This window comes from Diceros bicornis, chromosome 5 (genome assembly GCF_020826845.1).
Source record: "Diceros bicornis minor isolate mBicDic1 chromosome 5, mDicBic1.mat.cur, whole genome shotgun sequence".
In the NCBI taxonomy this organism is placed as follows: Eukaryota; Metazoa; Chordata; class Mammalia; order Perissodactyla; family Rhinocerotidae; genus Diceros; species Diceros bicornis.
This window is the reverse complement of record NC_080744.1, coordinates 93,163,966-93,235,206: the sequence shown is the minus strand read 5'-3', so window position 1 is coordinate 93,235,206 and position 71,241 is coordinate 93,163,966. Positions and strand designations below refer to the sequence as shown.

General features: G+C 49.9%; 1 protein-coding gene across 1 annotated transcript; it reads left to right on the top strand.

The window, feature by feature from the left end:
• Window positions 1–24,564: 24,564 nt before the first annotated feature.
• RHCG (Rh family C glycoprotein) lies at window positions 24,565–48,497 on the top strand. The gene is made up of 11 exons (XM_058542431.1): window positions 24,565–24,751; window positions 33,594–33,780; window positions 37,148–37,298; window positions 40,688–40,835; window positions 41,602–41,768; window positions 43,277–43,414; window positions 43,609–43,745; window positions 44,069–44,184; window positions 44,393–44,466; window positions 46,703–46,795; window positions 47,948–48,497. Exons 1-10 carry the CDS (start codon window positions 24,565–24,567, stop codon window positions 46,769–46,771), a joined length of 1,374 nt encoding a protein of 457 aa, XP_058398414.1. The 3' UTR covers window positions 46,772–46,795; window positions 47,948–48,497.
• The last annotated feature ends 22,744 nt before the right edge of the window (window positions 48,498–71,241 follow it).

Sequence of the window (71,241 nt, the reverse complement as noted above, 5' to 3'; positions counted from 1 at the left end):
ATACTTTCCTGTTTCTTTGTATGCCTTGTGATTTTTTGTTGAAAACTGGAAATTTAAATCTTATACTGTGGTAACACTGGAGATCAAATTCTCTCCCTTTCTCAAGGGTTCTTTTTTTTAAAATTGTTTTAGAGTGTCTCTGTGCCAGGGATCAGCCTAAGGTATAAACTTAGTCTTCTCAAGTCTTTTCTGAGCCTGTACCTTTTCCTGGGCATGCACAGTGACTTTCTAAATTCCCTTTATATGTGCTTGCTTTTGAATATCCTAGTTCTTAAATGTCTGGCTCCCAAAACAGAGAAAAGTGAAAGAGAGGAAAAGGTACCAGGCTTTTAAATCCCCTTGAAGCTGCAGCTGGAGGAGGAGGGGCTTGTAACAAGGCTCCCCACTGCTGTATCTGCATCTCTATGACCAAAAGCAGCAATCAGCAATCAGAGCACAGATCCCCAATATTTGGAGGACATGGTCTTCATTATCTACTCTAGCTTCTGCAAGCTATATGCAAGCTCCTCCAGAAGCACTGCATGGCTGCCTGCTATAGGGATGGGGGTCAGGGATGAGTAGCTGCTACCATTTTAAGATGTGGAATTGATCAAAATTAACTACAATTTACTATCCTAGCCTTCTCCTGAAAGTTCCAAGCCTTCAATAGACTCCAGAGTCCCAAAATAGTTACATCAGACAGATTCTGCCAGTACAACTATTGTCTAGGTGGAGACACAGATTTCTGGTGCTTTCTACTCTGCTATCTAGCTCTGTTAGAACTTTCTTTTCTTTCTAAGAATTTATTATCAAAAACAACTTTAAAAGAAAAATTTAAAAGGGAAAATTCCACCACTCTGACAAAGCTTTTTTTATTTTTCTATAATTTCCAGTCTTTAGCATAGGAACATACAATTTTATATTTTATAAACAAATGGTATGCAAATTTTTTGTTTTGCATTGTTTTATAAACATTTCCTTGTTATCACAGACCATTGTAATGGTCTTTGTAATATTTCAACTGGAGAACACATCTGGATTTATTTAACCAGTCGTCTGTTGTTGGACACCTAGGTGCCCTCCAATTTTCCTATTAAAAGTGACACAAGGGGCTTGTCTGGTGGTGTAGTGGTTAAGTTCAGTGTGCTCCACTTGGGTAGCACGGGTTCTTGGGTTCGGATCCTGGGCATGGACTTACACCACTCATCAAGCCATGCTGTGGAGGTGTCCCACATACAAAATAGAGGAAGATGGGCACAGATGTTAACTCAGGGCCACTCTTCCTCAAGGAAAAAAGAGGAATATTGGCAACAGATGTTAGCTCAGGGCCACTCTTCCTCACCGAAAAAACCAAAAGTAACATGCTAGCCAGCCCTGATAGTCTAGTGGTTAAAGTTCAGTGCTCTCATCACTTTGGCGGCCCGGCTTCACTTTTTGGTGGCAGAACCACACCACCCGTCTATCAGTTGCCATGCTGTGGCAGTGGCTCACATAGAAGAACTAGAAGGACTTACAACTAGGATATATAACCATGCACTGAGACTTTGAAAAAGAAAGAGGAAGATGTTAGCTCAGGGTGAATGCTTCCCTGCAAAAAAAAAAAAAAAAAAATTATAAAAAAGAAAAGGTAACATGACAGTGGACATTTTGGCCTTTTCTTCATTTGAATTGTTTTGTTAGGAGGGTTCTGTTCCCATAGGATGCTTTTTCTTTCAGGAAAATGAGATCCATTCAAATTATGTCAAGGAACTGGAGAAAACAGTAGTTATTCTACAGATTTGTATGCAAGGGGATCAAGAAAAGCTCAACAACCAGGCTGTGGGGAGGAAGGTCATTTAACAGAGCAAGGCCATGAGGTCTTCTCTCAGGGGCTTCTCTTTCAATAGGATCCAGCTACTACTGTATCAACCAGTGCTCTTGACTCTAATTGAGTTAAGCAGAAAAAGAATTTATTTATATGATTTGGGGTAGATATCAGAATTGGAAGGAAAGAAGGAAGAAATCCTTCCCCAAATTCATATGGGGTTAGAGAATCAGGCCTGGAGACTTCGCAGGAACAATGACCAAAATCACATTATGGGACTGATCCAGGCAAGACAAGCACAAGCCCTAGACACTGCCACTGGACCACCACCAATGGACATATCGCAAGAACTGTGGCTGCGACAACCCTAGACACTGCATATAGTCACTACTGCTACTACCCCCCGTCACCAGGATAAGTGTGTCTGATCCCTGCTATTTTGCTTCCAATTCCAATTCTGAGATTGACGCTCCTGATCAGTGGTACTAGGTCAGCTCCCAAACTTCAAGGGAAGCTGGAAATATGTGTGGAATTTTCCACTTCTCTAATGTCTCATCAGAAAGGGCTTTACTCAAACACTGGAAGGAGATTCAGATACTGGGCAGCCAAAAAGAATGACAAATATCTGCTGCAGGTCACAGGCCCACTGGGGATCAAGATCAAAACAGGGATGGCAAATTCAGATGCCTACAGTGAGTGAACCAGGCAGATAATGTGTTAGGTGAAGCAGGCTGAGTGGGCACTTAGGTAAATTTATTGCCACACAGAATAAGGAATCAACAGGGCTACTTCTTCCAATATGTCAAGAGAAGCTGGAAATCTAAAAAAATTTAATGAGAAATCTCCTGTTTTTAAATGTTGACACTTGTGCAAGACAAACAGGGTATATCAGTAGGCTAGTTTTGCTCCAAGGGCAGCTGGTTTGTAGCTTTTGTATAAACCAGGACTTTACTAAGGCTGCTCAGTCTCTAGGGGCTGGATATGCACATTTTATAGATTTATCTGTTGCTATATTTTGCTTTAATAAATAATGTTGTTTTTTTTACCATCTTAACTGTTTTTAAGTGTATAATTCAGTAGTATTAAGTACATTCACATTGTTGTGCAATCTCCAGAACTTTTTCATCTTGCAAAACTGAAACTCTGTACCCATTAAACAACAACTCTCCATTCCCTCCCTCCCCCAGCTCCTGGCAACCATCGTTCTACTTTCTGTCTCTATGAATTTAACTACTCTAGGTACCTCATACAAGTGGAATAATACAGTATTTGTCTTTTTGTGACTGGTTTATTTCAGTTAGCAAAATGTCCTCAATGTTCATCCATGTAGAGGCATATGTCAGAATTTCCTTCCTTTTTAAGGCTGAATAATATTCTATTGTATATATAGACCACATTTTGTTTATCCATTCATCCATCAATGGACACTTGGGTTGCTTCCACCTTTTGGCTATTGTGGATGATGTTGTTATTAATAAATACAAATATTTGTGTACAAATATCTCTTCAAGACTCTGCTATCAATTCTTTTGGGTATTTACCCAGAAGTGGAATTACTGGCTCATATGATAATTCTATTTTTAATTTTTTGATGAATTGTATTGTTGAATTTTGAGAGTTCTTTCTATATTCTAGATACCAGTCCCTTATCAGATATGTAACTTGCAAATATTTTCTTCTAGTCTATTTATCTTTTCATTTTCTCTTAACAGCATCTTTCAAAAATCAGAAGTTCTTAATTTTGATGAAGTACCATTTATCAAAAAACATTTTATGGGTCATCCTTTTGGTGTCATTCTAAGAAATCTTTGCCTAACCCAAGGTCACAAAGATTTTCTCCTGTTTTCTTTGAGAAGTTTTATAGTCTTAGGTTTTACATTTAAGTCTATGATCCATTTTGAGTTAAATGTTATAAGTAGTATGAGGTATGGATTGAGGTTTTTAAAAAATATTTAAAAATATTTTTATATGGATGTCCAATTGTTCTAGTACCAGTTGTTGAAAAGTTTATTCTGTCCTCATTGAAATGCCTTTGCAGCTTTGTCAAAATTCAATTGACCATATATGTTTGGGTCTATTTTTGGACTCTATTTTGTTCTGTTGAAAATATACTATCTTTTCACCAGTACTACACTGTCTTGATTATTATAGTTTTAGAGTAAGTCATAATATTCATTAGTGTGAGTTCTCCAACTTTGTCATTCTTGTTTGAAGTTGTTTTGCTATTTTAATTCCATTGCCTTTCTAAATAAACTTTAAAATCAGCTTGTCAATTTCCACAAGAAATTCTAATGGAATTTTTACTAGAATTGTATTGAATCAGTGTGCGGAGACTTTGAGTCTTCCAATCCATGAACATGGTATACCTTCCCATTTTTTAGGTTTTCTTTGATTTCTTTCACCAGTGCTTTGCGGTTTTTAACATACAGATCTTGTACAAATTTTGTTAGATTTATACCTAAGTATTTCATGTTTTCTGTGCTATTGTAAATAATGCTTTTTAAAAAATTTTTAATTTCCGATGGTTTATTGCTAATATATAGAAATAAGTGACTTTTGTATATTGACCTTGTATCCTGTGACTTTGCTAAATTCACTTATTAGCCAACACTTATTCGTTATTATTAGTTAACACTTATTAATGTTTTAATATTATTTAAAATTGCAATCCAATACTTGCCATCCCTCATCCATTTTAGCACCCTCCTCACTCTTATTTATTCCTTTTGCTATGCCATTTATTACTTTCTAGCATTCTATTCTTTACCTATTTTGTTTAATGTTTGTCCTCTCCATTCTGTGTCGTTAGAAGGTAAGACTCATGAGAGCAGAGATTTTTGTCTGTTTTATTCACTGATTTATTTCTTAGCACATACTAAGTACTCAGTACATAGCATTCAATACATACCATTTGATTGAATGGATCAACAAACATTCAAAAGTGTCCAGTGAATAACTGGACCACCTTGAAAGAGTGTGCTTCTTGCCACCTAAGGTGTCCTCTGAAGCTGGGGGGAGACCAGAGAGAAGATTCGAGCTCTAGCGGGCCAGGTCAGTTGGACAAGGTGACCTTTAAGCTCTCTTCTAGCTTCTTAGAAACAAATCTGAAACTTGCCTGATCTTGAGAATGGTAGTAAACACACCATGTGCCCGAATGGTCCAGGTGGCAGGTGTGCACTGTGCACTGGAGTACAGGGAGGTTATTGTGGAGCAGATGCAAGGAAGAGGCAGAGAATTCCAGCATCCTGGTCTGTTTGGGAGAACATCCTCCCATTCCCAGGGAGGGGGCAGCAGGAAGTCAGTGCCCAGGAACTTAATCACAGTTGCTGCTCAGGGCACAGAAGGAGGGGAGAAGCCTGGTTCTCAGAGACCCAGCATGCCGTCTTGTTTACTGAAGGCTTGAGCAGCCCCTTTGCCTCTCCACTAAGCCTGTCAGGAGGGGAAGGTGTGGGTGGGTCTTGTTCACTGCTCCATCCCCAGAGCCTAGCACAGTGCCTGGAACAGGGAGGGATCCCTAGAGTTTGTTGACAGACTAACAACTGTACCAGGGGTACAATAAAAAAAGAGATTAGTAAATGGAATGGTTATGTGCAATAGATTGTTCAAAACAACTATATTTGGAGAGGTCTATTTTTGCAAAAAAAATATCCCCAGTGTTCCTTTCAGGATGTGAAAGTGTTCCTCTTCCTTTCCACATCTCACTATCAATCATCTCAATCTCAGATATTGCCTGATTCTTTGTTTCTCCACAATATTTGACTTAAGAAATGATACTGCCGCTAATTTACAAGGAAGTGATTTCTAAAACTTATGGTTCAAAATCAGCTGTCTTTTATAGTGTACCTGTGTGTGTGTATTTGTTTTTTTAAAAACAAATTTGTGAGGGCTAAGCTTTTCCAAAAGTTGTTTCTAACAGTAAAAAATAGGGGGAAAATCCTAAGTGTTCAAAGAGGTTAAATAAATAAATTATGGTACCTTCATTCACTAAAATATTTGCAGTCACTATAATGATGTGAAATTTTACTTACTGATATGGAAAAGTGTTCATAAGGCATTACTGAATGGGAAAAAGCAGGTTACAAAACACTATGTACAGTGTGATTCCATTTTTGTTTGCTTTGAAAAATCTTTTATATATTTAAACATGTTAATTTGCAAATATATAAATATAAATATATATAAATTCTACAATGATATGCAACAAAATGTTGACAATAGTTATCTCTGGGATTTCAGGTCATTTTTGTATTCTTTCCTTTTTTGGTTTTTGTTCTAATGAGCTTTCTTTCCTCTATATTCAGGAAGAGCAATAATGCTATTGTCCTTTTAGGAAAAACACGAAATTAAATGAAAGCACATTTTCCTCTAAGACCACAGCTCTGAAATTATGTGAGTCAAGTAGAAATGAACAAGAACTAGATCCAATAGGAATTTGTGCAGTGCCATCTGTTGCCGAGCTCTCCCTTGGCCCCCAGAGCTGTCCGCCCTCACTTGCCCCCCTGTGTCCATCGCAACCCCCCACAATCCCAAGCTCTGATGCTCAGCAACCACCAGCCTGGGCTGGCACCTTTCCCTGGCCTGGGCCTGCATGGGGCGGAAGATGTGTAGCAGCCTTAGGTAGTGTTGCTGTTGATAAACCTCTGTCTGTGGAGCGGGGGTGAGCCTTGGGCATCTGTGTAAGCTCTGAGCACAGAAGTCCCACCCTCTCCTCCTCCTCCCTTCCTTCTTCCCTCCCTCCCTCTCTTCCTTCCTCCATCTCTCCTCCCTTCCTCTCTCCCTCCTCCCTCTTCCACCCCCCTTCCTTTGTCTTTCCCTCTGTTCTTTCCTCCTTCCTTCTCTCATTCCCTCCACATCTCATAAGCATCTCCAAGCAAGAGGGACACAACTATAATTCACCCACTATCCTCCCTCAAGGGACCTGCAGTCTGGTGGGGGAGGCAGCTGAGTCCCAGAGTTCACTGCTGTGTGTTCAGAGCCCTGAGGGAGGGCTTCCTGGAGGAGGTGATACATATGTTGAATCCTGACACATAAGAAAGAGTTGGTCAGGAAAGAAAACGGACAAGAGCTCAATCCTCATGGCAGGTCTGCTGCTGCTTCAGGTTCCTGATCAGCCCTCCTGCTCCACAGAGCCAGCCCTGCCCAGAAGTCCCCCTTGGCTGGGGCAGGTTCCCTGGTCATCTTGTGCCACTGCCTCCCTGGCAGCCCAGCCTCCCCAACCCTACAACGGTGGCAGCCCTGACTGCAGGGCTTGGCTTGGGCTCAGCCCATAAATGTAGCTGAATCAGGGTCTGTCTTTGTACTCAGGCCTTCCCAGGAGGATCTTGCCCAACTGCTTCTGCCCAGGCATGCCCAGGTTTTGTAGTTCTCACCATCGAACTGGCAATTCTTTATTTTGAGCCCAGATCTTTCCTGCTGCATTTAATCCAGGGTCCTTTGTTTGACCCTCAAGGATTTAAAAAATGAAGAAAAACTGGCCTCCTTGCTCTGTAGGAGAACAGCTCTTCATCTTCTAGAAAGCTGTGATTAGGTTTGTCTCAATGTCATTGTTAAGCTCTTAGAGCCACTTTAAGCAAAGTTGTGAGGGAGCAAGAATGTGTTTTGGAATCCTTTTCACTACTCTCACCTCTGCCAAGGTCCCCTCCTGGGCGCTCTGATACACTTGCCATGTTTGGATCATAATTTGATAAAAGACCAATTCTGAGGTTATTAGCCCATACGGATAAAGCCACTGTCCTCTCCAAATTTCTCCTGATTTCAAAAGGTGTGCCATGTGAACATAGCCCTTGGAGAGGTCGTATTGAGGGTGAGTCAGCCTCAAAGACTCCAGACATGGGACCTGGGGCTCTGGATGAGAGGTTTGGAGCAAGGGAGGAGAGAGATGCACTGAAACTGTTTAAAGAAAGGAGAACAAATAAACGTGTTGTTGTGTGATAAAAAATAAAATGTTAATAAATTATATTCAAAAAAGGAGAGGAAGAGGGATGGATTGGATGGGGAGCTGCTGGAGGCATCAGAAAGGAGCACCCCCACTCCCCCAACCCCCAGGTAGATTCGGAAAAGCTGGAATGAGGTCAGAGGGGGTGTCCATCAGATGCGGGGGAGCCGTGTCCTGCCAGGATGGGGCAGAATCCGGAAGAGCTGCCTGGGCAGACCTCCCACCAGACCTAGGAGGGACAGAGGGAATCTGGGCCTAGACCCTGGTCTAATGTTGGGGGATGTGAAGGACTTTGGGGTCAGCGTGGCTACATAGGCCTTTATTTCTCTCCTTCATTATTCTATTATCACCAGTGGTCCATCCCAAAGCCGTTGGATTGCATTCTGAATGCTCTGCGGTTCCAGAGCCCAACCCACCTTAGGTTCCCATGAAGGGAGTTGTGGAAGAAAGTTGTGGAGACCAGGCACAGACCAGCCTCACTGCTCACTGCGCCTCCACCAGGTCCTGATCCCCAAGGCCAGAAATCAACCAGGAGAGACAGAGAAGTAAACGTAACCTTGCCAGGCTTGTGTGAGCAACTTTAAGTTCATTCATTCACTCACAATAAAAAACACAAAATAAATAAACAAATGCACAGAGTCTGTGTGTGTTGGGGGTCGAGCGTATAACTAGATCTTGTCCAAATTAACTTCCATGTGAGATGCAATGCTTATTCAAGGATCAGTACTACAAATATGCTAATTCGAAGCTTACATATGTATTCTTAAAACTCTGTGGTAATTGCAACAATTGTTTAGAACTTAGACCAACAAAAGATGTTCTAGGAGGAAGGACATTTTATCACTGACATTGTTTAGAATTGCTGGTCCTGGTGCATGGTGATAGTAAAAAGCAGATGAACTTTTAGTCGTTTTCATTACTGTCCTAAATTCTCTACAACAACATAACCCTATTGCCTGCACACGGATTGAACTGCAGCTACTGCCTCGCCTTGCATAGGTGCCTAGTGGAATTTCTGGGATGTCGGGTAGGGGTATGTTTGGTTTCTACCAACTTATTCTCCCATGGGCATGAGAGCTCCAGCTTCTCCACATCCTTGACAACTCTTTGTATTGCTGGTCTTTTTAATTTTAGCCGTTTTGATGAGAGTATCATAGAATCTCATTGAGGTTTTGTTTTGCATTTTCCTGGTGACTAACGGTGTTGTGCCTTTTCATAAGCTTACTGGCCCTTTAGATAGCCTCTTTTTCAAGTCTTTTGCCCAAATTTGTGTTGGTTTGGTTGTCCTTTTCTTATTGATTTATAAGAGATCTTTATATATTCAGGATATGAGTCCTTTATCAGGTATATCTATTGTGAAAATCTTCTCTTGCCTTCTTACTCCCTTAATGGCATCTTTTGATAAAGAGAGAGGTTTTTATTTTAATGAAGTCCAATTTACCAATTAACAAAATTTATAGTAAGTGCCTTTGATGTCCTGCTTAAAAGATCTTTGCCTGGTCATGAAGGTCCTTTCCTATGTTTTCTTCCAGGAGCTTTAGTTTTCACATTTAGGTCTATGATCCATCTTGAATTAATGTGTATGGTGTGAGGAAGGAAGGGGTCAGAGCCCATTTTTTCCCTTAGGAATATAAGTAATAAAAAACATTGTTTCCACCCCAGAATTGCATAAGCTTCTCTGTTGCAAATCAAGTTACCATATATATGTGGATCCATCATGAACAATTTTAAAGATATCAATTTCCAGATCCTTAACTTCTCTATGTCCTCTTTTCTAAATGAATCTATTTGCCTCTGCCACCAAACATCGAGCCAGTTTTCCTTTCCCACCTTACCTACTGTTCCAAGTAAGTCTTACCTTTCACTTAATTCCAGTCTGACCATGGTGCATCATCCAGATGTGTGCAAACCACTGGGGACCCAAACAAAGGAGCCATTAGAGAATGCACCCTCCTGAGGGAGAGGCCCCTTAACAAAGCATAGAAAGCATTGGCTATAAATATTGAAGGGGGCAGCATCTTATTCCATCTGAGGGATGAATTCTAGGTGACAAGGTTTTGCCCGCTGTCTATCGATTTAGCTTAGAATTAGAATACAGAAGTGAGATGGTTGTCACGAGGCCGTGTATTAACACATTTATTTTAATCAAAAAATGAATCCAGATTTTCTTTTGACAGCTAGTAATTCTAATCGGGCTGACTGGTTTGACAATGAATTCTGGCTTTGCCAATTAGCTTATATGGCAAACATTTTCCATAAATTAAATATACCAAATCTGCAACTCTGAGGTTCTGGAGAAAATATATACAACATGCAGGAAATAATATCTTTTGCAGCTATTAAAATTATGATAAAAAATTTAGATGTCAACTTAAAAATGTGAGAGTATGTAGTTTTTCAAAATTCTTTTAGAATGTACGCACGCATGAAAGTTACTGCTGATCCAGGGCAGTGGTTCTCAACTCTGGTTACAATTGGAATCACGTGGGGAGTTTAAAAGACAATGACACCTGGGTTTCACTCCAGGTCAATTAAATCAAATGAGCTGAGAGTGAGTACTTTTTGAAAGCTCCCCAGATGATTCAAAGTGCAGCCAGGCCGAGAATCACTTGCTTCTCCCCCACCCTGCCCTGTTCTTCTGTATTCTCACAATGTCAGCCCCACCCCCTTCCTCACCCCCAACACCCAAGGCTATCTCCCCAACCCACACCCATGTCTGGCTCCGAGCCTAGACATTACTTCCTGGACATCCACAAGCCCTTCAAACACAATATTTCCCAAACCAGCCTTGGCAACATTTTTTGATCATGCATCAGTAAAAAGTGTGGAGGTGTGCACCCCAAAATATATACATTAAAAAAATAAACCAGACACGTATATCACTATGTTGATATGTCGTGTGCATCATTAAATGTCTATAAAATAGAAAATATAAAAATATGAGACTAAAAATGAGTATAAATACCAGTTTAATATCTTCTCTCCACATCTTATGAATGACCTCTGGGCCTTTGCACATGCTGGTCCCTCTTCCTGGAATTCCCTTCCCTCTTGCCCTTCATTACAAACTTCCACTTACCCTTCAAGACCCAGTTTGCATACCTCCTCTGAGATGCCTCCTCAGGTAGACCTTTCCTACCTCTATGGAGCCCACAAGAGACTCTGTACAGGCCTCTATCTTTACGCCTGTCATGCTGTGTTAATCGGTATTGGGATGTCTCTCCCCTACAGGCTTGGGAACACATTGAGAGCAGCACCTCCCATGGGGCCTGGCTCATAGTAGGTTTACAATAAATGTTTTTTAACGATAGAGTGAATGAAGAGGAGATGGTCAAAATCTCTAACAGCCAGTATAGCAGCGGGGTGGGGGGAGGTGGGGAGGAGGTTGCTGGAGGGTCCCTACTAGGAGGGTGAAACCCTTCAGTGGCTGGTTTGGGGGAAGCCAGGGTGTCTGGGTCAGCTGGAGTGGAGGGGCACTCTGGTTTGGCCATACCACTGCATACTGGCTGCGCTTTATTCACAATGGCGAATTCCTAGAAACGTGAGTGTCTGAGGGCACAGGAACTTTTTAAAATAGAGTCGGGAGAGCAGCAGCTCCATGTGGGCTGCAGCGAGAACTTCAGCTGCCCCGTGTACGGGTGGAGGGGTCAGCCCCTGGGCAGGATCCCTCCCTTGGTTGCTCACAGTCTGGAATTCCAGGCCTGGCCAGGAACACTGAGGCTGCAGCGGTGGTCCATTGACACTCCTCAAGGAAGATGTGTTTGTCTCGAGTTACAAGTGGAGACAATGAGGCACCAGGAGGAGTGACCTTCCCGGGGACTGTGGGTGATGAACAGGCCAGGCCTGCCTCCAGCCACCTCACCTGACTCGGTGGGGCTGCCACTCACTGGATTCTCTAAGGAGAGCAGTCAAGGAGGAAGCAGAGGCGAGGACAGCACAGGACAGCGTGGGTGGAGAAGCCAGGTCCAGTGCCCCGTTCCCTGCTCTGCAGGAGGACCCTGCAGAGGTAGTGCAGAGCTCACCTCAGGCCCTGTCTACCCGCCCACCCTCGGGAGCAGAGGCACAGCCCTCCAGCCAGGAGCAGGCCTATGCCAGGAGCTGACGTTCAGCTTGGGGCAGAATAGATGCTCTATCCCAGAGGTTTGCAACTGGGGCGATTTTGCTCCCCAGACAAATGTCTAGAGACATTTCTGGTTGTTTCAACAAGGAGTAGAGGGTGCTACTGGCTCCTGGCATCCAGTGGGTAGAGGCAGGGAATGCTGCTAAGCGTCCTGCAATGCACAGTACAGTCCCACAGCAGAGATTTATCCAGCCCCAAATGTCACTAGTGCCAAGGCTGAGACACCCTGCCCCACACCTTGCTCCCTCTACGTCTTCACTCAAGCTGCCCTTCTTCCTGGCATGCCCTGCTCTACTAAGTCAGCTTGTGAAACTTCTTCACTGCCGAGATCATGTCACCTCCTTTTCCAGATCTGCCATCCTCTAGCTGTGTGACTTTAGGCAAGTGATTTGACATCTCTGAGCTAGAGTTTCCACCTTGAAAAAAAAAAATGTCCCTCCTGCATGGTCAGCCACTGTGAGGAGGAGATACAGTGATGCCTGGAGAAGGCTTAGCTCTGTGCTTGGTCCTAGGACCACCCAGGTCACGGAGGCTTCCACTGTTACCAATCTCTTCTGTTTCCCTGGGGCCCCTGTGGTTTGTTTGTGAGTCTTTGGACCCCCTGAACCCACAACATACTCTGCAGTGGCGTAAGCTGACCCCCGTGAACCGTGCACACTGAAAGCAGGGGCCACATCTTGATGTCTTAGTGCCTTGTAGGTGGGTGCTGAGTAAGTGCTCAGCCCCTGGTGCACGCCGGCCCCTGTGCTAAAGGAGATGCCAAGAGCCTCACAGGTTATGTGGGGTTTGAACTGGAATTGGGCAGAGGCTGTGTGTGGGACTCCGCTTGGGCCTCTGACACTCGCTGCTGCCCCAGACCTTGGGGAAGCAGACTTTTCCTAGCAGACATCAGAGACTCTCGCTGACAGCACCACAAAAGGCTTTCTTCCAACATTTTATTTACAAATTTTCAAACCTACAAGAATACAAGTTGCAAGAATAGCACAGTGAACATGCACGTACCGTTCACCACTATTGCTTCACCTCTCTGTGTACACACACACACACATGCACATTTTTTCAGAACAATTTGAGGGTTGTAGACATCATGACATTTCACCTCTGAATGCTTCATCAGGCATCTGCTAACAGCAAGAACGCTCTCCTACACAACCGCAAGGCAATGATCACGCTCAAAAACTTACACACTGACAAATCCCGTTCTGTAACGTGGAGTTCTTATTTAGGTCTCCCCAGTTGTTCCAATAGTGTTTTTTTGTTTTTATTTTGTGAGGAAGATCAGCCCTGAGCTAACATCTGCCAATCCTCCTCTTTTTGCTGAGGAAGACTGGCCCTGGGCTAACATCCGTGCCCATCTTCCTCTACTTTATATGGGACGCTGCCACAGCATGGCCTGACAGGCAGTGTGTCGGTGCGCGCCCGGGATCTGAACCAGCGAACCCCAGGCCACCACAGCAGAGCACGCACACTTAACCGCTTGCACCACCGGGCCAGCCCCCCAATAGTGTTTTTTATAGCTTTTTGTTTTGATCCAGGAGCTAATCAAAGATCAATCAAAGCATTGCATGTATTTATCACGTCTCCCTAACCTAGTTCTCCTCTTTTTTTTGTCATCAAGGACACCTACTTTCTTTTTAAGAATCCAAGCCAGTTGTTTTGCAGAATGCCCCTCAATTTAGGTTTGTCAGCTGCTTCTGCATGATTACATTCAGGATTTGTGTTTTAGGCAGGAATAGTACGGATGGTATGCTATGTCCTTCTCAGATCAGCCCACCAGGGAGCATGAGATGTTCAGTTTCCCACTATTGGTGACCTTATTTTATTTTATTTTTTTTGGTGAGGAAGATTGGCCCTGAGCTAACATCCATCCTCCTCTATTTTTCTGTACATGGGATGCCACTACAGCATGGCTTGATGAGCGGTGAGTCAGTCTGCCCCTGGGATTCGAACCTGAGAACCCCAGGCCACCTAAGCGGAGAGCGTGAACTTAACCACTACGCCACCAGGCCGGCCCCTGGTGACCTTATTTTTGATCCCACAAGTTGTCATAGAGGAGAGGGTTTTGCAGAGAGGCCTCGCCCCACAGGCCAGCCACACTGGACACCTTCCCATGAGCATGGGGAGGCGGCACTGTCCGTGGCTTTGGGGGACTGAAGGGGATGAAGTATGGCCAGAACTGCTTCCCTGCCCCAACCCCACCCCCTACCCCCATCCCTGTGGTTCTGGGGAGGGCATGGGGCTCCCTCTCCTGAGCCCCACCTTTGTAGACTTTTCAGAGAGCACCAGAGAAGAACGCCATTATTCATCATTATAGAAGCAACCCCCAATTATATTTATGACCCTTTTCAATCTACAAAGGACTTTCCCATTCATTTCTGGTTGTAAATAAGAACACCGCTTCATGGAGCAGCGACTACCACACTCTGTGTCAAAAGCACCACACACCTTAGAATCATCTAGTCCACAGTCATCCTGAGACGTGGGTCCTACTGTCTCCCATTGTATGGGTGAGGGAATTAAAGCCCAGAGAGATTAAGCAGCTTGCCCAATGTCCCCCAGCTAGGAAGTGGCAGGGCTGGGACTCGAACTCAGGCCCGTTTGAACCTCTGGATCAAGGTGCTAAGCAGCATGCTGCATATTCTCCTCTGAGCACCACAGCAGATCAGGGCGGTGAGCAGAACAGACGAGGAGATAGTCATTTACAGGTGGAGGGAAGAAGGCCCAGAGGGGTTGTGTGTTCTGACCAAGTTTATGGAACTGGGACCAGCCCCAAGAACTGTGTCCTGGCCCAGTGCCCTTGTCACAATCTCAAGCGGCTTGTGGGATGGAGGCCAAAGATGCCAAGGGTGCTGATAGTGATCTGCCAAGAGGAGTGGGCAGAGAGAAGGGTGACAGCAGTGATTGTCCCTGGACGGCTCCCTCAACATGGCCACCATGCCTGGAGCCGTGAGACCCTGCCTCAAAGCAGGACAATCTGAATCACTTTTGCCCCCAAACCACAACCCCCGTCTTGCCTGCCAGTGTGGCTTCCATGCCCTGCCTCTCCCACTGGGGAGGAGACCATCCTGTCCCAGCCATCCCTGCTTGTCATCCCCACTCGTCATGTTTCAGGAGGAGTGGCTGGCCCCTCGGGTAAACCCCTGCCTGGCCCTATAGACCCGAGCAGCCAGTTTCTTGTACCCTGATCTCAGAGGACAAGCCCAGAATTCCAGCCTGCTGGCAGTCAGGGGAAGTGCTGAGCTCGGGTGGGGAAGTAGCCTGGAATCCTCTGGTGGGGGGTGGATGAGACAAGAAAAGCCAGAGGGCAGAGGGGAAAGGTCTACCTCTTACCTGCTCTGCAAATCCTAGATCAGTTCACCTCTTCCATGAAGCCCACGCTGATCACCCCAGTGCCCACCAGGCTCTCTTCAACTAAATAGGAAAGTGCTTGATTCTGCTTTAACCACTGGGGCAAGTTACTTGTGCCTCCTCTTGTAAAGTACAAACTGAGGGGAGGAGGCATCTTTGTGCAGCTATTTAGGCCTAATATTCAGCTATGTATGCAATAGATGCTCAGAACATGCTTTGATTAGCTGAATAAATTGAAAGTTTATTCATTCATCCATTCATTCATTAGAAAAATCATTAATGAGCAACTACCTTTGTTACCACCAAAGGGGGTGTCTTCTGCCCACTGCAAGACATGCCAATAGTCAAGAGGCAAGGTGGTAGGAGAGAAAGGACTTTTTATTACAGGTTGCTTGCAAGAGGGAAGATAGCCAACTAATGTCCGAAAAAACCATCTTAAGGGGGCATAAAATCTGACAGCAGTTATATAGGCTGGTGGGTTATAGGGGAGGGGATTAGGAATGTTGACCTTCTGGTGTTACAGACTGGGAGTGCCACACCAGATCTTTCAGTTTTCATTGATGATGGCTATCAGCATAGACTCTGTTCGGGGGTCATCACATTCCTAAGGAACTCAAAAAAACAAAGTTATCATCTTATCACAGCTGGGAGGTATAGGCACAAGCAGGGGTTGTAAAATTTACAGAGCAGTTAGATCTCCTGGAGGGTGCACATCCAGCTGGGTTAATTAGTCAGAGGCCATTCGAAGTTACAATAGGGTTTCTTTTCTACAATATGGCTTCCCTCATGTCAACCTTGTGTTGAACCGATATCAATTCCCTCATTTTGTTGTTCAATCTCTCAATCTTGAGGGATATCCTGTTGTTCCAACTTATGAACCAGTCTCTTAGTAAGACAGTGATGCAGGGAGGCTCCCAAAGCTAGGCGTATATTGTGTAAGCAAGTAACCAGGTATTTAATAAGACACAGAAACAAAGTTAATGGTGGGAGCAAATTATAAACCAGTTTCTGAGGAGAGGGCACAACCAGTCAAAAAGATTTCTAGATGTCAGAGTCAAAGCATCTTTTGCAGTTTGAAATATCTCTGATGATGTCCTCAGGTATTCAGGTACCTTTCTGAGTGGCTTACATAGCAACAGACGTGAATCTCTCTTAAGTTTATATCAAGTCCGCCAGCTTCAGTTTGCAAGGCTTCAGGAAAATGGGCAGGTTCAGTTCTCAGTGCTTCCAAATGAAATTATGGGAAAAAAATGGAAACATTAGTTTGGAGATTTGTAGCCAGATATTTCAGGAGACTAGAAGAATTCAGGATCCAATCCAGTTAACAGATATCACAAAAACCTCAAAGACACTTAATAGAACCAGAATTCAACATCCACAAATGTGTATTATAGTTTCTATTGAAACATAATTTTTCTCTCTAAAATCACCCTCATTTTTACCAAAGATAGCCAAATTAAGACTAACTGGTTTGCAAAATAAGTCTAGTTTCAATAAAATTTGATTCAATTATTTACATAAGTACAGCAAGAATAGCAACTGATCATATAGGCTCTTTTAAATCTGCTTTGCTGGACCTCTTTATAAGGAATCTCAGATTGAACTGTAAAGGCCTCTTGAGGCCAGAAAAGCCAAGCCAAGGACTTTGTCATCAGACTTGCCTGTAATATCCACAGATTTGGGTGAATTCCTCTCTTCTTTTGAGGTTCCCCAAAGTATTGAAGTTCTAGGCACCTGCCAGATAAGTGACCTTCCTTACTTACCTGGGTAAGATTGCTTGCAACTTTTGTAAACAAGGTATCAGGCCAATATTTCCAAATGGCTTTATTCCAGAAAGTCAACCCTTATTCCTCAAAAGCTGTCTTGTCATATGGACTGAGTCTGTATGTTTTTCTCAAATATGACATTCCAGTCAAAGCTGTCTTAATATAACCAATGTTTCCAATTGTGTCCTGTTATAAGGAGAACAGATTCTTATTGAACTTATGCAAATAACTATATTGCCATGAAAACAATACTCATTCACTAAGAGTTTCCAAATCCTGGAGGGATCAGGTAGGGAGAAAAAGATAAATGTTTTGATTCTGCTTACAAAGTTATAATTTACCACATTGTTATAAGTCACAGTTAGCTTAAGAGAAAAGAGAAAAAATTTTCCTTAAATCTGAAAACAAAACATTAAAAAAATCAGCAATATTTCAAACAAAAGTCATAAAAATTATAATCATCCTCATCAGTTCATTCAGTCTAGTGTAATCAATTCTTGACCTTAATCTTGTTAGTAGTTTCATGAAGCCATCAGCTTCTCCATTAGAGTTCTGTAATTTCCTACCCAGTTCAGTTTTAAGACCTGAAACTTTGTCAGAAACTATATGCTAGAGTAAGTGCCAGAGTCCTTTCCATGAATTTTTCTGAAGACGAAACATATTTTGCAAAAGCATCAGAGCAAAGAAATAACTGTCTGTAAACAACAAGACCCCAAAATGGCAATTGACAAAGAAATTTGGTTAATTTTGTGACATACAATACTTTAAAATAATAACCAGAACCAGACTGATAACCAGGACAGATCAGAATTTCAGTAATGTCATACAATTTCAAAACACCTATATCAATAACATTCACCCACGTAATACCACCTAAGAAGGTTTATCATCACTTATTTGACAAATGTTTCCCATGTAATTTAACATAAAAAATAAGCCTAATAAGTTTAGTATCTTCCTCCTTATAGGAAGAGAGCAAATTTCTTTGAGAAGTCCCAGGGGCCCTCTGAAAATTCTCAAAGGAAAAAAATTTTTTCCTTCTTCTTCCAGGTGAAAAGAAAGACTTCATTCAGGATTTGAATATTTTGGGGAGAGGGGAGCTTGTCAAAAATATCAAAAGGTTTTAAAACACTTGATCAAGTAGGAAACAATGCTCACTGGGAAACAGTGCTCCTTTATCCATTCAATCAAAGTGACAACAGAAATAGTCAAGGGCAAACAGAGAGTTAAAACAGTCAAAAAAATCTTAATAGAGAGACCTCAGTCTTTTGAACATAGGCATTAATCACATATTAGAATTTTTAACCCTTAGAAACCTTAATTTTTAAGTAAAAACTAAGTAAGCAATTATAAACTTTCTTTTACATTAGCATTCTGTGGCTTGGAAAATTTATAAACACATTTTATAATTTCTGGAAACATGTTACTTTATAGTACAATCTTTCAATAAAACACAAGACATGTTTACCAATAGACCCAAAACACCTTTTAGTTTTTCTGTACTAAGAAGCCAAAGTAGATAAACTTAGATATGTTTAGCAATAATGTTTCAGTATTTTATTTGAAAATGACCCAGATACTCAACAAATTTTTGTCATTTGACTTAATTTAGCAAAACTCTAAAGTTTTAAGTTACCAAAAAGGATTTGTAAGCTATTTTTCCAAGTATACAGACCGTAAAGCATAATTATTGTACCCAAAAACTCTTACCTATTTTCATCTTCATTTATTTCCAACAATTATATTTAGATTACCCATGAAAATTTCATGAGATATTAGACAAAATTAGCTACCATTTAAAGCTATTGTTTCGCTGATGAATTTGTAACAGACAACATGAGCTGATTTGACCAGCAAGTCCAGGCTGCGTGTCGGCATCACATGCAAATATTGACAGCTCTGAGGACACGCCTGTTTCAGTCAAGCCAACGAACTTAAACCCGCTTTCATTTACCAAAGATTAATTTATATCATGTTAACTTGAAAGACATTTGGGTTAATTTCTATTACATTTAGAATTTATGTAAGTGCTTACTTTAAGCCAATTAAACAGAGCTCTTAATTTTGACCATACCACCCAGAGGCAAAATATCACACATACGTAACATACGTATAGACACACATACGTAACATACGTATAGACACACATACGTAACATACATATAGACACACATACGTAACATACATATAGACACACATACACAGAGTCTTCACAGCTATTGTTTTAAAATTACTGTCATGAATCAGGTGCAGTAATATAAAGCTCCCTAGTTACAAAACCAAATTTTGTTTTAAGACTTTTTTACTGATATTTTTGGAGAAAACACTCAAGATGCTAGATTTTTGGCGAGGGTGCTCTTATGGCAATTTTTTTACCTTTTTACCTTTTTTTTCCTTCAGTCGTGGGAATTGGTGATGGGCTAGATTAGCAGTTCCCAGAGAGGCAAGGTGATAATCCTTTCTGAGATAAAGGAAGTGGGTGGAGCCTGAACTGCCTCTAGAACTGCTTTTCCAGTCTTACAAGGATTTCTTTAGGAAAATTGCTCTTGATTTCTCAGAAATTGGATTGTAACTCAAATGACATTATAAGTTGATCTACCTGTCCAACTACATCATAAAGGCACAGAGAAACCACTCAAGTTTTCTCCCAGATTGAGTTTCTGGGGCATAACCCATCCGATAGAAAGTGTTTCCAATTAGTTAAAATGCACCCAAGGGGTGAGACTCTGGGGATGCTTAGGGCGTTCCCCATGGCGGTAAAGCCCGTGTCCCACTGACAGCGGGCCCAGAGAAGGGTGCAGAGCCTAACTGGAGGTGTCAATATAGTTATAAGATTTAGTCAAGTCCCATTCAGTCCAGGCTTAGTCCCTGAGCCAGCACAAGGCAAGCCAGGGAGGCAAGAGGCAAAAGCCTGGAGTGGGCTGGGGGCTGGGGCTCCTAATGCCAAGGTTGAGAGTTAAGTCCCTGGCAAAAGGATTTTAAGTTTTTGATTTTACAGAAGGTCCAGGTTCTGCTCAGGTCCAGCTTAAATTTAACCTCGACTTGGTGACAACAGAGGAGGTGACGAACAAAGCAGACAATGAAGGGAATGGGGTGATCAGGCCTTGCCCTCATAGCCTCTTCCCAAGGGTTATGAAAATAAGGGTCACACAAAGAACAGTTCCCATGCTGGGGCGCACAACCCCAGCAGGACAGTTTACAGAATAAATCACATATCTCCTGTCCCCATAACTGACTCAGTAGGCGCCTGAAATATTGAACAGGTTCTTGACAGGAGACAAAACAAGGTTCCAGATTGTCAATCAAATGACTGACCCAGGGGCCAACCTGGAATCACTCCAGGTGCCCAAACAGATTAGCAGAAACCAGAACCACCAAGAGAGGGTACCTCACTTGGGGTCGCTGGGGTGATCAGGCCAGGAAACCAGAGGAGAGCTCCCAGGGGTGGAGCCTTTGACTCAGTTAAAGATTTCTTTGTTTCTCGGTTCAAAAGCTCAAAAGGAGCCCAAAGTGGCCACTGTAACTTTAAATCATCCTGGGTTATCTTGCCAGCTGTTTATAATTGTCTCCATTTTAGGGGAATTTTCCCAAGGTGGCCGTAACAAACAAGGTAATTTCTAAACAGAGTTTGTTACCATCACCGAGAAACTCAGTCCCCAAACAGCCAATTTTAAGCTATTTACCAACACAGACACAGACATAGACACAGAAAAATCAGACACCAGGAAACTAATTCCCAGATTTAGGGTATAAAGTCCTACAACTGTTCCCACTCCCAGTGCTTGCCCAGTCAGTCCTATTGGACCCCAGATGGCCCTGCTGTAAGTGGAAGGACCCCAGACAGCCCTGCCATAAACAGAAGGACCCCAGACAGCCCTGCTGTAAATGGAAGGACCCCAGATGGAGGGGAAGGGAGTGCACGAGTGTCCTTGAGGCAACTTACTCTTTTCCAGATTGAGCCCTTTGACTCACCAGATGTAGCCATTTCTCTTCCTACCACAATCAGCATTAGGAGGCAGCCAGCATCGGTATGGGAAAGCAGGAACGGCAGTTCCCCAAGACAAAGAGAGCCTCAGCAGCAGCTAGGGACTTACCCAACAGGTTGCCCATCCGAGGTGGGCTGGCCATGAGCAGGACTTAACGTCCCATCTGGGGTGCCAAATTGTTACCACCAAAGGAGGGGCCTTCTGCCCACTGCAAGACATGCCAATAGTCAAGAGGCAAGGTGGTAGGAGAGAAAGGACTTTTTTATTACAGCTTGCTAGCAAGAGGGAAGATGGCCGACTCATGTCCAAAAGAACCATCTTAAGGAGGCATGAAATCTTACATCAGTTATATACGCTGGTGGGTTACAGGGCAGGGGGTTATGAATGTTGACCCTCTGATGTTACAGACTGGGAATGCCACACCAGATCTTTCAGTTTTCACTGATGATGGCTATCAACATAGACTCTCTGTTCGGGAATCATCACATTCCCAAGGAACTCAAAAGAACAAAGTTATCATCTCATTGCAGCTGGGAGCTATAGGCACAAGCAGGGGTTGTAAAATCTACAGAGCAGTTAGATCTCCTGGAGGGTGCATATCCAGCTGGGTTAGTTTGTCAGAGGTCACTCAAAGTTACAATAGGGTTTCTTTTCTACAATACGGCTTCCTTATGTCAACTTTGTGTTGAGCTCAAGGTATCACCTTGAGCTAGGCTCTTTTCTAGGGGTCCTTGCCCTCAGGGGCTACATTATAGGGTAGGGAGACAGACCATAGACAGATAAACAAGCAGATAATGTGAGCCAGTGCTAGGAAGAAAGAGTGAGTGACGAACGAATGAAATGGAGATTGTCGATAGGAGGAAGTAGATAAAAGGCCAGAAGAGAGGGGTCTCATCCTTGCGCCATCCCCATCAACCTGCCCCAGCTGCAGCCCCCCATCAGCCTGGGAGGACAGGCCTCTTCAGAGACTGAGTTGGGGTGGCCTGTTGGCCTGACCTGATGTTAGCTGGAGAGAAAATATTCAGGGAGGATATTTTCCTAAGCTTCTGGGAGCAGTGGCCTTTTTTTTGCACATTGCACTCCCAGTCCTTTCTCTCCCACTTTCCACTTTCTTTTTCTCCATGGCACTTATCACCCTCTAACATACTATATACTTTACTTATCTATTGTGTTTGCTTTTTGTCACCCCCACCCCCCCCAGAACACATGTTCCATGAGCACAGGGATTTTTGCCTCTTTTTCTCGCTGTTACATCACAGCACCTAGAACAGTGCCTGGCACACAGTAGGTGCTCAAAGAATATTATTCACTGTTTCCTTCATCTTTCCCAAGCACTCCGGAGCCCCTGCTCTGAGCCCGCACTGTGCTGTGGGCAGGGGAGGGAGTTATCAATAAGACACCGCCCCCATCGTAAAGGGGCTCATGGTCCCAGTGGGAATGGATGATTCCAGAGGCTTGGGTGCCCCCACCCACTTCCTCCCCAAAGTTCCCCAGCCCCTGCCTCCCTGCCCTCCATTCACTCCCTTGCTGTGAGCTTAGATGTCTTTCCCTGCAGCAATGAGGCACACACCTGTAGTCAAAGCTTCCTCCCGGCTCTGCCCAGAGGGATTGCAGCACAGGGGTGTGAGATCAGACAGTTCCCTAGCCTCTCTGAGAACTCAGTTTCTTCATCTGTAGGGTGGGGCTCCAACATTCAACTTGCAAGGGTTCCATTGAGAATTAGAATATATCTAAAGAGTCTAGCCACAGCAGACATGTAATATATGGCTCTTCGTGCTGGTATAGCTCCTGTGGGGTCTGGCTGTGTCTTCAAGCAGGCTGCTTCTTTTGTTGTTGTTGTTGTTGTTTTTGTGAGGAAGATCAGCCCTGAGCTAACATCCATGCCGATCCTCCTCTTTTTGCTGAGGAAGACTGGCCCTGAGCTAACACTTTATGTAGGACGCTGCCACAGCATGGCCTGACAAGCCACGCGCTCGTGCGCGCCTAGGATCCGAACCTGGGCCACCAGCAGCGGAGCGCGCACACTTAACCGCTACGCCACGGGGCCGGCCCCTCAAGCAGGCTGCTTCTTATGCCAAGGGAGCGCTAGCACAGTGGGGCCATACTGGAGTTCCCAGCATCCTGATAGGTACTCAGCCTCAGGCCTTCTACATGGCAATAGTGGCTTTTACAAATCTGGGATTCAAACTGGCAACAATTTTGTAAAAATCCACCATTTGGCGAGGGTGCATGGGTGCTGCCCTCACGCCTGGCTCATGAGGCACAGGCTGTGTTTGGGGGAGGTCTAGCAAGATGTATCAAAACAATTCCGCCTCTAAGAAGTCACTGAAACCCATGCAAAGAGGTATTTACCTGGATGTTCATGACAGCATTATATATGATACCAAACACATCAAAAACAACCTCCTTGTCTAAGACTGAGGGTTGGCTAGATAAAATACGGTATATTCTGCTGCTAAAAATGACTTTGTAGAAGAATATGGGAAGATGTTTACAAAATATTAAAAGAAGAAAGCAGGCTGTACATCAGTATTATAGTATGAATCTCTCTCATTAATGTTGCCTTTAGGTGGTGGATTACAGGTGGTTTTTCAGTTTCTTCTTTGTGCTTTTCTGTATTTTCCAAAACATCTACAATATACCTGTATTACCTTTTTTTAAGAAAAATTAGAAAATCAAATTTATTTTGACAAAATACAGACTAAACATAAATTTAACTAAAATTCTATGGTTAACTCATGTCAGATCACACATATTGACCAATAATTCTTGATCATAGCTCAATGAAGTCATGAAAAACTCTGTTCTTACGATCTTTTATATATATGCATATATTTTTTTTCCTAATACCCTTTTCTTTGGTAATAATTTTAGATTTACAGAAAAGTTGCAAAGACAATACACAGGGTTCCAGAGTTCCCGTACACCCCTGACCCAGTCTCCCCTGCTGTTAACATCTCCCATAACCACGGTACATTTGTCACAGCTGAGAAACCAGCGTGGGGCCATCGCTATCAACTACACTTCAGACTTTATTTGGATTTCACCAGTTTTTCCATTAACATCCTCTTTCTGTTCCAGGATGCAGTCCAGGGTACCACATCACACTGAGTCACCTCTCTTCCGGCTTCTCTGGTCTGTGACAGTTTCTCAGACTTCCCTGGTGTTTCACGTACCCTGAATGAATTTCGTAATCAGAAAAAGAAAGGACTGATGATGATGATGATATACGTCTGGGAATTCCTTCGGTTTTATCTCAGTAGAAGGCAAACAATCCGGCTTTTTCTTTCTCTATTCCGGGGAACAAAAGGGGAAAGGCAGTGCTGCCCGGGATGGATGGGTCCACAGCGGTGGGGGCGCCTTGATCCCTGCCCACTTCCCTCTTGTGCCCCGCTCCTGCCGCTGTCGCCCCTCTCCAACGCGGGGAGCTGAGGGGCCCTTGGGTGGAGGGCGAGCCCCGGGCCCGCGGGTTCCCTCGCCGGTTGGGCGTGCGCGCGGGCGGCAGCCGGGTCAGCTGTTCCGCCACGCGACGCGGCCGCCCCGCCCCTGCTCGGGTCTTATAAGCCTCTCCCGCCTCCGAGCGTCTGAACTGCCCGCTGCCGACCCCGCCAGGCGCCCCCTGCAGCATGGCCTGGAACACCAATCTCCGCTGGCGGCTGCCTGTCACCTGTCTGCTCCTGCAGGTGGCCCTGGTGGTCCTCTTCGGCGTGTTCGTGCGCTACGACGCCGATGCCGACGCCCACTGGATCGACGATAGGCTGTCCCAGAACATCTCCAGCGACATGGACAACGAATTCTACTATCGCTACCCGAGTAAGTCCCGCCACCCTGTATGCCCACCTGAGGCATATCCGAGCCTCTCCTCACCTGGCCGAGCGCCCCACCTGGCCGCACCTCCGCGGCCAGCTGCTGGGTAACAACTGGCGGGCGGGCGGGAACCCAGACAAGCAGATGCTGCCCGCAGCCTCCTGGCCCGCCCCACTTGGGCTCCCCACCAGGGGCACTCTTCAGTCTCTGGAGATCACGCTTGAGAAATGGCCATATGTGCACAAACACCTTTTCCCTGTGAAAAAGTAATAGAGAAACTCACCTGTGCAAGCTCAGTCCAGGTGCCATCAGAGGTCCCCAGCCTCCCTGGCAGAGGGCCCTCCTTGATGCCCTCACAACACCCGAGAGCCGTCTCCGTCGCTAGCCAGTGGATGACCCTGGTTCCTCGTCCAGCTATGCTTGTACTCTCCGAATAAGGGGGTAGGTCTGATGTCAAGGGCTGCAGGGCAGGGGAGAGCAGTGTGGGACCATGGCACCTACCCTCTTCTGGCTTGGAGAGGGAGAAAGAGCACCCCTGAATTCTCTGTGATCGTGGTGCTGTGGCCCGGAATCACCTGACCTCACTTCTCTCATGGCCTTTGACCAGGTGGGTGGCCTTAGGCAAATGTCAACCTCTCTGAAACTCACCTTTCCCATCTGCCGAATGGGGTTAATAATAGGACCTACCTCACAGGGGCAGGTGAGGCTGGCATCAGACAGTGCACTTAGGCTCTGGCACAGGGCTGGGCATGGAACCCTCACTTCATAGTGGAGCAATTACCAGAAGAGCACTAAACAGAGATGGCCCAGGACTCAGGCATTGGAAGGACTGGCCCAAGGTCACTTGGGTGGACCCACGCTCCAGACTCCTAGCCCAGGACTCTTTCCATGCCCTTGTGCTTTCCAGTTTCCCACGCTATATACCAGCAGCCAATGACAGTCGTTCTAGCTGTTGGTGCTAACGTAGTCGTGGACTGTTAGTTCTGGAAGGGACCCTAAAACTCATCTCCAAGAGCCACCAATACCAACTGGTGTTTCCTCCATGGCTTGTACACCCTCAGTAACAGGATTCTTTACCTCCAGAAATAGCATTTTACTTAGAGCCAAATAAATAACTGCACACGTTCAGGATGTGAGCCTGCATGAAAAAAGAAGGGGGGTTACAGGCTCTGTGGGAGCCAGCCATGTTAAGTGGCTGCCAAAAAGCTAGCACAATCACGGGCTACATTAATAGAAATATGGTGCCTAGAAGAAGGGAGGTGACAGAAGAGGGATGTGTCCTGTGCTGGTGAGACCACAGCCTCTACTGGGCTCTACTCAGGGCCATGTTTCAAGAGATCTTGACAGCTGTGGCCTTGGAATTTAGACTCCAAATCCACCCTTCACATTGCACCTCTTCGTGTTCCTTGGTGGGAGACTGACCAAGCAGGTGGTGAGGCAGGCAAACTGGAGACCCCCCTTTGTCTGTTCCACTCCTTCCCTCTGGTTCTTGCTTATCTCTCAGCCATGGAGCCAGCCCCTCAGTAAAGCACGAGGTCCTTGATGTGTCCAGGCAGTGGGAGGCCTCAAGACCCTATAAATAGGAGCTACAGAACCCCACCAGTGAGGGGTGCAGTCCTCACATCTCCCCAACTCCAACCCCCCTCCCTCCACACTCACCCACCCACCTTCCATGCTCCACCTTCATTTATTCACTCAACAACCACTTATCTATAGGGTGACATATAATTTATCAACCAAATGACACTTTTGAGAGTGAGGGGTGGGAGAGTGGGGCTAGCAGTAATTTGCCAGGACACGGGCATAAGCCATGACTGTCCCAGCAAACCAGGGCTTATGGCCCCTTTGGACAAACAAGTTGAATATCCTGGGTCTCTGGCCCCAAGGGGCTCCCAGACTCATGGAGAGCAGAGAGGTACACCCCGACACCCCGGGCCTCAGGGCGGTCAAGTGCTCTGGGCAGAAGGGATCTGTGACGCTTCCTGGAAAGTAGTGGGATGGTGAGGAGGGGAGAAGCAGTGCAGTGAGGAGCCCACCGAAGGAGCTTGCAGGGAGGTGGGCCGGGTGGCTCAGTGGGGCCCGAGGGTAGGGTTTGTGAAAGGGATAGGAGGAGGGGTAGTCGGGGGGGATGACAGCCCCAGCCATCAAGGAGGGCCTTGAGTTTCTCCTGCCATTTCTCCTGCGAGTGCTGGGCTCTTGGTCATCTGAGCAGGAGGTGACAGAGAGGAGAGGAGGGTAGGGAGAGAACCTTAGCCTCGAGATTCTTTGGCAAGAACAGGAAGTAGTGGCAGCCACTCAGGCCGAATATGTGTTCTCTCCTTTAACCACCTCCAGCACCCAGTGAGGAAGGCACTGTTATGACCCATTCTACAGACGAGGGAACTAAGGCCAGAGAGGGGGAGTGTCTTGCAAAGGTCACTCAGCTGGGAAACCAGAGAGCCAGGCTGCGGGCCCTGGGGGTCTGAGCCCTCACTCCTGGACCACTCTCCTCCCTCTAGGCTCCCCTCTCCCCTTGCCCCGCCCCACCCTCTTGAGGCCCACTTGGTCATGGTGGGTGTGGTTGGGAGTAAGACGGCACGTGGGCAGCAAGGCCGTTCTTGGGGGTGGGGTGAGGGCAGGCCCTTGTGGTACCCTCTGGGTTCTTGGCTCCAGGCTGTCAACACCTGTGCGGGCCTCAGTCCTGCCCAGGAGATTAGTGGAGCCTGCTGAGCATCTCTGGTTTCCAGAGGAGTCCGGCTCCAGCTGGCTCAGGCCAGGGCTCAGGAGCATGGGCCCCTTGGCAGGCAGCAGGCACAGAGCTGGCTGGGGACCACCCAGGCAGTGCCTGCAAGGGCCTGTGCTGCAGGCATTGGCTGCTGAACTCGAAGTTTCCTCATGGGCTCGTGCTCCGGGGCCTGAGTAGCCATGGGCACTGCCTAGAGGAGGTGGCCCCAGGAGGAGCTGGCAGAGCTGGGGCCCCTAAAGCTTCTTGGGCAGACAAGGGAGGGCAGGAGAGGGCCACATTTCCAGGAGATGACCCAGGGCAGAGGATGCCATAGTTTCAAACACCTGAAGGACTGTTTCATGAAGCCAAGGTAGCCAGGCTCGCCCTGCACTCCTGGGGACCTGAACCTCAGCTTCAGCTCCGTTTAGTAAAGGAGGAGCTTTCCCAATAAGCAGAGAGCAGCGTAACCCGGTGGTTTACTTTGGAATTAAACAGATCTGGGTCCATCCCTAAATGGAGTGAGCTATCTCCCTCACTGCTCTGAGCCTCAGTATGCTCATGTGTGAAGTGGGAATGTCATTGAATGCACAGGATCTCCAGGAAGACTGAAGATGGCAGGTGGCTGGTGGGGCACATCTCATGGCATGAAGGGAGAGGACAGTAAATGTTGGTATCAAGCTTCCTCAGATGGGAGTGAGTGCTCTGTCGCTGAAGGTGTTTAAGTGGAGGCTCAGCATCCTTTTAGAGATGTGGCCGAGGAGCGTCTCCCTGAATATTAGTTGGAACTATTATAGCATTTAAAACACTTTGTGCTTGCCCCACTCATACACTGCCTTTTGCATACATGTATGGTGTCAGGCAGGGGACCCGTTTGTTTCCATCTAACAGTGCAGGAAGGGAGGTTAGATTTGCTTAACACTCTCAGCCAGTCAGTGGCACAGGCAGGGACAAGGCCAAGCCCTCCCACCCCACAGCTCACTGCTTCCCTGTGCCTCTGTGGCATTGCCTGGCCTTCTCCCCAAGTTTTGCAGTGATGTTGTGTGTCTGTGGTCGGCTCTGAGGTGTGGGGGAGGCGGGGCACAGAGCCTTGGGGAATTGGGGGACTGGACAGTAGGCCTCAAAGAAAACAGTTTACATTGGACTGGCCTGTCGAGGATGAGAAGGGGGCCGTACCCAGGCCACTGCAGGGCACCCCTCTCTCTGTGCTAATGCAGCAGAGGGGAGGAAGCTGCCGTGGCCCATTGACGTGGGAAACCTTGTCCTTAGATTTCCGAGATTTCGGAAACTCAGCTTCAGTGGGGACCCATCCTGGGAGGGAAGAGGGAGCTAGGAGAGGGTAGGGAGTGGCGGTGGGGAGGGGGGAGTGAGAACAGCTGTGAACTGGTGCCCCCTTGTGGAAGCTTTCATGGCTGGAAGCCAGCATGGCAGCTCCACCCCAGGGACCTCCAGGTTGAGGGAGAAGGTTCTGGGATGAGCTGCTTGAGTCACCCCAGGCCTGGGAGAGAACCGGGGAGGCGGGAAGTGTCTCACCAGCTTCCACTGGCCCTTTGCAAGTCGCCAACCCAATGCAAAGCACCTGGTCAGCCTTGAAAGAGAAAAAGAGAAATAGTAGCCAATATGACTGAGCAATTACAAAGAGCCAGGCCTAAGCCCAGGGCATTGGCTGGATCACCTCATTAAATGTGCACCACATATCTCTGAGGTGAGCACTGTTATAATCCCCCATTTTATAGAAAAAGAAACTGCAGATCAGAGAGGTTATGTCCTTGCTGAAGGTCTTACAGTCTGGACCTTCAAACCATTACTATTAAAAGCATTTTAGGTAGCACCAAACTATGAAACATAAATTAATAAACTGGTATGTTTGGGTCCTAAATTAGGACCAGTTTGGGAGATAAAGAGACAAGGAGCAAGAGAATGAACGGGGAGGTGCCCACAGGGAGGGAGGTTGGCATCTGTGTGCCTAAAGGAGGGGAAGAGGAAAGAGACAGCCCAGAGAGAGTCCAAGAGAGAGATAAGACACCCACAGAGGCAGGGAGAAGGACAGAACTTGCAAGAGGAGGGAAGGCAGGGAGGAGGCCATGGGAGGGCGAGGGCTCCCTGCTCCTGTTCTCAGGCCACAGGGAGAATGAAGGCAGCCCTGAAACTGCAAATACCACTCAGGACGGCCCCGCTGTCCTCTTCAGCTCTGCCCCTGCCTGCATGGTTCCTCCACCAGCTGACACCCTTCTCCTTGAAAGGCCCCCACCTTCTGTGGTGCTGCCTTTTCCCAGAGGTTCCTCCCACCTCCCTGATGGGAAGACAGCGCCTTCCCTGTCTGCTCGCTCCACAGCACACTAGTCCTCCGCTGCTGTTTCCCGCTCATCATGCCCACATTCTGACTCACAGCTCTATTTGCAGGCCTGCCCAATCTCAGACCCCAGCTGCAGCCCGCGCAGCCAGGCCCCATTCCTCCCACACTGCCCTGCCGGGCCCTTACCACCCCCTGCCCCATGGTCATATGGTCATCTCAAACCCCCGCAGCCAGCACTAGGCCCAGCACGTCCCTCCCACCTGGCAACCTCTTCCTACTTCTCTGTGTTTATCAACAACCCTGCTGTCCTGCCAACTCCCCTCCCTGCTTCTGGGATTGTAGTCTGAATATGTCGCCTCCCTCTCTTTTGCACTTCTCCTCCAGTCTGTCACCCATCACTTCTTCCCAATAATAACCATAATACCATATACGGTGCTTCACATACGTTAGCTCAATTTCCCCTACAGCAGCGGGAAACATGATAAACCATGAAACACAGTAATACATGAAATGAGCTGCACACATTGTGACACCTAGGCCGAGCTGCTGTTTGCTTGTCTGTCACACAGGTCTCCACCAGACAGAAGCTCAAAGCTCAGAGCACCATGCTGGGTCGAGACCCACAGCTCTCCTGCATCAGCTCATATGCCCCCCACCCCGACCCTGCAGGGTGCCAGCCTCCCAAGCCCCCTCCAGGTGGCTGCTAGCCAAGGGGTCTGTGGCTGTGGCCTGGACTTCAGGGAAGCCTGCAGGGGAGACAGATGAGGGCAGACAGGAGCAGGCAAGGCCAGGGCTGCTGTAGCATGAGCATCGCTGTCCCCCCGGCCAGGCTGCAGTGGGCACCAGGGCCTATCTACCCTGTGTTGCACTGGAGAGGGGCTGCAGCCTCACCTGACTGTGCAATCCCACCTGGGGCTCCTCGCCTGCTGCTCAGCTGGCATACCTGGGTGCTGCTGAGATAACGGTAATCATTCCTTCATTCATGGGTATTCATTGAGAGTCTCCCTGGGCACTCTTGCAGGTGCCGGGGAATACCAGAGTGAACAAAACAGGCATGGCCTTGCCTTCTTGGAGCTTTGTGGGCCAATGGGCAGGACAGACAAGCCTGACCACAAATTGTAACAAGAACTAGAAAAGAAAAGAAGAGGGTGCTGTGAGGGAGAGGATCTGTTTCACATTGGTCAGGAAGGCCTCTGAGATGAGGTGACTTTCTGCTGAGATCTGCAGGAAGAGAGGTTGCTGGCCATTCTGCGGGGACAGCATCCACAGGGAAGGTCACAGGCAAAGACCCTGGAGTGGGACTGAGGGACACCAGGGAGGCTGGTGCCCCTGGAGCACAGGAGGGAGAGTGGGAACGACGAAAGTAAGACCAGGAGGCAGGTGGGCGGAGCCAGGCCAGGACTGGCAGGCCCTGCCGGTCCCCTTTTTTTTTTTTTTTTGTGAGGAAGATCAGTCCTGTGCTAACATCTGCCAATCCTCCTCTTTTTTTTTTTTTGCTGAGGAAGACTGGCCCTGGGCTAACATACGTGCCCATCTTCCTCCACTTTATATGGGATGCCGCCACAGCATGGCTTGCCAAGCAGTGCGTCTGTGCGCACCGGGATCCGAACCAGCGAAGCCCGGACCGCCACAGTGGAGCACATGCACTTAATCGCTTGTGCCACCAGGCCGGCCCCTCCCTTTTTTTTTTTACTTTTTATTTGGAAATAATTTCAAATTTACAAAAAGTTGCTACAACAAAAATGGTACAAAGAGCATTATATTCTCTTTAACTCTGATTCAGCTATTTGCTCGCTCCCTCTCTCTCTCTGCACATAGCCACAAGCATACATACACACTGTTTTTTCCTGAACCATTTGAGTGTTGGTTATAGATATCATGGTTCTGCACCCTTAATTACTCTGGTATATTTCATAAGACTAGAGGTATTCTGTTCCATAACCACAGTGATCAATTTCACAAATTTACATTGTACAATACTTTAATAGACTGTTTCTATTTAATTTTGTCAATTGGCCCAATAACAACCTTTATAGCCCTCCTCACACCACCTCCCCCCTCAGGCAAATCCAGGGTCCAGTCTAGAAGTAGGTATTGAACTTAGCTGACATGTCTCTTTAGCCTCTTTTAACCTGGAACATTTCTGCAGCCTTTCTTTGTCTTTTATGACATTGGTATTTTTCAGGAATCCAGCCTTACCCCTTTCTAGTAGCATCTTCCTCCTTTTGTGTCTGTCTCGTGTTTCCTTGTGATTAAATTAGAAGGATGCATTCTCGGCCAGAATACCATATGTGTGATAAGTCTTTTTCAGGGTTTCGCATCTAGAGATGCGAGATGTCCATCTGTCCCTCATTGGTGGTGTTGATTTTGATCACCCAGCCAAGATGTTGCCCAATTTCTCCAATGTGTAATTATTGGAGTTTTTTTTCCTCCCTTGCAACTGATAAGCAGTGTGTGGGGACCCTTTAAGACAAGGCAAATGTCCTGCTCTTCATCAAAATTTTCTGCTGGATTTAGCATCCACTGATGGAATCTTTACTGTGAAAATGATGATTTTCCAACTTTAGCACTCATTTGACAATTAAGTCGGACCCTCAGCATTGCGTTGTAAGCAAGAGCCCTCCTACTATCTCATTTATTTAGTTGCCTATTCTGAGTTGCTCTTCTCTAATGGTTTTAATTCATTATAAGACATAATTATTTTGGTGCTCAACTTGTCCCTGACTTAGCCAGTGGGAGCCCTTCCAACTGGCCCTTGTGTCCTGTGACACCTGCAGTTCCTTTTAGTGTCTTATACTTTTGTGACTCTCTTTGCTTCTCAAAGCTCTTTGCCTTCTGTTATTTTCTGGGAATTTAGAACCATGCGATGTTAGCACTGGGAGGACAGTTAAGATCATTCTAATCCATCCCTTTAGTTTTATCGAAAAACTGAGGCTCTGAGAGGGGAAGTGGCCTGTCAAGGCCACACAGTGAGAAGAGCTGGGTCAGAACTCAGAATTAGACTATGCCTGAGTAACAATAAATAATAATAAAGTAACAATAAATAATGACACGCCCATTTTGAGCACCTATTATGGGATGGACACTGTGCTAGGTGCTTTACATACTCATCTGCATTTAATCTCTGCAACACTTGTAAGTAAGTGTTATGGAAGAAGGCGCTAAGATCCAAGTATGTTAAGTGACTTTCCAGAGTCATCTACCCAGCAGATGGAGGAACTGGGGTACAAATTCACCTCTCAGTGATGCTGGAAAGTGTACTTGCTGGGAGTGGGGGTGGGATGTGGAGACGTTCCTGGAGGTGATCATCTGATGTGCCTGGCCAGTCAAGGGACTCCTGGGCTAGATGAGACTAACTTCTCCATCATAAAAGAACGGAGTTGCGGGGACAAGGCCCCAGATGGTCTGGGCTCTCGACCCTAGACCCCTAGTGTAATCCACAGCCCAGCCCCAATTTCAAGGGCCCAGCTGCCCACCCCCACCCCAGGTGAGGGTGGAGAGCGAGAGCGGTCGTCTCCCAAAGGGAACGATCAAGCATTTCTTGGCATTTAACTCAGTGGTCTAAATGGTCTAAAGTGGGGGCTCATCTCGGTTTCCCCAGCCCAGCCCCCTCCAGAGGCTCTTATGACAAGCTGGGGGTAGAGGCTGTTCTACCGGCAGCGGAGCTATTCATTACTGCGCCTAGCCCCAGGATCCAGATGCGGAGGAGGGGGTCGGGGTTTGGGGGGCTGCCCGGGCCGGCCAGTGGTGGGGAAGACACAGGCGCTGCCCCCGGCCGCCCTGGCCCAGACCCAGGGCTACGGTGGTCCGTCGCTAAGCCTCCGAGACCACCGGCTGCGCTCTCCCCACAGGCTTCCAGGATGTGCACGTGATGATCTTCGTGGGCTTCGGCTTCCTGATGACCTTCCTGCAGCGCTATGGCTTCAGCGCCGTGGGCTTCAACTTTCTGCTGGCAGCGTTCGGCATCCAGTGGGCGCTGCTCATGCAGGGCTGGTTCCACCACTACGACCAAGGCTACATTTTCATAGGCGTGGAGAAGTGAGCGCGGCGCAGGCCGGGGGCGGGGCGCCGAGGGGCGGGGCCCGGCGGGTAACCGGGCGGGGACCCGGGGCTGGGTGCACTGGGCGGGACCCGGGCGCTTGGGACTGTAGCCTGCGACTCAGCCTCCAAGCAGGGTATACGGGGTCTGCGACAAACACCACACACACACACACACACACACACAGGCACTGCTTCCTCATCAGCGAGTCTCAACACACACACACACACACACACACACGCACTGCTTCCTCATCAGCGAGTCTCCACATACACACACACACACACACACACACAGGCACTGCTTCCTCATCAGCGAGTCTCCAGGGTGGAAGTTCTGATGGTGTCCAGGTGCTGTAGGAGGGTCTCCCTCCCCCTCAGAAGAGGCTGTAGCGACGCGAGGGCAGGCAGGCTTCTCGCCAGGGGCTGGGCCTGGGCCCTCCACCCTGACACATCAGATTGCCCTGAGAGACCGCAGCCCCCGGGGCCCGGGGTGGGCGAGGGGAGGAGAGCGGGGCTGCCCGAGCCAGCCTCAGAAAGTTCCTTGTGGAGAGGACACTGAATGGGGAATCCAGTCAAAGGGAGGTGCTTCTCCCTGCCTGGCCCCACCCAAGGAGCAGGCATAGGAGGAAGGGGTGAGGCAGGTGTGGGTGTGGAGCCTTAGGGCTGGAGCCCCTCCCTGCTGCAGCCTCCAAGGGGGCCCCCTACCCCTCTCTCTTCTTACCTCCATCCTTCTTATCACTCTCCTCTGTGACAACCTTTTGGTCCAATGAATACCAGCACCCCCTCCCATCAGGTAACCCAGCCCATCCCTCTGTCTGATGAGGTCTCGAGCCTCAGCGTGCCCCTCCCCCAACACAACCACCAGGTTTTAAAATCAATTCACCCAAAGCCAACTTGCCAAAAACCAACCTGCCAAGCAGTCACCTCACTGAATGACTCCTTTATCACACTCTCTAGGCCATGCCAACTTATGAAACCTGTACCGGTTCATGCTGCATGGGACAGAATCAACAGCCTTTGGGAGAATTTTTCCCAGTTTAGTCAAGTTTTGGTTTATTGGAGGTTCTTCTGTAAGTCCAGTTTAGACTGTCTTCAATTTCAGTAGACATATGACAAGTTTGGCTAAAGAAAAAAAAATTTTTTTAATTTGAGAAAGTTGTCACTGGTGTGTGAAAATGAATGTTCATTAGCCCGCTTGAAAACCAAGTCCACAGAAAGAGTTTAGAGGTAAATTGGTATAAAACCATGTTTAAAGTGTAAATCCCTGCTGTTACACATAGGGCATCAACCAGGTGTCATAGGCCGGGTGTCTGAAATTTAAAACATATGCCAAATATTTGCAAAATATTCATGCACTCAAGCCAGTTAATGAATTATGAGAAACAGGAGAGAGAGTTGACTAGATAGGAAATGAGTTGGAACCAATAAATCAGTCTTTTTGTATGTAAAATCCTTGACATTCATATCACCCTGCAGTTCAAAATACACAAGAAATTCTCATTCCCGTAGCCATAGACTCCAAGCATGAAAACACCTGTAATGTATTTAATTGGCCACTGCAGCAAGATAGCTCTAAGGCTAAATGAAAAACAAAAGTATACAACTTTTAAAAATCCTCAGAAGGAATTATTGTAAACTTTGTGAGTTAACAAGTTTTTGGTGAACCAGATATTTAGCAAGTTGGTCACTTGACAAATTGAGTTTTGGCAAATTGGCTTTCGGGGACTTGATTTTGAGCAACTGAGCTGAAGTCGATTTCTGGTGCTCAGGGCTGAGATGAGCATGTCATCCCCAGACCTGACTTTGTGGGCCCTCCTCCTGGCTTCCATCCTGTCCCTGATGAAGAGTCCTCCAGATGCCACCTGCCACTCTAGGGTGGTGCCCTCTGCAGGCCCTCCCAAGATGTGGCGTCCAGATCTCCTTCTCCCAGGTGCTGATGGTCCCAGGTGTGGGCGCTTCTGCTCTCTCTCACTCCTTCCTAATGATCACCTCTGTCAGATGGGTTTGCTGGCTGTAGCTGTGGGACCTTGGGCAAAGAACTCGGCCTCTCTGAGCCTCCACTTCCCCTCTATAGGATGTGGCTAATAACAGTACCTGTCCCATAGGGTTCAGGTGTGGTACAGGAGGGCATTGCAGTGCTGAGCAGGTATTTCAGTGCCTGGCACTTCATAACCAACATCATTCGTGCAGCCAGGTCCTGGCTAGGCTCTGGGGACACAGCAGTGAACGAGGCTCCTGGTGAAGCAGACGTTCCAGTGCATGTCCTGTCTTGGGAGGGATCCTGTCAATCAGTGCCCTGCCCCCATTCCACACACTGGCCCTACAATCAGCTCGCTTCTTACTTCTCACCTCCTGATTCACACACACACACACACACACACATACACACCTGAGCATTGGGGAGGGGGGCTCCTCTGGATCCTCTAGATGTGACTGCCTTGAGGAAGTAGCCCCTACTGGCCCTACACTGACCCCAGTGAACAACTCTCCTGACTCAGAGAGCCACACTGAGGGTCTGCCCTGGAACCAGGGCAGCTTTGCTGCTGGCAGGGCACAAGGAGGCCTGGGTTAGGCAAAGTGGACACATGGATGCAACCAGGGTCTGTTTCGTCCACCCCACGTCCACCTGGCTGGCTGCCTCTCCATCAGCCCTCTGCTGGCTGGCTGGGCTTTCAGAGTCCAGACTTAAGGAGGGCCTATGTGTTCCCCTGCCTCCATTCTCTCTATTGGCCTTCCTGCCCCCTGCCTCCACCAAGCCTGTGGTTCCCTACCTCCTACCTCCTGCAGGAAGGCCTCTGTCTCCTCCAGGACACAGATTCTATCTCCCAGGTAAGATAAGAAGAGGTCACGATAGCTCAAACCTGAACAAGGCCCAGGAGAGGTGTGTGTAGAGGGAGAGATAAGGGTCTGGAGGCAGAGACCACATCTGGCTGGAGGAATCCCGGAAGGCTTCCTGAAAGAGGAGGCAGTGCGAGAGGGTTCTGGAAGGCTAGGTAGAAGATAGAGGGCCAGGGTAAGGCCCTAAATATGCAGCATGTTCAACAACAGCAGCCAGACTACTTGGGTGCCTTGAGCATAAGCTGTCCATAAGGAGGTGGGTTTGGGATGGGGCCTGCAAAGGCAGGGTGTGGCATCCAGTAGGTGCCACTGCTGTGCTGGACACTTCATATGTTCTTTCTTGTAATTCTTAGAGCAGCTCTAAGATGTTATGTGCCCACTACCACAGAGGGTGAAAGTGAGGCTCAGAGAGGTTAAGCCACAAGCTCAAACCCACAGATGACCGAAGTCCAGATTCAAACCCAGGGCTTGGATTGCCATTTCTTGCCGTTGCCTCAGCCCCTCCCCTGACCCGTCTCCCCCACAGCCTCATCAATGCTGACTTCTGTGTGGGCTCCGTCTGTGTGGCCTTTGGGGCAGTTCTGGGCAAAGTCAGCCCCATCCAGCTGCTCATCATGACTCTCTTCCAAGTGACCCTCTTCTCGGTGAATGAGTTCATTCTCCTCAGCCTGCTGGAGGTGAGCAGGGCACAGGATGGGGATGGAGATGGAGGGGACACGTGGGGTGACAGCAGGGGACAGAGAAAGAGAGGACTGGGGAGACATGCCAGCTGGATTCAATTCAGCCTTGGCAAGTCACTTGACCTTCTGAACTTCAGTTTCCTCATCTCTAAAGTGAGAGTAATGACATTTATTGTGCATGGGTGATAGTCCACCTAGCAAATCAGTCCAGCAACTGAGGGCAGAGCAGGGGTTCCTCATATGTTGCTTTTCTCCCCCCTTTCTCTTTCCTGCACATACTCTTGCACACACACCACATTCCCAGATTGCTCTGTCAAGAAAAGGACTCAGTGTATTGAGGGGGTACATATGTAAGGAAGGATCCCAAGGTGGCCATGTTTAGCTGCACAGGTTGTGCACTGCACAGTGGTGCCATTCACATGGACGATGGCAGGAATGATGCCCCCTGGGGTTGGCAAATTCAGTGGCCCAGGTAAGGGGCACCTTAGACTGTAGCTCAGAAACCTCTTTGGTGCCTTTGCAGGAGTAGGGGTCATTCAGGGACCCCACCCATTTCTTAGCCCCCAACTCCTCTACATTTGGATTCTGCCTGGAACCTCCCCCCAGGGTTTTTTTCAGGCCACCCTAAATCCAATCATTCATTTTGTCATTTTTTTCAGCCACCAGACTAGTCCAAGCCCCCATGTCTCCTCCTGGTTCCTCTCCCCAGCTTCATCCTTGCCCCAGTCACCACCTCAGGCCAATCTCCACCAGCAGCCATGGTGATCTGTTAATAACGCATGTAACACCATTCCCCTGATTAAAACCCTCCAGTGGTGTTTGTTTGTTTTTTTTAATTTCATTTAGAATAAAACCCACACTTGTTACAAGGCCCTACATGTTCTGGCCCCAGCCTTTCTCTCCAAGCTTTTCATCTACTCTCTCCCCATCTTTCTGTGCTTTGGCCATACCCTGCTGTCTGCTCCTCTAACACACCAAGCTCAGCCCTGACCTCAGGGCCTTTGTACTTGCTGTTCGCTTTGCTGGAGTGCTCATCCTTCAGTCCTTTTCACTATTGAGGTCTCAGCTGGCATACTGCCTCTTCAGAGAGGCCCTCCCAGATTCCCCTACCCAGTGTTTCTCTCTCCTTACTTCCTGCCAGTCACTGTCTCTCACATTGCCTTGGTTTATTTTCTTCACAGCATTTATCTTTATCTGATAAGGGCGGGAAACTTTATCTGTCTAGACTATCTCTATCTCCAGCACCTAGCCCAATGCATAATCAGTGCTTCATAAATATTTGTCAAGTAATGAATTTTGGAGTCTAACTCCGTGTCACGCAGCACTCCAAGTGCTTGGTTGCAGAGGTGAGCAGGACTCTCCTTTAGACTGCAAGGAGCTCACAATCTAGTGAGGGAGCCAGGAAGTCAATAGACAGTGACCGTGCGGTATGATAAGGGGTGAGCTCAAGGGCGAGGTGGCCTAGAGGAGGGCGCCTGAACCAGCATGGCAGGTCAGGGGGGCTTCCTGGAAGAAGAAGTGTCAAAGCTGGAAGTCAGGTTGGAGATAACCAGGTGAAGGAGTGAGCAAGGGCAGAGGGAACAGCAAGTGCAGAGGCCTGGGGCGAGACCCACAGGGGGAGGTCTCCAGTGGCTTGGTCTGGCTGGAGGGGCTGGTGCTGAGAGGGGAGTGTGGAGGGGTAACAAGGGGTGCGGGAGGGGCATGGATCCTCAAGACTCCTGGAGACTGTGTCAGAGTCTCCACCTTATCAGGAGGTCAGTGGGGAGCTGAGGAAAGTTTTAGGCAGGGCAGTGGCATGGTCAGACACATGTGATGAAAATGCCACTTTGGCTGTGGGGAGAACAGTTGGAGGCTGGGAGCCCAGTGAAGAGGCTGTCCTAGTCGCCCCAGTGAGCGATGATGGGTCTGGGACTGCGTTAGTGCAAAGAGAAGAAAGTGGATGATTCAAGAGATACAAAGAAGGTGAATAAACAGGGCTTGGAGACTGGCTGGGTGGGAGATGTGGGAGAGAAAGAAGTTAGGCTAGGTGAGGGGCAGGCACTGGGGCCAATGGATGTGAGCTGGAATAGGCTGAGAAGGTAGCATCGGGGGTGTCAGTTAAGAGGCAGGGAAGGCTCCTTTGACCCTCGAATATCCTCCCCGATCTGCTACAGAAATTCTTGTAATGCTTGACAGTCTTTCGGCCTCTCTTAGAGCCAAGTTTAAACATGACCATCAATGCTGACACATGAGGAGCACTTGCCTTTGGCTGGGCCCTGTTCTGAATGCTTACATGGGTTATCTCATTTAATCCTCATCTCTGAGATAGGCACAATTATTACCCCCATTTGAGAGATGAGAAAGCTGAGACTCAGAGACGTTAAGGGGCTCACCCAAGGTCACACAGCTAGTAGAGGCACCCACTAGGCTGGGAGTCAGGAAACCCAGCTCTGTCAACAACTGGATGACTAGCTCTATGACCTTGGACAACGCACTTAACCTCTCTGGTTGGGTTTCCCCATCTAAAGTGAAGGAGCGGGTCTGTGATTCTGATTGGAGTTTCCTCTGAGATTGGTTCTGAATGGGGAGGAAGAGGAGGCTGAAGAGAGGGGAGGTGCGGGCAGGGGAGGAAGGCTCCATCCGTCAAACTCCTGTTGAGTGCCGGGCACTTGCCAGGTGTTGACACAAGTTGTCTAGTTTAATCCTCGAGACAGCCCTGCTGAGTCACGACCATCTCCCCACTTTGTAAATGAGGAACTTGACACCTAAAGAAGTCCAGAGGCATGGAGTGGGGTAGAGCAGGAGGCCCAGGAAGGGACAGATGAGGAGGGGACCAACTCTGCCTGCTCTGACTTTGGGAGACAGGCGAGAGGAGGGTGGGGATGGGGTGGACAGTAGGAGGTTAGCTGGGAGGGTAGAGGGCAAGGAGTGTGACAGGATGCAGGTGAGATGGGTAATGGCAGTCTGGCCGGGGTAGTGGCGGGCCGGGAGTGGTTGTGTAGAAGGAAATGTAGGGGGGCACCCAGAGGGAAGGGGAGAGTTCCCAGGAATTAAGATCAGGTGGCAGCTGGGTGACAAACTAGATAGGGGTTGTCCTGGGTCCTAGCTGTGCTTCACCATTCCAGCTGAGCAAGTTTCTCTCCAAGCCCGGGCTTCGCCATCTGCGCTCAGTCCCACTTGTTGGGTGAGGATGTCCTGACATTTTGTTGAGAGGCCGACAGCCTGGGTTCAGGGATCCCCACTTTCTCCCCTCCTCAATCGATTGGTCTGTGGGGGCCCCAGGCTCCATCCTGCAGCTTATGGAGTCAGAGACAGCTGGACCTCTGTCTTTGTGTAGGGGAGGGGGGAGTGCCAGGAGGAGACAGGGAGAGAAGGTGTCAGAGCCTGACAGGCCCTCTGTACCCCAGGTGAAGGATGCAGGAGGCTCCATGACCATCCACACGTTCGGCGCCTACTTTGGGCTCACAGTGACCTGGATCCTCTACCGACCCAACCTACATCAGAGCAAGGAGAGGCAGAGTTCTGTGTATCACTCGGACCTCTTTGCCATGATTGGTGAGATTGCCTAATGACTGAGGGCCACCATGATGACTGAGGGCTGCCACGATGGGTGAGGACCACCACGATGGGCAAGGGTGGCCATGAGGAGTTCAGGCCTCCATGATCACACCTGATCCCCACATGGTCTGGTGGGTGGCTGCCAGTTCCCATTGTGGGGAGGGCAGAGGGAGGTTGCCTGTAGATACTTTTAGGATCCTTGTCCCTTTCGCCCATGGGGCTGGAAGAAGTTGGTCACTCATCCTGTGTTTTCCGTAGGATGCCCCACGGCAGACACAGTGCTAACCAGGAACTAGTCACTCCGTCCGTGGGCTAGGGCAAGGCTACTTCCTGTGTCCATTCATACCAGAGAACACATGTCACTCATCCACTTGGGTCTCTTAAAATCTAGCCCTGCCTTCAAGGAGCTCCGCACAGTGCAGTGGAAGAGATGCCAATGCCACTGGATAATCCTCCTACAGTGGAGAAAAAGACTGTCCCCATGGTGCTGTGGGCGCAGGGTGGGGGCCTGGAGCCTGGTTGTGGAGTCAGGGTGGACTTCCCAGAGCGGAGAGGAAGGCTGAGTGGGAGTTAGGTGGTCAGTAAGGCAGGCAGGACCTTCTAGGAAGAGCCCCCGGATGAAGAAAGCTACGGGGTGGAAACAGTGGGGCGTGAGTCATTGGCCATCTCTGGAGCTGAAGGACAGGAGGCCTCTGAGCTCTGCAGGGCCCATCTAACTAATGCCTCTTGTCCCGGGCCCACCGGCCCTGTCTGGTCTGGCCAGGTACCCTCTTCCTGTGGATGTACTGGCCCAGCTTCAACTCAGCTGTGTCCAACCATGGAGACGCCCAGCACCGAGCTGCCATCAACACCTACTGCTCCTTGGCCGCCTGTGTGCTCACCTCGGTGGCACTGTCCAGCGCCCTGCACAAGAAGGGCAAGCTGGACATGGTGAGCAGTGGGGGAACAGTGGGGAGTCTTGGGGGGAGGTGCAGCATGACCATCTGTGCCCAGGGGGGTGCTGATCACCATGTACTGCCAACAGCTCTGGGAGGCAGGCAGCATAAGGATTATTGCACCCATCTTGCAGATGAAGAAACTGAGGCTCAGGGAGAAATGATTTGCCCAGATTGTATAGCTGGTTTTTGGCAGAACCCAGAACCACGTACCTGGAGGTTCTGTTATGCCAGCTGCTCTGGATGAGCTGGTTCCTCCTCCTTGCCCTCCCCCCAGAGCCTGCAGTGCTGACAGCTGTCTGGGCTGACCACCGCGTCAGACCTGCCCACCAGGGTTGCCAGGGGCACCTCCCCTCTGCCAGGCTTCTGATTCTCCAGGAACTGGCCCTCCGCCTTCTTAAAGCTGCCTCCCCTGCCCCAGCCCACACACTCAGAGGGGAATCCCTTTAATGCCTGTCTACTCCCCTTGGGAGGTTTGTGGGGGTACAGTGTTGCAGTGTCCCTCACATCACACATCGGGACAGGCATTTCTGTCATTAGTCGGGAGGGGCAGAACCCATGGGGTGTTGATAGATTTTTCTATAAAAAGAAGACCACCTCTCTATCTCATAGTCTGACACGAGTTTCTTGACATGGGCATGTGTGCCGAGACACTGCCGGGAGCCCCTGGAGGTGCTAGACAGTCACCGCGCAGAGAGGTGGGGACCCAGGCACGGGGGTGGGGAGGAGGGGCGGGAATCAGACACACTGACGTGGGCACACTTGCTGCATCCAACACCCACATGCAGGGAGGGGCGGGGAATAGGGTCAGGGTCAGGGCTGTGGCTTCACACTGACCCGGATCAAGACCCCTTTCTGCCTCTCGCTAGCTGTGTGCTCTTCAACAGTCATTTAACCTCCCTGCACCTCAACCTCCTCTCATCTGCAAGCACCGAAAGGTAACTGTCCTCACCTCCTGGGCTCCTTGTGGAGATGGAATGAAATAATCCCCACAAGCTGACAGCGCAGTGCCTGGCGCGGGTAGACCCTCACAGGGAGCCCACTGGCGCTGCCGCAAGCCCACCAACTCTGACATGGGTGCGCACGGATGTACAGGCCCCGCAGGTGCCTGACGGCGGCATACACGCATGTAGAGAACATCAGACACACGAACCTGGGCACACAGGTATGTGTGGCACCCAGATATAAAGGGAACATGCAGACGTGCCGACAGGGCTCACCGGCATGGACACAAGTACACTGATTTGTGCACACGGAAAATGCCCAGACTACGGGCGTGGGTGCACATGTGCAGAGAACACAGGGGCGGCTGTCCCAAGCCTGGGCTGGGCTGGGGCCCTCTGCAGTCTCCTGGCTCGCTGAGGTGCACTCTGAGCCATCCCTGACGCCTGGAGCCAAGCGGCAGCCATGCCCATCAGGTCAGTGCAGGCTCCGTGTCGGCTCCTCCAAGCCGTTGCTCTGGGAGAGGACTGAGTTCCTGCTTTCTCTGCCTGCTCTAACCAGGTGCACATCCAGAACGCCACGCTCGCCGGAGGGGTGGCCGTGGGTACTGCCGCCGAGATGATGCTCATGCCTTACGGCTCCCTCATTGTCGGCTTCATCTGTGGCATCATCTCCACCCTGGGTTTTGTGTACCTGACGGTGAGGGCCCCAGGCGAGGGGCTGAGGGCTGGAGAGTGCTGGGGTCTCTGTGTTCCTGACTGCGGGGGTCCCTAGGGAGGGGGCTAGGGCTGGAAAATCCCAGGTCTCTGTGTATTTGGGGCCTCCAGAATCCTGGCCTCTCCATGCTCCTGCCACAGTCCCTGGGCTGAACAGCACCCATCTCCCCTCTCCAGCCATTCCTGGAGTCCCGGCTGCGGATCCAGGACACATGTGGCATTCACAACCTGCATGGCATTCCCGGCATCATAGGCGGCATCGTGGGTGCTGTGACGGCAGCCTGTGCCAACAGTGCCGTGTACGGCAAGGAAGGGTAAGTATGGGGGGGGTGCAGGCTGAGCTCCCTCCTCGATTCTCCATTCCTCCTTCCTGCTGTCCCTCTGGGGTCCAGGGTTATGTCTCCTCCCCTTCCTTCCCCTATCTGGACCACTGTTTCATGGACATCTCTCCCCACCCTCTGTCCTTCTACAAGAGTCGTAGAGACTATTTGATCTGTGCGGGGCCCCATTTTGCAGATGGGAAGTCCGAGGCCCAGGATTTATTGAGCCTCGGTGCCCACTCACGTTTGTGGGGTTGCAGCAAATGGTTAATTGGCCTCTCTCTGGGGTCCTGACCTGCCCCCTGTCTCCACCCCAGGCTTGTCCATGCCTTTGGTTTCAAGGGTAGCTGGACCTCAAGCACGCAGGGCAAGTTCCAGGCTGCCGGCATCTTCATTTCTCTGGCCATGGCCCTGGTGGGCGGCAGCATCGTGGGTGAGTGGAAGTGGCTGGGCCAGAGAAAGGGGGGCCACTGTGGGGTTCTGTGGTGGGGACACACCGAGGTCAGCCTGGAGCTATCAGGAGTCCTCCGTCTCTGCACTTGTGACTGTGAGACTGGGGGGATTGTCCCAGCTGAGGGAAAGGGCTGGGTAGGCAGCGAGGAAGTAGTTCCTGACCTCTCGTGACCTCCAACTTTCTTTAGGAATGATTTTGAAATTACCGTTCTGGGGACAACCCTCTGACGAGAACTGCTTTGAGGATGCAGTCTACTGGGAGGTGAGTTCTCCGGACTTGTCCTCCAACACAAGGGCAGCTGCAGCCCCTCTCCCCAGACCCTGCCCACATCAGCTGGGGCCTGGGAGCCAGAAGCTGAGCGCTAAGGACTGAGCCTGCATCATCCTGCTCCTTTATCTAGGGGGCTGTGCCTCATGGGGGTTGAAGGCTTTATTCTAGAGCAGTGATTCCCCAAGTATGGTCCCCTGTGCTCCCAACAGCATCAGCATCACCTGGCAACTTGTTAGACATACAAATTTTCGAGTTCCACCCAGACCCCCGGAATCCAAAACTCAGGGGGTAGGGCCCTGCACTCTGTGTTTTAACAAGCCCCCGGCATGTGATCCTCACGTCCGTGAACCACTGCCCTGACCAGTGGTTTTCGGCCCTTACATAAAATTGGAATTACCTGGGGGGAGGGGGGCTTTAAAAGCGTTCCAAGTCCAGGCGCCGCCCCCAGAGACCTGGAGGTAATTGGTCTGTGGTATAGGGCCTGGACGTTAGAGTTTTATTTAAAGCTTCCCAGGTGAAGCTAATATACAGCCTGGGTTAAGAATCACAGTGTAGTGCTCTGCTTCAGTCGCCATGAGAGCCGCCTGGAGACCTTGTAAAAATGCAGCTTCCCAGGCGCCAGTTCAGAAATTCTAATTCAGTAGGGCCCAGGGCTCTGCATGGGAACAAGCTCCCAGGTGATTCTGGTATAGAAACTGAGTTCTGTGATATTCCACTACTTTCAGCATCTAGAGAAGTATCAGTACAAAAATCCAACTTGAGAAACATTGTTCTAGAAGCTTTCTGTGACTTCAGGCAGGCCTTCCTCCCCACGAATCATTATTGGAGGTGTTTATCTGTGTTAGATGATGGAGGATGCAGAGGGTCCCCCATTCCCCCTCATGACAAGGGCGAGGCCCTAGCCTGTATCTGTGGCCCCTGAGACAAGGGTCTGCCCATTATTGCCTTTCATTCGGCTCTGTGTTTTTAAAACCATACCAGAAGTTTCCAGGGTAATTTTAACTAATATCCACTATAAACCAATTTCATGTACATAACTAATAAGCCTTTTAAATTCACTCTCTTTAAATTTTTTAATTATAAAATGAATAGAAGCTCATTAAAGAAAATTTGGAAATAGAGAAAAATGGAAAGAAATTCCACACCCTAATTCAAGCACTGTTAATATTTTTGGTATATTTCCTTTTAGTCTTTGCTTTTTAAATCTGCATAGATTTTTCTTACACAGCTGAGGTGATGTTATACACCTAATCTGGGGTCCTGCTCTTTCTCTCTCTAACATAAGAAGTGTTCTGTGTTATTATATTCCTAATAAACTTTCTTGCTTAGCAGCATAATTATTTTCATTTATATTTCAAGTCAGAACTTAAACTATTTTAGACACCACAGTTAGGAACCACATGGATTCAATGCTAATGAAATAAACTGAAAAATGTTATCAATTCCCATATGTAGAAGTTCACTCCGGGTTCTGTTTTGATCTTTATAATTTATTCTAAGCTCACACCTTCTCTCTGCTGTATACCCTTCAGCAGTACTCGACTTCAAGTAATGTAATTCTACACCTATGAAAGTGAGCCACCATCAGGCCGTCCCCATGGCCCCCAGCCTCTGGGTGGTTTATCTGGGAGATGAGTTGGCTTCCCAGAGGATGGGGGTGAGATGTTCCCCAGGACCACAGATGAGGACCACAGATGATCTCTGGGATCGAATCTAAGCCTTGAGGCCAAGGCAGGGCTCGTCCACCCCACCCCCACTCCACCTGCTGATCCACTTCCGGCCTCCCCTGCACCTGCCCCTACCTCAATTTTGGACCTGCCTGCAGTTCAGGGAGCTTGTCATGCTGCCTCTCACCTGGCACACTACTGCTCATCTTTCAAAAGTTGGTTCAGCACAACCAGAGTCCCCTCGGCTGGGTCATCAGCCTCTTGTGTGCATTTACAACTCTTATTGTCACCGTGCCTTGCACTTGAATGCCTTCCCAGGGTGGGGCAAGGACTCTGTCTCATCCTGGCGGTGCCCAGCACCCTGGACACTGGCTAACCTGAAGTAGGGAATGATACGTGTGGACTGCCCTGCTCCACGGCATGCCATCTGCACAGTGATCACGAGGTGGCGCCCACCACACACCATTGGCTGCTCCTGGCTTGCCCAGGTTGTTCTAGTTCCACCGGAGACACCGGCCCGGCCTGGGGCAGGACCCTCAAAGCTGCCTTCTCCTGTGCAGGTGCCCGAGGACCAGAAGAACACTGCTTCCCGTCCTGAGGACCCCACCCTCAATCCCTTAGAACCTTAAGCTCCCAGGGCAGGTGAGAAGCAGGTAAGCGTGGGCTTGGCTTGTCAGTGGGGGATGAGGGGCAGGTTCTCCCAGTGGGGGCCCAGCTCGGAGAATCAGATGCCACCAGCAAAGGGGCAAAAAGAAAGCATCAAGAAATGAGAATGTGAGCCTCCACCCCTCCTGCCTGGAGTGGAGTGGGCACACTGGGGCTGGTGGGAGAGGCACGCAGAGTCAGACTACGTGCGTACTGACAGACAGAAGAATATGCGGCAGGCGCTGTGGACTGAGAGAACATATGGAAGGTGACCTGGGTGTGCACTTGGCTTTGGTGCCTTGCTTACCGGCGGAGGGCCTTTGAGGATCTCTTCACCCCAGAGACTGAGCCTCAGTTTCCTCATATATAAAAGTGGAGATGACAGGTCTGGCACTACGCAATTCATCAACTTAGGCGAGATCCTCCCTTCCTTCCTCCTTCCCTCCCTCTCTCCCTTCCTTCTCTCCTATCCTCTCTTCCTTCTCTCCTCCCTCCCTCCCTTCTCTCCTTCCATTCTTCCTTCTTTCCTTCTCTCCCTCCTTCCTTCCTTCTCTCCCTCCTTCCTTCCTTCTCTCCTTCCTCCCTTCTCTCCTTCCTCCCTTCTCTCCTTCCTCCCTTCTCTCCTTCCTCCCTTCTCTCCTCCCTCCCTCCCTTCTCTCCCCCCTCCCTCCCTTCTCTCCCTCCTCCCTTCCTTCTCTCCCTCCTTCCTTCCTTCTCTCCTTCCTTTCATCAACTAACACTTCCTTGCCCTCCCTGTGGAATGCACCAAGCCCTTTCTCATGCCCTTTGCATCTAAGCCTCCAGAAATCCCTGTAAGACAGGTGCAATTACTTCTCTCTTTTTAACGGATGAAGAAATAAAGACTCAGAGAGGTTCAGATTCTTCAAGGCCACACAGCTAGCAAGTGGAGGCACTGGGGTCTTTCCAGATCATTATCATTGCTCTTATTATTGTTAATTGACCTCCTTGGAGGTCAGAGCTTGGAGAGAGCTGTGTCTGGGGCAAAAGGCTAAGTGATGTGGCAGGAGAGGATGCTGGGGTTTAAGGAAAGAGAAAAGAGAGGCTGTGACCAGTTGCTTCTAAGGCCCATCTCACCCAGAAAAGGAGAAGGCGCCCAAGGGGCTACAGCAGACCCACTGCTCTTGGCTCTCTCCCTGCAGGCTCCACAGAAGGGGCTGGTGCTGACCGAGCTGGGAACACAAGCACAAGGCAAGCAGCACCCCATTTGCTGGCCTGGCCCCAGGGCATCTCCACCCCTTCCTTCCCCTTCATCCCAGGGGCCTGCCTGAGAACGGAGAAGGAGGAGCCATAGACAGAGTGGGTGTCCAAGCCAGGTTCTGGCTGCAGGAGGCCTGCGCCGGGGTCTTGGTGCCACATCCTGGGAAAAGCAAGCAGGAGTGGGGCTGGGGGCTGAGATGGACCCAAGCCCTCTAAGGAGACAACTTAGCTGCCAGCCACCAACTGCTGGGCTCTTCCCCTCCTTGCCTGCCCCTCAGCCTGCACCTTCCATGCTCCCCGGCCCCCTAGACCTCTCTGTGCCATGCAGATGGCGCCCTCCGTGAATAAATGTTCTCGGTGCTCTTTGTAGACTGGGTGTGAATACTCCAACATGGGCCAGTGTGAGGGAGAAAAGGACCAGGAGACCTGGCCTCCTGCCCCAGTCCTGACCTCCCACTCCAAGCGGCCACCCACACTGCAAGGAAAATCATCCCAGGCTGAGGGGGAAGAATTTGGGGTGCTGGAGCCTGCCCCAGCTGGGGTCCCCCTGGCAGGGCTCAGCTTTTGGGCTGGGTGGGCTCGTTCCCCAAAGCCCCTCCTTACTTCACATCAACCATCCCAGAAACTCACCATTGTGACAGTGCCTGCTGTGCCCCCACATGACCCTGCTCCTTGTCAAGAGCACTGAGGCAGGGCGGGGGAGTAGGGAGGGAGGGCTTTTTGGGGCCAACCCCCCTCCCCCAACCCTTCCCTCTTCCCTCCCTGCCAAGCCAATCCTGCTCTCCCTCCACAGTGGGGGAGGTTTCAGCAGTTTAGATCTCCTATCACTTATTAAGGCCCACCAGCACCCTGGGCAGAGTAACACACAGTTCCTGCCCTCAGGGGGCTCACAGTTTAGTTGGGGAGCTGACCTGACACCCCATATCACCCTGAACTCTGACAGGCATTCAGTGCCCAGGTGGCTTCCCAGGGCGAGTCACCTGGGCAAGATTTCGCAGGCTGAATAGGAGTTTACCAGAAGGATGGCAAAGGGACAGCATGGGCAGAGGCCAAGGGATGGGAATCAACATGACAAGGGCTGGTATGTCTAAAAGAGAGGTGAGGAAAAAGTGTGCCAGCTGGAGAAGCAGCAGCAGAATCCAGATCCTTTGTGGAGCAAGGACTCCAGGGAGGAAGGGGTGAGGGGAGAGAGAGGAGAAAGTCTCTCCTGCCTCCAAATCCGCCCTCCCTGCCCCCCTCACAATTCACACATATGTACACACTCAGGCCTTCATTCCCCTTTCCAGAGGAGGGGAAGGAGGAGGAGGGCAGGAGGGAGCTGAAATGCAACCTATTCACGTTCCCGCGATGTAACACCCCTCATTTTCCATGCTGGGTAAAGACAATAAACCCTTTACAACCTGTTTCTGGAACTTGTCAGCAGCTGCCAAGAGGAGCATGTTAATTAAACGTCGGCAAAGATGGAAGCCGGAGGCCCCGGCTCTAATTGGACAGTTTGCTTCACCGGATTGAAAAACATTGTGACAAAGGAGGAGGCGCGGCGCTCGGCAGGGGTGCGGCGTGGCGGGGAGGGGAGCGGCGGCTTTGATTTCAGCTGATCAGTGCCCCAGCCTTCCTCCCGGCGGAGCCGGCCCCGCCCAGCCGGCACGCCCACGCAGGGCCTGGGAGGGGCGTGTCGGCGCGGGGAGAGGGGCAGGGTGCCGAAGGTCCTCAGTAGCCTGCACGCCGCAGACCCCGCCCGCAGTCCGGCTAACGATGTAGGCCCCACCGAGGAGCAGGCTTTGAGGGCGCTGGGGAGGGACCCCTTCCCCGGACTACATGACCTGGGTCCTGGGACCTGTGCCGGGAGGGCACCGAGGGCGGGGGTCCGGCAGTCGCCTCAGGGCAATGTCGAGGCTGCACTGGGAGCCCAGGCCCAGGCCCTGGGAGGGAGAGACCTGGGTCTGGATCCCTGTTGCCCAAACTAGTTCTAGGTCACATGATCAGGGATGAGGTCTTAAAAACGTTGAAAACTGGTAGGCTTGTCCTGGAAAACCCAGCGTAGAGATCCTCAGGGAGCCCTATAGAGCCTGGAGGTTCCTGCAGGGCTGCAGGGACATGCCCAGAGACTTCTCCAGCTGTGTTTTTAATGGCTGAATCCCAAGTCACCTCCTGTTCCTGACTCACAGATGATGATGGCAGCCATGTACTGAGTGCCAACTCTGTGTGGGCACCATGCTGAGTGCCCTACGTGCCCGGCGTTATCCTCCCAGCACCCCTGAGAGAGAGCGACTGTATCATGCCGGTCTCACAGATAGGGAGACTGAGGCCCACAGAGGCTAAGTAATCCACCAAAGTCACAGTGATATTAAAGGCGGTGCTAGGGCCGGCCCTGTAGCTTGGCGGTTAAGTGCGCGCGCTCCGCTACTCGTGGCCGGGGTTCGGACCCCTGGCGCGCACCGACGTACTGCTTCTCCGGCCAGGCTGAGGCCGCGTCCCACATATAGCATACAGCAACTAGAAGGATGTGCAACTATGATATACAACTATCTACTGGGGCTTTGGGGAGAAAAAAGGAGGAGGGTTGGCAATAGAGGTTAGCTCAGGGCCAGTCTTCCTCAGCAAAAAGAGGAGGATTAGCGTAGGGCTGGTCTTCCTCACAAAAAATAAATAAATAAATAAATAAATAAATAAATAAAGGCCGTGCTAGGGTGAGACGGAAGCCCAGGGCTCTGATTCCAATGTCTGAACCTGGGTTCCATGGTCCCTGCTCTCTGGCCCCTGGCCCATCCAGAAGATGAAGGTCTTCAGGATGGTCTGAGAAGAGTGGGGTTCCTAAGTGGAGAACACCCTTCCCCTGGCGTCCAGGCTGAGGGGCCTGAAGGATAGGGGTGCAGCAGGCTGGGGGTCCCTCTGGAGGGCTCATCGCGCGTCTCCCACCCCCACACACATGCCCAACTAGCACCTCCTAGGGTGAGGTGGTTAGTAACAAGGCCAGAGCCTCCTCTTCTGTCCCTTTCTGCCTTGGCCCCAGCTTTGCCCCCTACCGCATCCTCATCCTGAACTGCTGCCCAGGAGGTCTCCCTTTGGGGTGGGAGGCCAGGCTGGGGCCTGTGAGAGCCAGGAGCGAGTATGGGAAAAGGAGCCATTGTGGCTGAGCCTGGGGATTAGGAGCTACAAAGTGGAGTGGAGGGCCGAGGCCGTTGATGGCAGCCCTGCAAGCTGAGTGCCCGGGGGGCGGCCTGACCAGCCTGTGCCTGAGCTGTGTCCAGGCTGCCTGCTGGGCCTAATCCCCTGGGAGCTGCAGCCCGAGGAGCCCCGGAAATACAGCTGCCGTGGAGAGAGGGCTGCCCTCGGTGGGGTCGGGCAGCCTGGTCCCGGATGCTCAGGGTGGCCACTCTGAGGAGGGATGGGTGGTGTGAGTGTACACGTGTGCCCCTGGCCTGGGCAGTGTGTCTGTGTGTGACACTCTAAAGATTGGTGGTGCAGTGTGTTAGGGGCAGCATCAGTCCCTCGTGTGTGTCTGAAGTTTAGGGCCTACCTTGAGGGGAATGGGGCCTGAGGGCAGCCACTGAGATGGCTCAGAGGTGCCTGACTGAGGAAGCGAGGCCTGGTGAGGAGAGGCAGAGCCCCGCCAGCAGGCCCAAGTGGATGCTAAGAGTGTGTGTGTGTGTGTGTGTGTGTGTGTGTGCACGCACCATCGAGCAGGGTGCTTGAGAACGGCCCTTCAGAGGCGGCTGGAGGGGCTCTGCAAATTGTAATCAGATTAAGGGGGCCAATCACTTAGGGCTCTTGAAAAGGCCACAAGGTTTCTAATCAGCGGTGAGCCGGCCCACAAAGCCAGGAGGAGCTCTGTGGGAGCCGCCTGCTGGGGGGCCTGGGGGTGGGGGCGGCTGTCTTCCCTCTCTGTCTCTGTAATTATGTCAATTTGCTAGCCAAATTGTTTGCTCAAGTGGACAGGGGGACTTGTGCCCCATTCATGTGGTAATGTGGGAACCAGCAGGCCTCCTGGCTGGGAAAACAGGAGGTACTGGGACCCCTCTCAAGGGAGCAGTCAGCCCCCCGGGTGCGGGGCACCCAGGCTTTGGGAATCCTCCCCCACCAGTGTGGGGCTTTTTTCCATGAATTCCAGAAACTTCCAGCTTGCGTTCTGCTCTGGGATGTCCTTTTCAGCCTGTCAGGGTGAAGGGTGGGGAAGGCGGAAGGGTCCCAGAGAGGACAGAAGAGGGGGCCTCCAGGTTCCCTCAGGCTCTGTCCCCACGCCTGGTCTCTCGTGGGCCAGGCTGAGGCTTGAGCGGTTGGGAGCAGCGTGGGACCTGGGAGGTACCAGAGAGACAGGGTCCTGAAGGTGTAGTCACCGCGTGCACAGACCCAGGGATGTGCAGAGACTCGAGGAAGTTCTCACCGCTTTCCTGGGTCTCTGTGCAGGCGCCAGCCGCCGGGCCACTGCCTCGTATACATCGGTTCATTGAACCCAACAGCCAGCCAGGGAGGCAGGCACTGGGCTCCCCATTTCACAGACGAAGAAACTGAGGTTCAGAGAAGCTACGTGACTTGCCCAAGGCCACACAGCCAGTATGTGAGGAACAGAAATTTGAAGCCAGCTCTGTCTGATCCCTCAGCCCCTCTGCCCTGCCATGGGCCTTCATTCCTTCCTTCAGGTAGCGAATGGGAGCGGATAGTCTCCCTGGTTCCGTGTGAGGCGTGGAGGATGCGGAGGACTAAGAGTGACCGGGGAGGGCACGGTCCTGTGACCCTTAGCGCTGGCACCCTGGTGAGTGCTGCGGTCACTGAGCACAGGGCTGTGGGCACACAGAGGGTCAGGCATCGGACGTGCTGCTCAGCAGCCGGGGCGGCCGTCAGTCCAGATGTAGATAACTGCCCTGCACAGGGCCTGCGCCGGCCGCATTCCCCTGCCCTCGGGGCTGCCTCACCTCCCTAGGCCCCCCTTCAGCGCCTGAGGACCCCTCCCATCTCCCTTGGGTGTGGCACCCCAACACCTCTGTCTCTCAGGTTATGGGGTCCTCCCACCTTGGCCACTCCCCAATGGAGCCACCTGGCTTGTCAGTGTCCCTCTGAGTGTGAGGAGCCCTCCCCACAGAGGCTCACAGGGCCAGTGCCTCCCCCCGCCGCCCCTGTGCCTCCCCACTGTTCCATTCAGGGCTATTCGGGTCTGCCCTGCTGAAGGCTGGGAGGAAGCTGGGGTGCAGGGTGGCATTGGGGGTTGAAGCAGGGAGAGAGATGTGGGGGAGGGTCTGCAGCCATGGCTCAGCACCTCTCACCCCCCAACTAACTGGGAGAAAAGACCAGCGTCTGTGTTTATCACTGCGTGGGATAATGGCCAGAAATTCTTCCTAGAGCAAATCCCATTCGATGGGCAGTTGCCATTTGTCCCCACTGGGCCAGGTGGGAGACCGGGGAGCAGGGAGGCCCCAGGCCCTCTAACCGCAGGTTCCACAGCCCTGTTGAGGAGGCAGACCTAACACCAAGGATACAGTAACTGGTCAGGCCAGGAGACGACTAAAAACTAATAACAGCAAACGCAAAGCACCTCCTCTGTGCCGGGCGCAGTTCCAGGTACTTACATATATGAATTCATTTGATCTTCACAACAACCCTGTGAAGTGGGTATGGTTATTATCCCATTTTACCACATGAAGAAACTGAAGCACAGAGAGGCTGAGTAACTTGCCCAAGGCCACACAGCTAAGTACGTAGCAGAGCCAGAGATCTAACTATGTCCCCAGAGGCCCAGCTTTTAACTACACACTGCTAGAAGCAGCTGGGTTGTCACCACTCCAAGGCCACCGCAAGAGACAAAGGGAGGGAGGGTTCAAGGATCCTGGAGGGAGGGTTATGTGGAAAGGGCTGCCTGGAGCAGATCAATGACGTCTGTCAAGGGTCACAGCCAGCTCCAAGTGACCCTGTGGGGGAAGGGGGAGCGGGGATCATGGAACAGTGACCCAATCTCACTCCCCTTCTTTCTGGCAAAACCTATATAGAGCCCACGGATTTGGAGGGACAAACAGAGAATATCCAGCCTGCTTTCCAGAGGCCATGATGTCTAAGCTGAGTCCTGAAGGACACGTAGGAATTAGTCAAGCAAAGGATTAGAGGCAGAGGGACCAGCCTCTGGGAGTTGACAGAACATCTAGCTCAGGAGTGGGCAGGCATGAGAGCAGAGGGGAAGGCAGAGGCCTATCCACGGGCACATCTGGATATTACACTAAGGGTAATGGGAACAAGGCATTGAAGAGTTTTTATCGCCAGGGTGACAGGACCAGGAACAGCGTTCTTCAATCTCTCTTGGTGTTGGGGATCTCAGCCTCAGGGGCTTCATTCAGTTCTAGGAATCAGCCATACTCTGTTCTACCTCAGGGCCTTTGCATAGCTGGGCCGCTTTGCCTGGAGTGTTCTACACACCCTGCTCCATTGCACTGACTCCCTGTGCACTGCATTCTTACTCACCCTTAAATTTCAGGAAACGTTTCTCAGAGGAGCTTTTCCTGAGCTCTAGACGAGGACAGGACGCCTGTTTTATGCCTTCACTGTACCCTGCAGTTTTTCTTCATAGCATTTATCGAGGCTGTGAGGATGGATTTGGTTGTGTGATTAGTTAACTGCCAGTCCCCCAGTAGATGTGAGTCCCTCAAGGACAGGGATCTCGTCTGCCCAGAGCTGAGCCTGGCATGTTGCGGGGGCTTGGTCAGTACTTGTTGAATGGATGGGTGGAGGGGTGGATGGGTGGATGGACGGATGGGTGGGTGGATGGGTGGGTGGATGGATGGGTGGATTTTGGCTATACCGAGAGAATGAGCTGGAGGACAGCAAGCAGAGACGCCAGCTGTGAACTCTCATGAGGCTTTGCCAGGACTGACCCCGGTCAGCAATACCCAGGTTCTGAATGAGCAGCCGTGTGGCTGAAGAGAATGGACACACTGAGTGGCTTAGGAATTCTGATATAAGACTTAACAGGACTCGAATCTACCACTTGCTGCGTTTCTCCTTGATTTGAGCACGGGCTAGAAGAGTAGAAGCCCCAGATTCAACCTAGAAGAGTCCTTTCTTCAACCTAGAAATCACCTTACATGCCAGGTTGTGCTTCGAGTTGGGGGAGGGAATAACCAGAGTGAGGGGTCTGGGCACAGCACAGCCAACCAAGGTGATGGGCAGTAAAGGTGGGCAAGGGTCATCCTCAGAACTTGCTTTGGGTGCAGAACAGCGGCAAGACCTCCTGTGCTGACCCTTCTTGCCTTGCTTGCTCATACACTTGGGCATGGCTTTCTTGCCCCTGCCCACCCCTTAACTGTTCCCTGAAGGTGCTCACAAAAGTGAAGCCACCATACTGAAAGCTTTTAGGACTAAGTGTAGCAGAAACCCACCCAAACTCTCTTAAACAAAGATAGAACTAAGGCTACAGGGCTGGACCACATAGGAAAAGCATTGCTGCCAAGGTCAACTGGCAGAGACTGCTAATTGTCCCACCATGTCTAGTCTACCCTTCTTGCCGAATAGAATTTTTAGTGAGTACATGGTGTCCCTTTATAAAACTACATATTGCAGACTCCCTTGCAGCTAGCTGTGGTCACATGACCAAGTTCTGGCCAATAAGTGGAAGTGGTATGCACAACTTCCAAGTCACACTGAGGAAGGAAGCTCCTTTCCTCTTCCTACCAGCTGACGTGCAGACAAAAATGGAAGTTGCATATTGACAACGGCAGAGCAACAAGACAGAAGGAGTCTGGGTCCCGGATAATTATGCCATTATTACAGCGCTAGGCCGTCTACCTAGAATTTTTTTTTCAAAGATGGTTCTCCATCCATTTTTTTTTTAGGAAGATTGGCCCTGAGCTAACATCTGTTGCCAATCTTCCTCCTTTTTTCCTTTTTTCTCCCCAAAGCCCCAGTAGATAGTTGTATGTCATAGTTGTAGATCCTTCTAGTTGCTCTATGTGGGACACCGCCTCGGCATGGCTTGATGAGCAGTGCATAGGTCTGCACCAAGGATCTGAACCAGAGAACCCCAGACTGCTGAAGCAGAGCACATGAACTTAACCGCTAGGCCGCCAGGCCAGCCCTATAGATTTTCGTATAAGAGAAATAAACTTTTAATTGTTTAAGCCTCCTTCCTTTTTTTTTTTTTTTGGTGAGGAAGATTGGCCCTGAGCTAACATCTGTGCCCATCTTCCTCTATTTTATATATGGGACGCTGCCACAGCATGGCTTGATGAGCGGTACATAGGTCCATGCCTGGGATCTGAACCTGCAAACCCTGGGCCGCCAAAACAGAGCATGCAAAGTTAACCACTATGCCAGTGGGCCAGCCCCTAAGCTCCATTCTTTTGGGTCCTTTGATGTAGCAACAAACTGATATCCTGACCAATACACCAATCCCTGGTGGGAGGTACAGGCAGGGCTCAGAGAAGGGGGTTGTGGGTTGGGAAAACACCCCAAAGTTGTGAGCATTTATGAACCTCAGTCCACAAGTTCAGGCATACAAGAAACAACACCCGATGGTTCTATCACCGTTTTCTGCTCTCCCCAGCCCAGGAGAATTTTTCTCAGTTCCAAGGGGGTTAGAGAGAGGAGAAGCCCCTCCACTCTCACCTGCTTCTCTAAGATACACTGTCTTTGCCCACAAATCTAAATTCTTTTAGGGGCTTAGGCATTGGGAAGCAGGAGCAAGGAAGATGGAGATGCTATGGCTGTTGTCTGTGCTGCCCCATTCCAACATGATGAGAGTGTGCCGAGCAGATTACCTATTTGAATGGGGGCAAGAAAAAGGAGAAAAATACAAAGGTGGGGGAAGGACATAAAGTGAGAGTTGTTTACTTGGGCTCAATGCACAAGCGCCATTGGGGAAGGGCCCAGAGTGGCAGATACAGGGACACCAAAGTGAGGAGGAGACGCAGTCACATCTAAGCCCAGAGACAGCTGGCTTCACTTAACAGCATCCAAGATGCGACTCTTGGTTTATTTGTGACCGCCTTGATATAGGGAGAAGAGCAGATGACAGTCGAGTCAGGTAGACTTGGGTTTAAATCCAGCTTTGCCAGTATTTACACGTTTGATCTTGGCCAGGCCACTTTGCTTCCTTGAACCTCAATTTTCTCATCAGAGCGAGTTGTGAGCATTAAAAGAGATAACCAGCACATAGCAACTGGGCAACAAATGCTAATTAGTTCTGGGGAATGTCACATTTGGTGGTATACTACTATTTGTGTAGAACAACTATATATGATATTCGTACATACATGTATCATATATTATAAACTATTCAATAAACATATACATGTATGTGTATATATATATATATATACACACTATATAGAAGACAGACTCTTAAGATGGCCCCCATGATCCCCACTGCCTGGTATTCACACCTGTGCATAATCTCATCTCCTTGAGATTGGGCAGGACCTGTGACTTATTCTAACCAATAGAATACAGCAAAGGTGACGGCATGTATGTGAGTACACGTACACAATGATGTGATTACATCACCTAAGATTGTAGCGCCCGTCTTGCTGGAGTCTTTCACTCTGTTGCTGGCTTTGATAAAGCAGGTAGCCATGTTGGGGCCCAACTGAGAGTGGCCTTTAGAAACCGGGGGCAGGTGACAGACGGCAAGAAAATGACTCTCAATCCTGTAAGTGCGAGGAACTGAATTTGGCCAACAGCTGCATGAAATTGGAAGTGGATCCTTCCCCAATAGAGCCTCCAGATGACGATGCAGTCCCGGCCTGCAACTTGAGTACAGCTAAGCCATGCTGGGATTCCTGACCTGCAGAAACTGTGAGATAACAAGTATGTGTTGTCTTACACTGCAGAGTTTGTGGTAATGTTGTTATGCAGCAATAGATAATAATATATATTTAAAACACCAATATATATGCACATATATGACGTAAATGATATACGTAAATGCCCACACACCACACACATGTTAGGCCAAGCATGGTATTCCATCCTCCTGATCACAATGATTGGCCCAGATAAGGGCACAAGCTAGCCAATCAGACTCCTTCCCTGGGATTTTACATATGGAGGCAGGGAAAGAGGAGGCTTCTCTTTCCTCCGGGCTTGCTCAGATGGTTGGACGTAAGCGTTATGGTTGACAAAGTCCACGCTCTCCTCCCACTGCGTAGATGAAGCCCTCCACAGCAGGGCAGAATGCAACTAGCTCACAAAGAGGAGGCCTGAGACACATTGCAAAACAGACTGGTTGACGTCATTTGAGTAACAGGATCCTGCCACCCTGGAGGCCGGCCCATCCCTAGGTTTCCCAGTTATTTTACATGAGCCATTGAATTCCTCTTTTTGCTTCTCTTGGTTCCCCTTGCAGGCTCTGAGCTCCTGGAGGTCAGGGAATCTGCCAGCTTCCTCACAATATTTCCCATATGGCCCAACCCAGAAAGCTTTTCCAGAATAATTATAGCAAATGGTGGCTTTGCAAGAGGCCAATGTGTCAAGTGCCCAAGAAAGCATTCACTTATATGATCTTATTCCATCTTTACAAAGCTCTGCATAGTCATTACTGTATCCAGTAGGCAGTTTTGGCTGTAAGTAACAGAAATCCCAACAAAAAATGGCTTCAACCATATGGGGACTTACTTATTAATCACAAAGAGTTCCAGGGCTACACCAGGCTCCAGGCATGCTTTCCTGTGATTCCCGTGGCTCCACCTCCTCTTCCCATTGGCTCTAAGCTCAGGTCAGTATACAGGTGGCTGCAGCATCAGCCATGCGGACTCAGCAATGTCCCGGACGAGAACAGCAGCTATCTTTTCCTTACGTGTCCTTTTTCCCTTCAGTCATTTTTTCAAGTGAAATTGTACACATACATAAGTTGATTTGGTTTTAGTTTTTGTGGTTTTTTCGGAAGAGGGAAGGGGAATGCTGGTAATCTTTATATTTTGCAGCTCATATACTTGTTCTTTGATTGGTTTCAGAGTATTCTCTAGTAGAGATGGTCTCTGATTCAGTGGTTCTCAAAGCATGGTCTGGGCCAGCAGCATCACCGTCACCGGGGAACTTGTTGGAAACACAAAATTCTTGAGCCCTCCCGCCCCCAGCCTACTGAATCAGAGCCTCTGGGAGCAGGGCCTGCCGGTCCCCAGGTGATCCTCACGCACGTTCCAGTTTGAGACCTACTGCTCCAACTTACTTAACTCTTCACCTGTGGATGGGCATTCCAGTTGTTTCCAACTTCTTGTTATTAAAATTTGTGCTACAATACATCCCTTTATGTGTGTCTTATGAGAACATTTCTTCTCTCTCAAAATTTTCTTGGTTAATTTTTCACATGTTCTCTTCCCGGTGAACTTTCAAATCTGCTTCTAAATTCCAATCTCAGTGGTGTTGCATTGTATGTGTGCTTTAATTTAGGAAGGATTGACATCTTGACAGTATTGAGTTTTCCCATCAAATATTGAAATTCTACAGGATTTTAAGTGTAATTCGCATAATTATATGTAATTTAGGCATGCTTTGTCATGATCCCAAATACAACAATGCAGGAGATATTATAACAGTCTTCTTTCCCTGAATTTTATGAAACTAAGAACATAATCATGAAGGGTCAAGCGTATGATCGTCTTATTCTTCTTGGAATGGTCTCATTTCTCATGTTGACCTCTCAATCGTGATTCAGTTAAGCTTATGTCTCTTTTTGGGAGCAAAGTAAACTTTCCCAGAAATCCCCCCAACAGACTTCTCCCCACGTTTCGTTGGCTATGGCAGTTTTAAAACATGGCCCCCAAATTCTTCCATACTCTTCCCCTCAAGAGATGAGGTCTGTGCCCCTGCCTTGAATCTGAGCTTACTGACTGCTTGACCAATAGAACATGACAAAAGTGACACTGTGCCGGTTTCCAGGCCTAGACCGTAAGAGATTGACAACTTCTCCTTCCTGTCTCCTGGGACACTCGTCTGGGAACCCAGCTGCCACGTCTGAGGAAGTCCAAGCAAGGAAGAATGGAGGCCCTTGGCCCACAGCCTGGCTGAGTGACTAGCCCACAGCCAGTACCAACTTGGAGCCTCGTGAATGAGCCCTCTTGCAATGGATCCTCTAGGCCGGCTCAAACTGCCCAGCTGATACCAAGTGGAACAGAGACAGGTGTCCCCACTGATTCCTGCCCCAATTACAGATTTATTGAGCAAAATAAGTGATGGCTATTGTTTAAAGTATCGAGGTGGCTTGTTAGGCAGGAGTAGATAACTGTGCCGGTGGTACAGCACATTTCGGTGCCTAAACCATCACTGACGTGGGGCCTGGGACCTCTATGAGTGACTCAATCCTTCCAGAACCTGCCCCCCGAGGCTGGGGCCAGGGCTAGAGCTAGGTTTCCCTTCGCTGAGCCAGGGACAAAATCAGAGCTGTGCCAGCAAGGACAAAGGAATGGCTGCTGGTGGGTGACCAACAGCATCTGCTGAGGACGTTAGCAGTGGGATGCTAACTCATCCAGTGGGGTGAGTTAACTGGCCCAAGGTCACACAGCCAGTATGTGGCAGGGCCAGAATGTGAACCCAGGCCATCCCCCAGCCATTTGGAGCAAGGCTGAAACTATTACTGCCCATAACCACTCCTAGTTCCCTTTTGAGAATTTTCTCCGGTGTCCTCTGCTCGACAAAGCCTTCTTAGATGCCATTTCACCATGGGCATACCTCCCATATAGCACGCATCACAGTATCTTCTCATCACGTGCCTATACAGCTACCCCCAATAGGACAATATATCCACAAGGGCGGAACACTTGTTTCTGTCTCCCCAGGGCATAATGGACAGCTTGGCACAGAGTAGGGATTAGGTACAGTGGGGTCTTATCTTTTGTGGGCTTAGAGTCAGTACTTAAGGTGAACGTCCAGTACAGTCAAAATTGCCCCTGGTGGGCCTTTTAAAATTGTCCAGCAAGTCAATATATGTGGTTTTGTATATTCAACTCTAAACAGAAATATACATGAGTAAATGTATAATGGGTGTACTAGTATGTGGTATATAAGAAAGAGTACATACACAAAAATTAACTCAAAATGGGTTACAGGCTTGAGTGTAAGACCTGAAACCCTAAAGCTCCTAGAAGAAAACAGGCAGTATGCTCTTTGACATCAGTCTTAGCAATATCTTTTCGAATACCATGTCTTCTCAGGCAAGGGAAACAAAAGAAAAAATAAACAAATGGGACTACGTGAGAATAAAAAGCTTCTGCACAGCAAAGGAAACCATCAACCAAACAAAAAGACACCCCAACCACTGGGAGAAAATATTTGCAAATCACATATCCGACAAAGGGTTTATTTCGAAAATATATAAAGAACTCATACAACTCAACAGCAAAAAAGTGAACAACTCAATCAAAAAATGGGCAAAGGATATGCACAGACGTGTTTTCAAACAAGATATACAGATGGCCAACAGGCACATGAAAAGATGTTCAACATCACTAATTATTAGGGAAATGCAAATCAAAACTATGATGTGATATCACCTCACACCTGTCAGAATGGCTATAATTAACAAGACAAGAAATAAGTGTTGGAGAGGATGTGGAGAAAAGGGAACCCTCATACACTGCTGGTGGGAATGCAAACTGGTACAGCCATTATGGAAAACAGTGTGGAGATTTCTCAAAAAATTAAAAATAGAAATAATATATGATCCAGCTATTCCACTACCGGGTATTTTCCCAAAGAACATGAAATCAATAATTCAAAAAGATATACATACACTCCTATATTCATTGCACCATTATTCACAACAGCCAAGACGTGGAAGTAACCCAAGTGCCCATCAACAGATGAATGGATAAAGAAGATGTGGTATATATACACAATGGAATACTACTCAGCCATAAAAAAGACAAAATTGTGCCATTTGCAACAACATGGGTGGACCTTGAGGGTATTATGTTAAACGAAATAAGTCAGACAGAGAAAGACAAATACCATATGATTTCACTCATATGTGGAAGATAAACAAACACACGGATACGAAGAAGAGATTGGTAGTTACCAGAGGGGAAGGGGGTGGGCGAGGGTGAAAGGGGTAAAGGTGCACATGTATATGGTGACAGATAAAAACTAGACTACTAGTGGTGAACACGATGCAGTCTATACAGAAGCTGAAATATAATAATGTACACCTGAAATTTACACAATATTATAAACCAATATGACATCAATAAAATAGAGAAAACATTTTGAGCGTTTATGCACATAATTAAACGCGCCTGAGATAAACATCACTGTAAACATTTGATAGAAGGAGGCATCAGTTACTGAAGAAACAAAAGGATGAGTCTGGCCCATCTGCTCAGCTTTCCCCTCAAACCTCTCCCGTGTTGGCCAAGCGCTGTTTGTCTTTCTCTTGTGCCTGAAATTTCCCCACTTGAGTCACTGAGCACCAAGACACACGGGTCAAGTGTCCCAAAGGCCACAGTTATGAGCAGCACACCAGTGCCCAATACATGTTCTAGCCTCTCTGGTTGGCTGTTAACACCAAATGCAATGAAAGGTCACCTAGCTGACCCCTTGGACACACCAGGAGCCCCACCTGGAAGATGGACTGTGTTTATATACGTGTGTGTGTATGCTTGTTCACTTACACATGTGGGTACTTGTGAAAAGCTGCTTCATTAAGACCTGACCTTTCTGGATGTTTCTAAGAGATGCCAACGGGCGGAGCTGGCACGAATACCAACAAGTAGCCCCAACCCCATGAGCCAAGGGGAGGGAAGGATGAGCGAACCCCTTGTGAATTTTGCTTGACGGACTCGGGATTTAAATCCTGGCCCCTAGAGAGTGCTTGCGGATGTTGCGGGGGAGGAAAATTTTTACTTCTCACTTGGTCTCCTTCTATGCCGTCACGGCAAACGTGACATGATTTTTCCTTGATCATCTTAAAAGCTAATAACACTTTTTTAAGAATTTGAAACATTTGATCTCATTCCTTCCTAAATAACTTTAAACTCCCTTGATGGGTCGGTGAGCTCTTCATCTGCAGGGCCTCCCTGAATCCCAGCAAGAGCCCCCTTCTGCCTTTCAGAGGTGCCAGAACAGGTCAGTCGCTGCAGTGTGTCGCTGACCCAGCGTCGGGGCATGCTGGCTTCACATGCAGGCGGGCATGGCCCCAGGTTTCAGAGCTAATAGCAAATCACCTTGGTGGGCACTGATTCTCACCCCTCAGAGCCTCTGAGACCTGCGGACGGCCCTACCAAGGGAGGCTGGAGGAGGGGGTCTGGGGGGCCCGAGGGCTCCTGGCGGTGTGCCTCCCTACCTTCTCTCCTCTCCTCCCCTACTCGCCTCCACTCTTCTGTGGTCTCTTTCTGTCTGTCGATCTCTGTGTCAGCCTTACTCTCCGTGTCTCTCTCTTCCCATCTCTCTCCTTTTGTCTCTCTCCCATCCCCATCTCTCTTCTATCTCTCTCTTTGATTTCCTCTCTATTGCTCTTTTATAGCTGCCTGATTCTCTCTCTTTCTCTTCTTCTCCTCTCTATCCCTTTCTCTCCCCTCTGCTCCCTTGCCTCCCTTCTCTTCCGTCTCCCTGTGGCTGTCTGTCTCTCTCTCTCCCTCTCAGTCTCCTCCCCCTCCCTCTCGCCCCCTCTGGAGGATGATCTGTGAGATCATGCCAAACCCAGAGGGAAGGTCAGGACACCCTGCAGGGACCAGTAGAGACTGCCATTAACCTGTCACTTCTGCCTCCAGTGGGGAAAACAGCAGGACTCAGGAAAAGCGAGGAATTGCAGTCACTGGAGATGGGACATCTCAGCTGGGCTGACAACTGAAAGCAGAAGCCACCCAGTCAGAGGGCTGCAGACACGCTCCAGGGCACCAAGGACAACCAGAGTGGGTTTCTGGACACCAGCCCTGCATCGCAGCCCACATTTGACTTCTGGGCAAAGGGAGGACATGTGCATAGGGAGAATCTGGGCTGGTGCCCCTTTTAAGCCTCCCTTGCCTGCAGTCTTGGGAATGGAGGATGGGGATCTCAATGAGGCCAAAAGCAAAGGTCTCAAACTCTGCAGCCTGAGAGCCATGTATGCCACCCTCACCCCATGCCTTAAAATAGAAATCTTCACCATTAAATTGGCAAATTTCACACTTTAAAAAAATCTAAGTTTTCTCTTGAGGACCTGGCAGCACTGGGCTGTGGCTGAGCAGCAGTGCCCCCAGGGGACAGTTGCACACCCCTGTCCTGCTAGCCCCTCCTCCTTGATCTTGGATGCCTCCATGCCATTACCTGCCTGGCCTCAGTGAGCTCATGAGTGCGTAGCCTCTGACAGCAGAGAGTCCCTGGGCTGGAGTAGAGGCCCAACTTTTACCACCACCTTATCCTGTGACACTGGGTAAGGCAGGCCTGCTCCCTGGGCCTCAGCTTTTCCATCTGTAAAATGGGAGGTCAGATGAGCCCAGCAGGAAGACTTGCCTTTTGGAGCATCTGACCAAAGATATGAACCCTCTCCCTAGAAAAAGGACCTGTGCGTAGATTTGCCTAGGATGTGAGAGGCTCCTGTGACCCTCCTGGGGGGGCCACGGATCCCAGGCTAAGAACCCCAGCTGATCACTAAGGTCCCTTCCCCCTCTGCCTCAGCCAACTGAGTCTGGGTTCAGGCCGACTCACCCTCTCAGGCCTGACTGGCCGGGACCACCCCTGCTCTGGGTGAGCCAGACTCTGCCCATCCCCAGAGGTGGTCCCAGGCTGGCAACCACCCATCGATATGCAGGAGGGGTCTGGGCTGGCCTTGGATTAACATAACGCACTCCGGGAGGTAAAGACCCACCAGGCGGCCTCTGTGTGCAGCACCCGCCTTTGTCCTGGACCCAGGACTGGGTAAGACGGCCCAGGCGTCTCGTACGCTCTTGACTGCCAGATGAAAGAGGGCGACATAAAGAGGCTGCCTGGGCTGAGCGTAGGGGCGCTTTGTGTCCCTCCAGACGGAGTTACAGACGTCTATGAAACGTCGATTACAGCTGCATAAAGACGTCTGCGTGGTCCAGACGCGCCTCCTTTCAGCTGGGGCGCTGTTTCTAGGCCGGGCCTCCGATGCCTTTGGCAACCTGATTTGGTGACTGTGACTCTGTAAGCTGCCCTGGCATTCATCCTGCCCCGGGGAGGATGGGAACAGGCTAGGCTGGCCTGATCCAGCTCCGGGAGGTGTCCTCGAATGCAGGGTGCGGGTGGGGGCAGGGAGAGAAAGGAGCAACTCACCTCCCTTCCCTTCTCCTCCAGGCCAGGCCAGGCCTTTGGGGTGGGGGGTGGCGGACACTCTGGGAGCCACACGATCCCCCTGTATCAGCCAGGCCCCCTTCCCAGGCATTTCTCAGTGCCAAGGTGGCAGCTACTTGCTGGGATTAGGGTTCATTGGTCCTTTCTCCTGATGGGCTAGTGTGATACATTGTTGACGGGACCGCATTAGGAGATCCTGAGGTTCAAGTCCCAGGGTGACCAGAGATGCTGATTCCCATTCCCTGGCATCACTGAGCCACCAGGCCAACCCAGGACCACCATCCTTCAGCTTTCTTGCTGTGTGAGATGAATAAGTCTGCATTTGTTTAAGCCTCTGCCCCGTGCATCAGGCTGTCGGTTACTTGCGGCTGGAAACAGTTCTACCTGACACAGTAGGACAGCCGGGGGCTCATATTCCTGGTCTTGCGCTTTCAGAGTGACAGAAGGGGCTGTGCCACTCAGAGCCACCTTGAGGGAAGATGACATAGCCGTGGTAGGCTGTGCGGACCCAGGACAGAGCACTGATTCTAGGCTGCCTCTTCCCGGATGGGGTGGCCCTGAGGTCTGGAGGGGCCCTTGCCCCAGGCACCCTCATCCCCGGGAGGTCCTGGGCAGCAAAGGCATTTCCTGAGGACCTGCATGCTTCCTGGGACACCGGTCCCGAAACTTGGCCAGCAGGGCCAGGAGATTGGCTCTTGGGCCACCACGTGTCATGCCCTGAGTGAAAGCCAGTGAGCCGCCTCTCACAGGGGAAAAGAGCAGGAACGGCTTAATAAAGACCCTCCTGCTTACCGAGCATCTATTGTGCACCTGACCCCAGACTAGGTGTGTTCGTGCCCAAACATCTCAGACAGTCCCTCAAAGCTGCGTGAAGGGAATATCACAGCCGCCAAGCCAGGCTGCTGGGTGTGATCCTGGCTCTGCCACTTACCAGCTGTGGGACCTTAGCAAGCCAGTTGACTGCTCTGGGCCTCAGTGTGCAGACCTGTCAATGTTAACGACACATCCTAGAAGAGGACTGGGCACGCTGGGAGCAGGCGGCAGGGCTGGGATTTGGATCCAGGGTGGGCTGACTGCTGAGCTCCTGTGCTATTTCTCATAGACCCGGGGATGGGGATGGGCCTCGTTCCCTGCTCAGGTCTAAGCTGTGGGAGGTGACAGCCCAGGATGGATGAGCCCAGTTCCCTCTGTTCTTCCAGCTCCCTCTTTCCTGAGCTCCCACTCACGCCCATTCCTTACAGTGGCTGAGGCATCTATGACCTGCGGATTGGCCCAAGCAAGGCCTGTGTGCGTGTGTGCACCAGGGTATGCCTGTGTATGCCACAGCGGTGCCTGGATTAGGGGGTGAGTCCCAACGTGAGACCAGCTAAGTAAGAGGCCAAGGACGCTGGACTATCCCTGAGGAAGGAGAGACCTGCAGGTCTGTCTGCACTGCACGCACCCCTAGACACTCCTGCAGACAGGCCATGAGTGGTGCCGTCTTTTGTGCACCTCCCACAAGAGTGTGTACCCAACGGGGCGGGCATGCGCGCCTGAGGGAACCAGGACCAGCTGATGGGGGTGGTGACATTTGTAGGAGCCTGTGTGTAAGCCTGGACCGCATCAATGAGGGCATTTACGATCGTTCGTATTTAATATTTTTTGAATAGCTAACACTTTCACTTAGTACAAAAGTAAGGTTTGCAGTGAGAAGCCTCCTCCGTGTCTTTGTTCCCCATCTGCCCTGTTCTCATTATTCCCTAAAAACGTAACAACTGTTATTCATTTCTTATGTATCTTTCTGGAGTTTCTTTATCCATAAACAAGCCCATACAAACTTTATTCTTATTTTTCCCTCATTTTACTCTGCTTCATAGTATTACATTAACCAGTCCTCTCTCAAGGCTCCTTTGCCTTGTTTCAACCTTTTGCTTTTACAAATGTCGCTGCAACAAATCACCTTGCACATCGGTCGGTTCTCATATGTGTGAGTGTATCTATAGGATAAATTCCCAGAAGGAGGATTGCTGGGTCAACGCTTATGTGCATTTGTCACTTTGCTATATCTTACCAAATTGTCCTTTATGGGGCAGGAGCCACCTCTGACCCGCAGTATACGGCTTATAGGATCAGGTGGGTCATTGACTGGTGACACGTACACATCTTGGCATGGCCAGCAGTGTGTGGGCCTGCCGGCCTTCCCAGCCCAGTGCACTCGTGCAGGGATCTTGCACAACCACACATGGCAGCCCTGGTCACACTCGAGTCTGTTCTTCCTTCCTCTCCTGCCTCTTCCTCTGGGACAGGTACTAAGGAGGGAGCTCCCCTGCCCCCAACCACCACTACCACACAGAGATACATGAATCGCTGCTGAAAAACGCAGCAGGCGAGCCCTAAAGGCAGAAGTACGCCTGCCCGTGTTCACCCATTCAACAAATCCATGAGCACTGACTATGGGCCCGATCCCTCTAAATGCTGTATATGTGACGTGTGACCTTGGCCACGTCCCCTAACCCCTGGGCCCCAGCATCCTCTTGAGTAACATGATGGGTACAGACACAAGGGGCTCCAAGCCCCCTTCTAGCTCTGCCGACTATCATCCCAAAATCATATTTGGGATTTGTCAGTGCATGTACAAACCAAAGGGAGGAAAGGCTTGGAAAACACTTCTGTAGGCTGACAAATGTTGACACTTGTTTTCAAGGATGGCTTAAAGGCGATCAATCCAGAGAATCTTTTCAAGCTGGTGAGGAATTGTGTGTGCATGCGCCTGTGTCCACCAAGGGGTCCTGGTGACCTCCTGCCAAATTCGTGGAAGAGTGAACTGAGCCAAGGTTTCCGATCAGCCCATCCTTGTTTGAGGCCTACTTACGAACTTGTGAATCGCACCTCCGTTCGCCCCTTTGTAGAAATGAGCTCCTTCGTGTTTCTCTCAGGTCCTATTGTGAGCACCGAAGGCCATCTCAGTAGTGCTCCAGTGCTGAGCACGGAGGAAGCGCTCAGCAAACCTTACCTGCTTTCCTAGGAGTTTCCAAGAGCCAGTGGCTAGGCTACCACGCTACCGGTCAGGCTTGAAGGCAGACCCCGCCGGTGCCCCCAGCCAGGCCACTGGCGAATGTGGGGAGGAGCAGGGCCCTGCGCTCTCTCCAAGGCATCTGGACAGGCCGGGAGGCAGCAGAGGACGGGTGACAGCTGGGAAGGTTTAATTGCTCCTCGGTGGCTTGGGAGCACCTCCCTCCCTCACCAATGATCTGCATTTCAATGTGAGGAGAGTGGAAAGTAGGATGCAGCTCGAAGGGGTTACAATGATTAATCATTTAAAAAGCAAGATCTTAATTACAGGCCGCAATTTTTGCTATTTAAGGAGTCCATTAGTTGCCAGAAAGAAGAAGAAAAAATTATCACAGGTTATTCTCCTCCAAAAGTAGAGGGGGGAGGGGTGGAAGGGGAGAGTCAGCTGCCACTCCAAGATGGGGTGGGGGGCAGGGTTCCACCCCAGGAAGAGGCCCGGCCAGGAGCAGGATGCGGCCTGCCGAGGTGTGGGAGCACAGTGAGAAAGAGGCCTGAGGGACGTCGCAGGGAGAGGGTGCCAGAGCAAGATCTTCTGTCCTTCTCTCTCCCCAGCTCGTGCCTGGCTGGAATCCCACCTGTGGGTGCCCCTGGAGGCCTCCTCCTGGGTGTGGCAGCTGGCGGTCAGCCCCTCCCCCCATCCCAGTGACCCCCCCCGACCCCACCCTGCTGAGGAAGTGGGGTTAATTGCCAGGCCCTCCCCTCTGACCCCTCTGTCGGTTTTAGACTTGTCTGGTCTTTCAGCCCCCAGGGTGTACAAAGGGGACTGAGTGTGGAGGGGGAAGTGTTAGAAGTTGGAAAAAAACAACCAAGTCTCTTTAGTGGATTAATTTACTGATCCTCGGGGGGCTAAAAGATGAGGAGATCAAGCCCCCGCCCCACCCCCCACCGCTGCCTGGTGGCCTCAGAGGCTTCCCTGGCGACGGATCTGGACGTCTTCCCCGCCCTGGCCACCTAGAAGCCTGGGCGCCCGCACTCCCACCTCCGAGGGGGCGCTGCTACCCTGCCCCGCAGTACGGGTCTGCGGCTCCAGCCTCCTCCTAAGCCCTGGCTGGCAGCTCCCAGAAAACAGCCTCGACAACAAAGGGGCTCCCTCAGTGCAGGACTGGCCACAGGAATGCCGGAAACCCAAATCCAGATGGCAGTGTGCCTGATGCTACAGGTGCCACCAAAGTTAATATCTCGGATGAGTCAAAAACAGTAAACGTGAGCTGGAACCAGGCCCCAAACTACCCTTATTCCTATAATACCATGTGCTTAAAACAAGCTTGCAAACAAGTCACAAAGTTTACCAGAGGAAAGGTTTATTCCCTGCCAAGCCTGCTTGATATTGGGAGTAAAAGAAATGAAATCACTTCTTATAAACAGTCCCTCCTGCCAGACTGATTAAATGCCTCTGGGTGTGTATGTGTGTTTGCGTGTGTATGTGTGTGTCCGTCAGCCTCATTTGTTCTAACATTTAGGCCCCCAGAGGGCAGGCTGCTAAATCAGATTGAATGATAATCCCAGAGATTTCTGGGGGAGGATGGGAGGAGACCCAAGCCGCAGACTCACAATATGAGTTTGAATTCACAATAACCAAACTGGTTTCATGCTGATTCTGCCCTGCTCCCTGCCTCCTCCATCCTCAGCCACCACCACCTCCCGCCAGAGAGGGGAGGGTGTCTGTCCCTTTAATTGCCAGGTTCCCCACCTCCTGGGGGTGAGTGCACAGACCCTCCCCTATCTTCTCCTCGCCTCCCCCCGCCCCCGCACCCCCCCCCCCCCCCCCCCCCGTCCCCACTCCAATGCTGATTAATTGCAGGGTTAGACACCCAAAACAGGCTGGACCACATTATTTCTGATGCTGGCTCTTTTCACTGGTCACTGCCTTGAAATCAGCAGCTTTTAGCTTGTCACTATCCTGACACTCTTTACTTAGACCAGGAAATGGCAAATGTGATGGAAGTAAGAACTTTATTATCCATTTCGTTCTTTCCAAAAGAGGGGGATTGGAGGATGGAGAGGAGGGCCTGGCATCCTGAAGCCACCTCTGTGAGTGGTGCTCAGACCATGGGGTGGATAGTGGATCACAACCCAGGGCCTCTGGGCCGCACCTCCACACACGTCACCTACCCAGATTCCTCATGGGCTGCTGGGGATGTGGACCTTGCCCTGCGTGCCTCAGAGACCTGGTGAATGTCCATACCTGGAAAAGTGCACAAACCTCAGGGAGGCCTGGAGGGCTTCGGGGCCTGCCACCTTCTCTCCTGACCAGGACTGCATCTGTCCCAGCTGCCTCCCAGACTAGTCTCATGTGTAAATTAGGAAAGGGCACTCCCTCCAGGCAGATGGGTCCCTTGCAGGGCACACAGCTTAGGGGTTGGGTGCAGGCTAGATTTTAACTGCCCTTCCCCTCTCCGTCTTCCTGACAAGCCCTGAAACAGGCAGGTTGTTATCTTACATACGTGGGGAAACTGTTGCTACAAGGGGCCTCCCAGGGCTCAGAGCCCCTTGTGCCACATCTCCTACTAGACACCCCGGTAGGCTCCAACCCACCCCACAAAGACCTAGGAGGGCATCAGGACCCAACCAGGAAAGGGCACAGGTGACCCCCAAACAGCCCGAGTACCCCTATCTCCAGCAGTCTGGGGAGCTCCAGACCCTGGACAAGGGGGTGGCAGGAGCCAGGGAGGGCAGATGCTTTTTATTGATACTAAACACAGCTTTCTGTTTGTGTGAAGCTTTACCGTTTTCCAAGCACGTTCACATCTTTGAGCTCCTCAAACCAGCACGCAGGGTAGCCAGGACAGGACTACAGTGTCCGTTTCACAGATGCGCCCGAAGCTCGGAGAATGAGCCTCATACCCCTCCTGCCTGACGAAGCTGAGCGAGGACCCAGCGCTAGTGTCAGAAGGCCCTGGAGCCTCTTGGGCTGGGACACAGTCTCTGATGGGATCAGGGACCTGGTGCCACCCTCTGGTGAGAGAAGGACCCAGATTCCCCC

Bases quoted from the DNA above. Each gene is read 5' to 3' on its own strand.
- RHCG (XM_058542431.1), top strand. From the start codon at position 24,565: ATGGCCTGGAACACCAATCTCCGCTGGCGGCTGCCTGTCACCTGTCTG. The intron at 37,299-40,687 runs GTGAGCAGGGCA...TCTGTACCCCAG, and splicing joins TTCTCCTCAGCCTGCTGGAG to GTGAAGGATGCAGGAGGCTC. The intron at 44,467-46,702 runs GTGAGTTCTCCG...TCTCCTGTGCAG, and splicing joins AGGATGCAGTCTACTGGGAG to GTGCCCGAGGACCAGAAGAA.